This window comes from Zingiber officinale, chromosome 3B (assembly GCF_018446385.1).
Source record: "Zingiber officinale cultivar Zhangliang chromosome 3B, Zo_v1.1, whole genome shotgun sequence".
NCBI lineage: Eukaryota > Viridiplantae > Streptophyta > Magnoliopsida > Zingiberales > Zingiberaceae > Zingiber > Zingiber officinale.
In genome coordinates this window covers 58,104,393-58,176,481 of record NC_055991.1, presented here as the reverse complement: position 1 = coordinate 58,176,481, position 72,089 = coordinate 58,104,393, and the positions used below count along the sequence as shown (strand labels likewise).

The window sequence follows — 72,089 nt, the reverse complement described above, 5'->3', positions numbered from 1 at the left end:
GTCATGCGATAAGGTGCTTTGGAGATAGGATTCGTACCGGGAATGAGTTCTATCTCAAATTCAATCTCCCTGTCTGGTGCTAGGCCTGGTAATTCCTCAGGGAAGACTGCTGGGTAGTCACATACGACTCGGACTTCGGCTAGCTGCTGGTCCTTGTCCTGACTGGTGTTGACTACATGTGCTAGGAATCCCGTACATCCTGAATCCATTAATTTTTGTGCTTTTAGGGCTGAGAGAAACTTCTTGGCTTTCCTCCTTGGTTCTCCGCTATACTCAAATTGTACTCCTGCTTCGGGTTGGAATAGAACTTTCTGTTTGCGGCACTCTATGGAAGCCCCGTACTTGATCAGGAAGTCCATTCCCATGATGACATCGTAGTCAGCCATATCTAGCACTAACAGATCGCCAAACAGCTCTCTGTCTGCTATAATGACTGGCACAGCTCTAAGCCATTGCGTAGATGCCATAATTTCTCCCGAAGGTAGTGTCGTCAAAAACTGACCACTGAAAACCTCTGGGGGTACTGCTAACTTTTCGACGAATGCCCTAGATATATAAGAATGGGTTGCCCCAGTATCGAATAAGACAATTGCACTTTGCTGTAAAATACTAATCTGACCTGTAACAACTGTCGAGGTATTCGCTACATCTTCTTTGGTGAGTGAGTAGATCCTCGCATTCGTCATAGCTGGAGGGGCTTCTAATCTGCCTTGGCTGATGTGTGGACCCTCTAACGCGGCCTGCATCTGATGTAACTGAGCTGGCTGCCCTCCATACTGAATCGGATGTGGTAGAGGGAGACTAGTCTTGTTCGGGCACTGCTTCGCCTTATGTCCTTCCTATCCACATTCAAAGCATCCTCGTGTGCCCTTGCGATAAACTCCTGGGTGAAATCTTCCACAAGTAGCACATTTGGGATAACTAGGCTGTTTGCTGGCTGGTCCTCCCTTTGGGTAACTCCCTGGTTTGCGCTTGTTGCTGGAGTTCCCTTTCCAATTAGAGCTGTGGCCCTGTTGTTTCTGAGTGCCAGAGCCTCCTTGCCCTTTGGACTTTGAGAGGACTTGCTTCTGCTGTTTGATACTGTTCTGGTAGTGCTCGGTGGTCAGAGCACTACTGACTAATTCTTCAGTGGTTTGCGGCCTATGAACGCCGCCAGCCACGTTCATTGCTATTTCCGGCCTCAGCATCTTTCCCTTTCTGTGCTGACTAGTTCGGGGCATAAACGAGTCAGTCTATTGAATTTCTTCACGGCTTCCTCAACTGATAGATTGCCCTGACGAAACTCAGTGAACTCGTCGTAGTGGCGGTTTGTGACCCGCATGTGAAAGAACTCCTCGAAGAATTCTTTCTCGAAGTCGACCCATGTCATCTAGTTCACTGGGCGCTTCGCTCTAATTCTCTCCCACCACATACGTGCATCTCCTGTCAAGCAGAAGGAGGCGCACTTCACCTTTTCATGCTCTGGCCAGTCCAGAAGCTCCATCGTACTCTCCAGTGTTTTGAACCAGGCTTGAGCATCCCATGGTTCACTGGTGCCTGAGAAGTTCTCTGGCTTAACTCTCTGCCACTGGATCAGATAGGCTTCTCTCTTTGCCTCTGCTGCTGCTGGGGCTACTGGTGCTGTAGGCTGGACTGGTGGAACCTCTATAACTACTGGGGTTGCTATGTTTGGTTCCGGGGTGACAGTGGGAGTATTCTGTTGATTAGCCTTTAAGGTGGCTATCTCCTGTTGCTGTTCTGCTAGCTACTGCTGTAACTAAGCCACTAATGCTGTAAGGTCTATGGGAGGCACTGAACTGCCTGTCTCATGCTGGGGCTCAGTAGCTGGTGTCCTCTTAGCTGGGCGTCCTCGTGCCATTTCTAGAGACATAGAGGACATACATAACTAAAGCATCTTGTTTACATAGCTAATACTATCATGTTAGTTACTATCACAGATAAGCATACTTTAGTTATCTACAAACATGAAAGCAATAAACATAACAAAGTGAGAGGAATTCTTACTTAGAAACTGCAGGTTCAATGCTGATGTGTGTGAAGGAAGTATGGAACCTTTGCTCTGATACCACTCTGTAACGACCCGCCTTCTACTGGCTAGGCTGTAAGGCCGGACTGTCACAATATGCTGTGCTAAGCTATATCCATGACCATCACTAAGTCTAGGTGCGGAAGTTGTACTAATTAAAACTTGGCTAACCTATTATCATTTCTTTATTCTATATATGCTAAGGGATGTAATCAAACTATTCATGTCATATATTACCTTCCCCGTGGTCAAGGAACTGAACTAAGGGGTTTGCAGCTGTTATCAGGCCTCCCAATCGATCGGTGGATCGATTGGAATGGTCTGATCGATCCAGTGATCGACTCAGCATGCTACTGTATGCGGAACTTAGTTTGGATCGATCCAGTGATCGATTCAGCACGCTACTGTGCTCAGGGCAATATTCTGGATCGATCGACTGATCGATCCAGACTGACCAATCGATCCAGTGATCGATCCCAGGGCTTTCTGTTCTTGACAGAAAGCATCCGGATCAATCGGCTGATCGATCCAGAAGCTTATTGTTCGCGGTATGAACTTCTCAATCGATCGGCTGTTCGATTGAGAAGCCCCCAATCGATCGGCCAATCGATTGGGGTTTCTGATTTCGTACCAGAAGTCTGATTTCAGCACTGTTTCGTGCCTCAATCACACATACAAGTTCTAAAATGACTGGGAAACATTCTAACAACAAACAACTAGCATTCTAAACAGGGTTACTAACAATCTAAGCAGAGTTTCTATTACTCCAAGCATGTAAATACTTAAATAAGCAAAAGTAGTGCAATAAGAAATGCTAAGTTCATAAATGTTCTATTCCTTCACAGTTCTAATGTTCAAAACAAACTCGCTGAATTTCCCTAAGATCTTTGTTCCAAGTTCCATCCACACGCATCTTCATCGCATTGCCCTCCAGCCTCCGCTAGTCCAACTTTCCTTTACCTTTATCTGCAGTATAAGGAAAGAGTATCTGTAAGCTTTATGCTTAGTAAGAAACCATCTACCTCACAAAACATGCATACGATGCAATTTATGCTTTGAAAACATGCTATTTGAAATATATGTATACTGAATATGCTAAGCATGGCATGACATACAATACATAGAAATCGAACTAATCATGGCAATAAAGCTAATCATAACTATCACATTGTATCAATAGGAAAACTAATCTGATACAGAAAGCTGAGCTAAGCCAAAGCTAGACAAATGCTGAGGCTATACTACATTCACATAATGATCTTGAGAGAGTTTGAAAGTTATATATAATAAGTGAAAATACATAATCATGTTGCCATTTGGGCCCGGCAACTGTACTTGCTGTGCGCGCATCCCTAACTAAACCCGGGGTTGCAAATTCCGAATCTAGTAGGGTTTACTAGGTTAGCTGAACCTAGGGACGACTATGGGAGCCCAACCCAATGGATATCTAATCCAGTACAGTGCCACTGAGAAAATAAAATACTGAACATAGCTAATTATTACTTGTCTTGCTCTTTCTAAGTTATCTGAACCTAGGGCTAGGTTGTCTGAACCTAGAGGCGACTGTGGGAGCCCACCCATTGGACATCTAGTCCTATAAGAGCTATAGCAAGACTAAATAAGCTGTGAAAATGCTTCTATTGCATTTATCTAAGCTAATAAAATGCCTAAGTTGCATTTTGACTGCGCTAACAATTTATTCGAACACTTGGTATGCACTAGTTCGCATCCTTTGTGCCGAAAGTCTACATACTACAAAACCGAAGCTTAAAAATTCATACGAAAGCTACTTATACTGCAGGTGAGGGGTTTCTTACCTCCTGTTCAGATTTTCTTGCAAATCTAATCGCTAGGCTTTCCGGAGAAGAGATCTCTTCGACGATCCACTCGCGTCTATGCGTTCCTCTCGCGGAGGGGAGCGTCCTCGTGTCGGAGTCATCGCCGAGAAGTACTCCTATGGCCCTAGGGACGGAACCCTAGGTGTGCTTGTGGTTGGCGCCGAGAGAAGAAGGAGAAGAGGGAGGGGCGGCGTGAGGTTAGTGTGAAGAGGTGAAAAATTACGTTAAAAATAACTCTTCACTTATTAATTCTCTATTTATATTAAGTGGGTAATTTCGTCAAACTCTAATATAAATTTAATTGCCTCCCTTTTCTTTCAGCACGGCCCTGCTGGGTTCACTTGGTTACTAGAGTCCGCTATAAGTCGTAGGACCCAATAGGTCTCGGGTTTAAAACCCGCGTAGGCTATTTTTTGACTTCATTTATTTTTGCTACTTCCGCTACTCTAAAAATTCCCTAAAAATGTTCTAAAATTCCAGAAAAATCATAGAATATTTCTAAAAATCATTTTGAGAATTTTCGGGCGTTACAAATATCCCTTACAAAATTATACTTAATTTCTATATGCTTGCCTTTGCTGTGGTATTTGGGATCCTTGAAAAAAGCTATCGCAGCTTGACTGTCACAGTACACAGTAACAGGACTCCCACTATCCTCAGCAATCTTCAGATGCTCCAGGAACCTTCTTAGCCAGACAGCCTCTTGCACAGCCGCTGCACAAGCCACATACTCGGCTTCCATTGTCGACAAGGCTACACATGTAACACCCCAAATTTCAATATTTGGAGTCCTAAAAGTCCTTATAAAAATTTAGAAATACTATAGAAATATTTTAGAGATTTTTAGAAATTTTTAGAATATTTTTTATGTAATTTTTGGAGGTCGTTTGGTATTTTTACTAAACGAAAGAAGTTTCAGCAAAAATGTGGTCCAAGCCGAGATTCGAACTGGAGACCTCCTATTAAGCAGAACCTTAAGCAAATTCGGCTAGCCAACTGTTCCGCCAGTGGTTTGTGAATATATATGGAACGAAATATATATAAGCTCTATTTGAAACAGAAATATCTTAGGTTTAAAAAGGTTGCAGAAAATTTCCTGATGCTAAGGCTTGACCCGGCAACCTACGGCCGCAGCAAATGCTTTAAGCGGAGCGGTTGACCAAGTGTCCCAGCAAGCATTGCTAATTAATAAGGGAATGAAATTTATTTAAGTAATAGTTAATAGGAAACGGAATAGGAAATAAATTGGAATAAAAAGGGGGTTCGGCGGGATTCGAACCCGCGACTCCAACCATGAACCAAACACAGCCAACCAACTGGGCTACGCGTGAGTTGTTAACCAAGTATGAAGCGAGATGTATTTAAGTTATAGTAAGGAGCAGAAATAAAACCTAGGTTATAAAGGGTTAATTTCTTATTCCCGAAACCTAAACTTTTCCTCACCCTTCCCTCGCGACGGCGCCGGCTCTCGGGCGGAAACAGAGCCGAATCTAGGGCTCATCTTCGGCGGCCGACGAGGACTTTTTCCGGCGAGATCTCCACACCTTCGTGATCCCCTCGTCGAGAAGAACAAGTAGATACCAAGAGATCTTTGAGGAAACAACTTCTCCGAATCCTAGCAGCCTTTTCTCTCCGGTTGTAAGTCCAAGAACAGCGAGGTGAGTTGCTACTCACCTGCAGTAGGAGTTGTTCTGAGCTTTGATTCATTTTCATGGCTTTCGGATTCTTGTTTTCCGTGATTTTCTTCCTTATTGCTCTAAAGGTGGAAGTAGCCATAGAACCCTAGTTTTTAGATCTAAAGCTTTGGTATTCAGCTTAAGTCTTGTTGAGGTTTTGGTTAGCATAGTAAGTTTCGGATCTTGTTTCCCTTGAATTTGAAGCATGCCGTACAGCAGTGATTTCCGTTTAGTTTGTTGCCTTGGCACATAACAAGAAGAACAATCATGCTTTGGTTCCTTGTAGGTTCTAGTGTATCATCATATCCACGTATCAACTTTAGATAGCAGCAGAATTATTTTGGTAAATGGCAATTTTTAGCAAGCCTATATGCAGAAATTCATTGGTAGTATGCAGATTATCTTGTGAGCAAATTTTGGATCGGATTCAAGGTTGTTTATGTTCCTTAGTGATGCTTTCAGATTTTGGAACAAATTGTTTTATTTGTTTATGTTCCTTAGTAGACTTATTCATTTGTAGCTTAATTAGACATGCCAATTTGATTTCCTTTATAGCTTACTGGACCAGCATGTGTTTATTAAGCATTTAAGTTTCAGTTTTGATGTATATACATATATATGCACATTGAGTATTATGAGTTAGTTTAATCTGTTGGTTTCCTTAATGATAGATTAATGGATTTATTTAGAGCAGTGTACAGGATTGACTGTACTTAATTCCTTGGGTATCTAAAGCAAGCTATTAATTCTGTATCTTTTGGAAATGAATAAGTTGATTAGATGTTAACAGCATTGTGAATTTAGTTTATATAGATATACATGAGTAGATCTTTTAGTTCCCATTTGCTATTGATTTCGGGTTCTTTTCTTTTGCTGTTTTCAAGCATGAGCAGTTTTAGTTTTCATTGCTGTTTAGTATTTCCTGATGAAGCATGATATTCTGTTAATTCCATGCAGCAACGATTCCTTTATTTTCTAGATTCTATTGCATGCCTAGTAGTTGAATTGGTTTTACTTTCACAGCATGCTTAAGTTGTTCTAGTTTCCTATTTGCTATTGGAATAACATGAGCAGTTCTATTTTTATAAGTAAAGTATGCAGATTTTGATAGGCTTAATATGCAGATTTTTGTTAAGCTTTGCATGCAGATTTATGTTAAGCTTTGTATACAGATTTTCAGTACGTAGGGTGTGTTCTAGTGCACACCAAGTGCTTGATAAAATGCTTAGCTCAATATAATGCTACAGTAGGCATTGTAATAGCTCAGTTAATGCAGTAAAAGCATTTAAAATAACTTATTTAGTCTTGCTTCAGCTTATATGAGACTACGGTCCAATGGGTGGACTCCCACAATCGCCTCTAGGTTCAGATAACCTAGTTCTAGGTTCAGATAACCTAGTTAAAGCAAGGTAAGAAAATTAGCTATGAAATCAGTATTTTATTTTCAGCACTGTATTGGATTAGATATCCATTGGGTTGGGCTCCCACATCGTCCCTAGGTTTAGATAACCTAGTAAACCCTACTAGACTCGGAACTGCAATCCGGGTTTAGTTAGGGATGCGCTCACAGCTCAGCAGCATGATTACTATTTTGATCTATTATGTAAATAGTTTTCAAAACTTCACAAATTAGTTATGTGAATACAAGTTAGACTCGGTTTAGCATTAATTAGTTCAGCTAATGTATCAATTCAGTTTCCTATTGATACACATGATAGTTCTATGATTAGCTGTACATGTTTAGCATTTCAGTTAGTATGATTCCTTTGCTATTTATGAGCATGATTAGCTATACATGTTTAGTATTTCAGTTAGCATGATTCCTTTGCTATTTATGAGCATGAGTAGCTATACATGTTAGCTTTTCAGTTAGTTGATTTCTTTGCTATTTATGAGCATGAGTAGCTTTACATGTCAGCATTCAGTTTTAGCATGTTTTTATTTATATACATGCATATCGAGTTTTTGTGAGTAGGATAGCGCTCACTAAGCTTTTAGCTTATAGATACTATTTTCCTCCTACTGCAGATAAAGGAAAAGCTAAAGTATAAGGAAGAAGGCGACAAGGAGATGCTGTGACGGTGTGTGATGTGTGGACTATGGAGATCCTTGAGACTTAGCTAAAGAACTCACTTAGTTTAAGAATTTGTTTAGCTTAATTTCTTATTAAGTTGATAAGAAAATTTTGTAGTAGGAAGTTATGTTTCCGCTTTTCATTACTTGCATGATTTGATTTATTAAACTGCGTGGTTGTGAAAATATATGTTCCAGCCGCCTGTGGCTGAGTATACTCTGTATGTATTTACGGATATGGTCACCGGTACAGGGGAGACTCCATCGAAATTTTTCGGTAGAGATTCCTCGTGGTTTCGATCACACCAGTTAAGTAGAGTTAGCAGTTAAGTAGCGTCCACCTCTAGAGAGTGGTAGTAGTAAGGAAGGTGGGTCGCTACAACACAAGCCTGCTTCTTGCTGTTCCATGAGATGGCGCCATCATTCAGCAAGAAGACATAGCCAGATGTGGATTTTCTGTCATCAAGGTCCCCAGCCCAATCTGCATCTGAGTAGCCACTTAGGCTCATATCTAATCCTTGGAAACAGAGGTAATAATCAGTTGTTCCTTTAATATATCTGAATATCCTCTTCACCGCTTTCCAGTGTCTTGATCCTGAGTTTGACTGGAAACGACTAACTAAGCCAACAGCATAGCTTATATCGGGACGGGTACACAACATAGTGTACATCAAACTACCAATGGCACTGGCATATGGTTTTTTCTTCATTTCGGCTATTTCCTCAGGAGTCTTGGGATACATACTTTTGCTCAAGATAGTACCTTTCGCTATAGGCGTATGTTCAATGTTGCAATCTAACATATTGAAGTGTTGCAGTATCTTAGTGATATAAGCTTCTTGAGACAAACCCAAAAGCCTCTTTGATCGGTTTCTAACGATCTTCACTCCTAAGATGTACTCTGCTTCTCCCATATCTATTATGTCAAATTGTGATGAAAGCCAACTTTTGACTTCTATCACACACTTTATGTCACTTCCAGCTATTAGCATATCATCAACATATAATGATAAAATGACAAGCTTTCCTTTTTCCTTTCTTAGGTAAACAAAATGATCCTCATTGATCATTTCGAAACCATAAGATAATATTACTTCATTGAGAATCCACTTATTCCCAATAGCCCTTCGGCCCAGAGGAAGATCGACTAAATCCCAAACTTGATTCTTTCTCATTGACTTCATTTCTTCATCCATTGCAATTTTCCATTCTTTTCTAACTGAGCTTCTCAAAGCTTCCTCAACTGTTCGAGGTTCCTCATCATCAACTGGGAGAACCATCAATGCCTCATTCTAAATATCAAACCTTCTCCGAGAAATAATCTGACGACTACTTCTTCGAAGGTTAGACTGTTGAGAAACTGACTCATTCAGTGGCAAATTACTCCCACTCGGTTGACTAGATTCAGGCATCTCCTGATTCGTTGATAAAGGAACATTATCCTCCTCCTCTATCTCATATAGAGGAATTGTCTTATCAACTTCACCTCGTGTTGGGAACTCAGTTTCTAGAAAAGTAACATCTCTTGACTCTATTTCAGAGATGGTTCCATCTTTTCGCTCACCAATAAAAACATAACCCTTAGAAGTCTCAGAGTACCTTATAAAGATACACTTCTTACCTCTAGGTCCTAATTTTCCATATTCGTGAGTCTTATCATGAACGTAGGTAGTTGACCCCCAGGGTCTCAGATTACTCAAATCCGGCTTTCTGCCTGTCCAACGTTCATGTGGGGTAGATGGAACTGACTTTGAAAGCACTTTGTTAAGTATATAGGCCGCAACTAATAATGCATCTCCCCAATAGGAGATTGGCAAATTAGCCTGCGCCATCATAGACCTAACCATTTCAAGAAGAGTCCTATTTCTTCTTTCAGCAACCCCATTTTGTTGTGGAGTTTCAGGGACAGTTAGCTATCTAATAATCTCTTTCTCATTACACATTGTCTTGAACTGATCAGACAAATATTCTCCTCCACGGTCAATGCGCAAGGTTTTAACCTTACGTTCCAATTGATTATCAACTTCGTTCAAGTAATGAATAAAGCAATCCAATGCTTCAGATTTGTGAGAAATCAAATACACATGACCAAAACATGTGAAGTCATCGATAAATGTAATGAAATAAGAACTCCCATTTCTAGCCTTCATATTCATCGGACCACAAATATCTGAATGAATTAATTGCAATGGTGATTCAGCCCTAATAGCCTTACCAAATGGTTTCCTAGTCGTCTTTCCAGCAAGACAATGCTCACATATAGACAAGTTAATCTTAGCATGAGTGCCTAAAAGGCCCTCCTTAGCTAATCTATTCATTCGTTCTTGTCCTATATGTCCCAATCTAGCATGCCAAATTTCATCATTAACATCAGCATTACTAGTAAGAGCAATGTTTGAAAAACAACTATTATTATTTGGTTCTACATCAAGAACCATAAAATCATTTGTTACATAACCATATCCAATTAACACAGAGTTAATTCGAAGTTCCACACAATGGCTATAAAAATTTACATTGTAACCTAAATCAAGAAGACAAATAACGAAAACCAGATTCCGTCGAATCTCAGGAGCGTACAGGACATCATGTAGAAACAAGGTGCCTCCACCACGTAGGTTGAGCTTGCAAGTGCCAATTCTTTTGACTTCAATTCTTGCATTGTTTCCTACATGTATCCATTTGTTGCCAGCTGGTACCCGACGGTACTCCATATATGTAGCTCGATCACGAGCTACGTGGTTCGTTGCTCCTGAATCTACAATCCACAAAGGATACGAATCAGCTAACAACACTGTACTTGCAACATATTGCTCGTGGAAAGAAGATAAAAATGGATTTACCTTTTTAGGCTCAGTACAATCCCGAGCAAAATGACCCTTCTTGCCACAGTTGAAGCAAGTTAACCTGCTCTTAGGTTTTTGTCCATATTTCTTTCCTTTCTTCTTGATTTGGTTTTTCGCAGCAACAGCATTAGCCTCCTTTCCTTTCCCCTTTCCTTTCTTAAACCACTTGTTCTTATTCTTGGAACCAGAACCTTCAGCTACAAAAGCTTGACCCGAAATCCTTGCGGATTCAATCCTCTCCGCCTCAAGTTCCACATGGCGTGAGACATCAGTGAAAGTCTTGATACTTTCACTATGGGTCAGATTCTGTTTCATCGTTTCCCAAGAATCAGGAAGGGAACGGATAACTGCCTGAACCTGTTGTTCATCGGTCAACGTATAACCAGCAGTCTTAAGCTCCCGAATCATGTTACCCATCTCCCTGAGATGTTGGGCCATGGTAACATTCGAGCGTTTTTTACAGCTACCAAACTTAATAGTTAGGGCTACCCAGACAGCATGAGCCGATGGTAATGGCTCATATTCAAATACCAGGTCATCCACCATTGAACTAATCAATATACCCTTAGTAATAGAGTCCTTCCTTTTCCATGCCTTATAGGCATCAAGGTCACGTATGTGTTATGCTGTAGAACCATCAGCTGGTTCTTCTATGATTTGATTTACAACCTCTAGAACTTCTTGTTCCTCAAGAACATATTGTATCTTGAGGTGCCAGATTTTGTAGTTATCCACATATAATTTCTCACCCTTATTGAGTTTAGCTATGATGTTTTTAGTTGCCATGATCTACATAAATAAACAAATTATTTATTATTTCAGTGTAATTCATATATGTGCAACTATTTATTGACTCAGTGTAAATTAGAGTTAGTTTACAAAATCAAGTGATAACATTATTTCCACTCATCATTTGTATGTTCTAATCTAATCAACACTGATCAATTATATTACACATATCCCAACTAATGAACAAATCATTTTATATGAACGAATCATATTTATATGAACTAATCATATCATGAAATGAACTAATCATTTCCAAGCTAGTTAACATATAACATAACTTTTATTATATAATTCTGTTCATACAAAACAACAGAAATTATTACATGACTCAAAAACTAGATGAGCTAACACTGCTTGTACATAACGACAGCAAACAAAACACTAATAAACTAGATAAGCTAGCACTACTCCCACTAGGATAAATGCTAGAGCAGTGGGTAATTGCATCCCGTTCATCCCGGATTCTATGATGGGTGGATTAGCCTCAGATGTATCCATCAGATCCATTTCTGGATCTTCTACACATTCTTGAGGATCCTCTTCTGATTCTTCTGGATCCATCTCTAGATCCTCCTCGGGATCCATCTCTGGATCCTCCTCTGAATCTTCAGGATCTATTTCTAGATCCTCTTCAAATTCTTCGAGGTTCATTTCCAGATCATCTTCAGATTCTTCGAGATTTGGATCCTCCTCTAAATCTTCATAATCCATTTCTAGATCCTCCTCAAATTCTTCGAGGCTCATATTTTCAGGATCTAGATTCTCTTCAGATTCATCAAGACCCCATTCCAAATGAAGTAACTGTCTGCACATCTCTGAGTATGAGATGTGCCCTTCAGACTCATCCCAAAGTTGGAATGCTATCTGCCTTAGATGTTCCGATAATGAATAAACCAGATACCATCTTCTTTCTATTTCTTAAACTGGATACCCTTCTTGCTCGAGATTCCAGAACAACCAATCGAGCCGACCAATAAGCCTACCGACTCCGTGATCCGGGTCATATTCCAACTTCTTGATCTCCTCCCATAGCTCATGTTGTCGTTCATAGCGACCAGTCATCGTGTATATCATTCTTTGTATCTGGAATTGAAAAACATGATGTCAGTACAAAACCGACTGACCAGTACAAAACCGGTCCAATTCAATTTCCACATATAGAACAAAATATACAGTATACACAAGCAATTAAGAAAAATAAATTTCCTTATTTTGGGGAGTCTCATGTGACTGACACATTGGATTGGTCGATCATGAATCTGAATCTTAAACTTAATCTATTGTCCTCATTAGAACTAATCTAATTGGACCTATGTTCTGTTCTCGTTTAAGCCCATTTGACTCAATCACAGACTTATTAATCAAACTCAGGTTCGTTTGACTCGTCCAATTGCCCATTGGATTAAGTCTGACTCATTAGAACAAATCCAATGTTTTTGATCCAATTTTGACACAACGGAACTAATCCGGTCATATTTGATCTGCCCAACTTTTGTAATCAAGAATACCCAATTAATTCAATAATAAACCGGACTGGTTAAACCAACAAATAATTTAAACCAGCTTTAGGTATCATTGAATCAAATTGGTCTGCCTAAATCAATTAATAATTTAAACTAGACCTGAGTTTGATTGATCAAGTTGGTAGGGTTCTATTTTCGGTATATTGAACCATGCATTAATTAAATATTTATTTATTAATTAATAATATATTTCTATATGTATTTTAATTAATTAATAAATATATTTAATTAACCCTTACTGTTCATGTACGAAAAAAAATAAAAAAACATGCACCTCTTTTTTTTTATACACGTTTTTTTTTTTACACAATTTTTCACTGTGCATTACTATTCATGCATGCAAGAAAACGAACAAGTTTTTTTTTTCTCAATCGATTGAAGAATCGATTAAACACGGACATACTGTGCCGTCAAAATCTATTGTTCATGCGATTTTTTTTTTCTCGATCTTTAATCGATTCAAACTTAAAATTGAATCGATTCAAATATTTTCTCCACAATGCTTCGTTAAAACGAGCACTGTTCATTTTACTCTTGAATCGATTCATGAATCGATTCAAGTGCATGCGTTTTACTGTGCTTCGTCAAAAAAACAGTATTCACGAATTTGAATCGATTGAATCAAAATTTCAATCGATTCAATTGATGAACAGTGTTACTGTTCATCTTCTTCTTCGCGACAGAAGAAGAAAAAATGTGAGCTTTTTCGCGTCGATTTCCATGCTTTCAAAACTATACATGCTCTGATACCATTGTTGGTAGTTTTGAGAGCATGAAAACTAAAACGAAGCAATTAAATAAAGCGGTAACTACTCACATGGATCTCCCGAAGAACCGCAACCGAAGACGAAGGGGAAAGGACACCCCTTCGTCTCCTTGGCGTTTGCAGTAAAAGGAGAGTAACGAAGGGAAACCCTTCGTCTCTAGTAACGCCCAAACGCCCAACAGGCAGAACGCTGAGCAAGTGAAATTCCGCCTTTCCGTTGGCCACGAAATTGACTTGCTCTTTCTTCGTCCAGTTGTATTCTTCTTTGTCTTTTGGCGCTGCATATCCATATTTCATTATTAAAAATATATCAAATTCAGTCTTAAAGAATGCATCATCTTGATCTTTGTGCTTCAGTTGGTGGTTAGTCCTTCTGAGGCGGTCGGGCTCTGATACCACTTGTTGGTGCAGCGGGGTCGGCAAGAGGGGGTGAATTGCCTGCAAAATAAGGTATATCCTCCTCAAGACTTTCAACTCAAAAAGATAGAAACAATAATAAAAGAAATAACAAGAAATAAAAGGGAGACTAGAATTTAACTTGGTTACAACCCAGGGGGTTATTAATCCAAGGCGGTGGGAAAATGCACAAGAAAAGTCTCCTTCTCTGAAGGCGGAGAAGCCTTTACACAATGAGAGAGCACAGAAGTTGCTAGGAAGTTGTTACAGAGTTGAATGATTATTTCCTACCTCCAGAGGCCTTTATACAGCTCCTAGAAAGTCTATCTCGAGTGTTGAAGGCGCCTCTAAAGGGGTTCAAGGCGCCTCCAATAGTTTGACCTGATAAAACTCTATCTGATTACAAACGACCACTTTGGCTGGGTCCGAGGTGCCTCCAATGCCCTTAAAGGCACCTCGGACTGGGTCTGAGGCGCCTTCAAGGTGATGGAGGCGCCTCCAACCCTGCAGGCAACATAGGCGCCTTCAGCACTTCATTGAAGGCACCTCCAGCTAACTTTCCAGCTCCTTTTGACTTCATTTTAGCTTCCGATACTCCGATAGGTTGTGTGATTGCGGCCAACCGGAATATGGCTCACCCGAACCCAATTCCCGGCCTTTTCCTCGAGTAAGCTTCTGTCCCAACTTCTCATCCCTTGAACGCCGCACACGTTCTTCTCGTCCACCGGTATACTCTTCCATAGCTCTTTCGTCCTTCGGACGCACCGAGCCCGTCAACTCCCTTCCCGTGTCATCCTTCTCGCTAGCTGCGTCTTCCACTCGACTTCCTACGCTCCTAAGCTCTTGCACACTTAGACACAAGGATCAAATAACAAACAAGACCTAACCTAACTTGGTTGATCACATCAAAATAACCGCGATGTTCAACAGTTCCTAATCAATTAAGTAATAGATTACAACTTTTAACTTTCGAACAAAATGAACCTTAATCGATTCATTAATCGATTTAATAGATTCTTGATCGATTAAGCAATTGATTATGGAATCTTTTTAATAGATTCTTGATCGATTAAGCAATTGATTATGGAATCTTTTTGTTTGTGAATATAAAGCTCTCAATCGATTGGGTAATCGATTGAGAAGTTTAATCAATTCAATAATCGATTAAGAGACTCTCTGTACACAATTTCAGAGCTCTGAATCGGTTGGGTAATCGATTAAAATGCTCAATCAATTCAGAAATCGATTATGAAACATTCTATTCGTGATTTTTGCCATTTAATCAATTAGGTAATCGATTCAGATGTTTAATTGATTCATCAATCGATTATGAAATATTCTATTGGCGTTTTTGGCTGTTTAATTGATTGACGACTTTCGCCAATCGATTGGGATCGATTGAATCGATCAGCAAATTGATTCAGAGGTTCTCTGTTCATGATTTTGCCTTCTTGATCAATTGAAAGCAAATTCCAATCAATTGAGAGAAACTTTTTGTCATGAATTTGAACTATGGATCAATTTAATTAGCCACTTAATTAATTGACAAGCATATTAATCAATTGGTGGATCAATTAAAACCAATTATGTATTATTCCAATCTGAAATAATTTTCCTTCTCCGTATTTCCCTAATATCCAAAACAATAAAACTATAATTACTATAATTCGTAAAACTAATTTTACAATTATGTTGAAGCACGAATGGGCTCTAATACCACTGTTGGGGCATGCCTGATGCGGTGTGTGCTAAACACATTTCGCAAAACATGCAGCAAAAGCAAAATTATGACAATAAAACTATTTTATTACAATACACACACCACGTGCATGCAGAATATAATAACACAGATATAATTGTAAAATAAAAATTTAGAAATAATAATAACTCTAAGCGTACATTACGGATGATACGTAAAGGAAAGGGTATCAACTTTAGCGATGTCCACAAACTTTGTCTCTATTCGTATCCACACTGAGTTCTTAAAGACAACTCTAGTGAGCAACAAGGTTCGCCTCCGATTGGTATTAACTAAGTGTGGAGGTGATGCTGTAATACCTCGGTTCTGAGATTCTGGTTAAATATGGCTTAAAAGGTTAGATGGTACTATCCATATCACCAAGGTGCACCTTCCTTTTTGGAAGCCCAAAATTAAGAATTCCAAAGTTAAGCATGCTTGGCTTGGAGAAATCTTAAGATGGGTGACCTCCTGGGAAGTTTCCCAGGGTGCGTGCGAGTGAGGACAAAGCATGCTGAAAGGACCTTCGGTGGTCTGTGGAGCTAGTCATCAACCCGATGGGCAATTCTGGTGGCGTTCTCGGTTCGGTCTGGGTGGGACCCGCCTAGGCCGGGGCGTTACAGATGCAATCCAAGAGAAGGAAGAAGAAACGAAAGCTTGAGGAAGAAGAACCTCTTCCTCTTGGCTTAAGGTGGGGGCAGCATAGAGAGAAGAGGAGAGAGAGGTTAGGTTTCAAAAAACCTAAACTCTTGACTAATGAATTCAATTTATTATTCTTTTATATATATATATATATATATATATATATATATATATATATATATATATATATATATATATATATATATATATATCTTAAATGGGTTGGACTAAAAAAAGCCCCCATACAAATTCCTTAACCAAAAATTTTTCCATTAACTTCTTGATTTGGTTCATAAACAAACCAACTTGATTTAAACCAAATCAATTTAGTTCATTGCTAAACCAAATATTGTCTAATTCTTTCATAAGAGATATGACTCATCCGTGTTTCTGTTCTAACAAAATATCTTCTATATTTGTCCTTCGTCTGATCTAACTAAACATCTTATCTCTAGATCTGAAAATCGAATTCTCAAACTTATTTTATGTCTTTTAGATACTCATAGTACTTGTGATCCAATAGGTTCTAGTTTATCTTGGGCATGCATAATTAACTATTTAATTATGAATTGATCATGAGTGGTACCTAGTAGTACATCATGATCCCTAATTAACAAGAAAATCATAGTTAATTTCAGAACTAATTATAAACCCTTCAGCAGCTATAGTGAGTCGTACCTTGTGTTGGATCGAGAAGCGCTAGAGGAGGGTAAATAGCGCTCGTGGCTTTCACTCATTTCAGATTCGTAAAATACTCGAGAAGTAGCAGCGGAAATAGATAAAATAACAAACACACAGAAGACTCCAAGATTTACTTGGTTCGGAGCCTAGGGTGACTCCTACTCCAAGGCCCGCGATCGTTGATCGCTTTCGGTGGGCAACAACTATAATATCGCAAATCTTTTACAAGCAAATAAGTACAAGTATTAAACTTTAAAAGATTATACCGACAAATACAAAGATGAATGAAGTGGTTGTCGATTGTCGGAGTGGCAGAGTCTAGTTGAAGTTTTCAAAGCAGTGTACAAGATCACAAGTTCTTCTGTTCGAGTTTTATCTAAAGCTGCACACCAAGGCTTCTTTTTATAGCCTCTACAAGACTGATCTAGATCCTCGAACCTCGGGATCAGATTTGACCCGAAGCAGATCGGTCGACTGATCCCTGGTTCGGTCGACCGATCAGATGACCTCCACCTCATCCGATCCGCTCGCTCCGCTTCGATCTGGTCAACTTCTATCCTATGTTCGGTCGACTGATAAACAGGTTTGGTCGACCGACCAGCTACTCTGACACAGTCCAGCCAGCCTGATCCAGTCGACGCCCAACCTTGGTTCGGTCGACCGATCCCTAGGTCCGGTCGATCGATCCCCTGGTCGAGCCCGGTCCAACCTCTGGAAATCTGTTCTGCTGGCTTGGGGGTTCGGTCGACCGATCCCCGAGGTTCGGTCGACCGATGCCGGTCAGTCTTAACCCTGCATAAAAATATTAGTTTCCTGCAAAACAGAGTTAGAACACAAACGATAATATAGAAATAAATTTGACAGTCTCCAGATTGTCCGATTTCGACTTTGGATTTCCTTCCGGAAACCCTAGGTCGAACCGACGCCTACTGTTTCCTCTTCCGGGGAACGTGTCCTCACCTACTCCACTCAGGAGATTTTACCTTTGCTCAGCGTCCAATCCGATGCTTCCAGTCTTCATGCTGGACGTCCGGTCCACGACCCGTCCAGACTTCTACCCAGTTCACGACACCAGGATTTCAACCTAAGGTTACCGCCCCCTAGGATTTTTTCCCGAAGGTCCGATCCGCCAAGACTTTCCGCATAGGGTTACCACCCCCTATGACCTAGGGTTACCGCCCCCTAGGATTTTCTCCTTGCCTAACCGCAGCTAGGACTTTCCTGAAACACTCAATCATACACATTAGATAACAATTAAACTTAACTTTGAATTCCTTTGCCATTATCAAAACTTGAGTTCGATCGTCGGATGCTTCCCGCACCAACAATCTCTCCCTTTTTTATTATGGCAACCGAAATTCAAAGTTAAGAAAAAAATACAATAAAGATCAGTATAAATTAGCACAAGCATAAATAAGCACATTAAGACTCCCCTTAATAGAAGCTCCCCCTTAATAAATTTTTTTTATTTTGAATTTTTAATTTCCTTTGAATTTTCTTATATTCTCCCCCTTTGCCATATATCAAAATAAATAAGAGAGAAAAAATGAGTATATAAGTAAACACTTAGCTCTTTTAAAATAAGTTTTCTTGTAAATATTTAGCTCTTAAAAGTATGCTTTTAAAAGATTTAGAAATAATTTTCAAAGGATTTTAAAATAAGTTTTTGGATTTTCAAATGATTTTTAAAATGTTTTTCAAATAATTTTTAATAATTTTTAAAATGTTTTTCAAATAATTTTTAAAGAATTTTTTAAATAAATTTTAAAGAATTTTTAAATAATTTTAAAATTGTTTTTCAAATAATTTTTAAATAATTTTTTAAATAATTTTTAAAATGTTTTTCAAATAATTTTTAAAGAATTTTTAAATAATTTTTAAAATGTTTTTCAAATAATTTTTAAAGAATTTTTTAAATAATTTTTAAAATGTTTTTCAAATAATTTTTAAAGAATTTTTTAAATAATTTTAAAATGTTTTTCAAATATTTTTTAAAGAATTTATAAAATGATTTTTAAAGATAAAGGTTGATTGGGTTTAGTTGATTTTAATTAAATTTGCTTAAATTTTGAATAATTTGAACTTATTTGAACTTAGATCCATCTCACCCGATTCTAAGTTATCAATCAGGTAATCTTAAATAATTTTGTGAGATGGTTATCTTTAATTTAGGTTATTTCTAAGGATTAATTTATATTTGAGTTAAACTTAGATTTTCCAATTAGTCAATTAAATATGTCTTTCCATGATTGATTCCCAAGTCAGGGTGAGGCTCTAGGCCTTCTTGGGTATGACATCATCCACCCCTTCCTAGATAGAATCGTTCAAGGAAATATATATATTTAATTTTCTTTTTGAAACTCCTAGATTTAACTAGCAAGTGTAAATTACGCCTAGATCCTTAAGTTATTCTAGTCTAAGCATGTATATTGTAAGGAAAATAAATAAACAAGCATCAATCAATTGTATCTATTTATTGAGATAGTTTTTCTATTAGCTCCTCCTGGTTCATAGCCTTAATATGGTCTATCAAGGAAATGGATCTGATCCTTGGGGACCCAATAGTGACCAGGTCCAACTTGATTAACCAAGTTTGACTTGGGGACCCATGCTTGAATTATGTTTCTATGATTTCTATTTACTAGAGATAGATATGATTTATACTTACTTTTGGTTCTGAATCCAAGTCCGGATTTGTTGTAAACAGCTCACTGTTTTCCAAGAATCAGATCCAGATTCTTGGAACCCAAAGTGAACCGTTCCAACGTGTTTTTGAGTTCTTTAATTTGAGTTTTCAAATTGGAATTTTCTTCCACAAGTTGTTTGACTTGAGTTGAGTTTTCAATTTGAACTGGCTCATTTAAAAAATTCAAGTCAGTCGCCTCCTTAAGGGATGTTACCTCCTTTTGGAGTGACTTGACCTGAACGTTAGATTTAGTCAACTTTTTTAATAAATAGGGAACTAAATTTTTTAAATCGTCTAATTGAGTTTCGGTGAGTAAGGCACTTACAGTGGGGTTTGGATCTTCGAATCCGTTGCTTTGCTCAAACTCGGTTTCTGATTCGTTCTCGGCTTCAGTCTCGGACTCGGTCTCAGTTTCGATGATGTTTGCTTGCACTGGTAATGTGAGGAAGCTCTTCGGTTCTTCTTGATCAGTCTCGGATTCGTCTGACGATTCGGACCAGGTTGCCTTCAACTCCTTATTTTTGCGTTGCTTTTTGTTTAGACAATCCGGCTTGTAGTGCCCCTTCTGGTTACAGCCGTCGCAAGTGACTCTAGTCTTGTCCTTTGTGTTCGTTTAAGTCACCTTTATCGACTTGCATATCTTCCGTACGAACTTTATCAGTTCGGAAGTTACTTCATCTTCGTCCTCTATGTCTGATTTATCTTTGGACTCTGGTTTGGTTTTGCACCTTGATGTCGGTTCGCGCGTTCTGCTAGTACCTGCAACAAAAGCTATACCCTTTTCGACCGAGCGTGTATTAATCTGCTCATGCAACTCGAATTCAGAAAACATTTCATCTAATTTAATAGAAGAAAGATCCTTAGAAACCTTGTAAGCATCTACCATGGATGCCCACAAGGTATTCCTTGGAAAGACATTTAAGGCATACCTTATGACGTCCCTGTTCTCCACCTTTTGGCCGATCGCATGAAGCCCGTTGAGTAGGTCCTGGATGTGTGCATGGAGCTCGCTGGCCATCTCACCTTCCTGCATTTTAATATTGTATAATTTGTTGAAAATTAAGTCGCGCTTACTTACTTTAGCATCGGAGGTGCCCTCGTGCAGCTCGATTAGTTTGTTCCACAACTCTTTTGCACTTGAGAATGGTCCAACTCTGTTGAGTTCTTCTTTTGAAAGTCTGCATTGTAGCATGCAGGTTGCTTTGGCATCAGCTTCCACCTTCATCTTTATTCTAGCATCCCAGTTGATGCAGGAAACTAGTTCTCCGGTGCCGTCGCGTGGAAGTTCGAGACTGGTCTGGATGATAATCCACATCTCGACTTGCGTCTTGAGATGGTATTCCATCCGATTCTTCCAATAAGAAAAATCCTCGCCGGAGAAGAGTGGCGGGCGGACTGTGCTAAAGCCTTCTTGGAGGGCCATTTTAAACCTTGCACACAGAGAATACGAAAACAGAATATCCCAGGACTTGATCCTGGATTAGCAGTGCGGTATGGAATTAAAAAAAAAAAAGAAAAGTGAGCTCGAGTGGTGTTGCACCGACTTCGAGCAAAAATCAATTCGAACAAAAAGATAGATCGGAATATAGTAATTATACTAATTTTGATCGACTCCGAAAAATTTGAAAACACCACGAAAAATTTGCTTGACTGGTGGTTGCACCAAATCGAAGCGACCCCGCTCTGATATCAATTGTTGGATCGAGAAGCGCTAGAGGGGGGGCGAATAGTGCTCGTGGCTTTCACTCATTTCAGATTCGTAAAATACTCGAGAAGTAGCAGCGGAAATAGATAAAATAACAAACACACAGAAGACTCCAAGATTTACTTGGTTCGGAGCCTAGGGTGACTCCTACTCCAAGGCCCGCGATCGTTGATCGCTTTCGGTGGGCAACAACTATAATATCGCAAATCTTTTACAAGCAAATAAGTGCAAGTATTAAACTTTAAAAGATTATACCGACAAATACAAAGATGAACAAAGTGGTTGTCGATTGTCGGAGTGGCAGAGTCTAGTTGAAGCTTTTCGGAGCAGTGTACAAGATCACAAGTTCTTTTGTTCGAGTTCTTTCTGAAGCTGCACCCCAAGGCTTCTTTTTATAGCCTCTGTAAGACTGATCCAGATCCTCGAACCTTGGAATCAGATTTGACCCGAAGCGGATCGGTCGACCGATCCCCAATTTGGTCGACCGATCAAATGGCCTCCACCTCATCCGATCTGCTCGCTCCGCTTCGATCTGGTCAACTTCTATCCCATGTTCGGTCGACCGATAAACAGGTTCGGTCGACCGACCAGCTGCTCTGACTCAATCCAGCCGGCCTGATCCAGTCGACGCCCAACCTTGGTTCGGTCGACCGATCCCTAGGTCCGGTCGATCGATCCCCTGGTCGAGCCCGGTCCAACCTCTGGAAATCTGTTCTGCTGGCTTGGGGGTTCGGTCGACCGATCCCCGAGGTTCGGTCGACTGATACCGGTCAGTCCTAACCCTGCATAAAAATATTAGGGGACGTTTGGTTTAGGGGAATAGGAGTGGGGAATGAGAATGAGAATCATTGATTGTCATTGTTAATGTTTGGATTATAGGTATAGGAATACAAATAAGGGAATGAATCCTTGAAATTGGGTAATGACTCATTCCTATGTACCTCCCCTTCAATGAGTCATTACCCTATTTTCATCAATCAAAATATTCCTTATTCCAAAAATACCCTTGACCTAAAACTAAAATTTTCTTCCTTAATATCAAATATCAAAATATATTTATTTATTTTTTCTTTCATATCACTTCTCTCTCCTTGTTCTCTCTCATCATATTTTCTCTCTCATCATTTTATCACACATTTTCCCTCTCCCATCACACTCTCTTTTTTATTTTTTTTCTCATCACACTTTCGCTCTCATCACACTTTCTCTCTCCTCAATCTTTCTTGTCACACTCCCTCTTTTTTTCCACAACACACTTTCTCTTTCATCATACTTTCTCTCTCCTCAATCTCTCCCATCACACTCACTGTCCTCTTTTTTTCTCATCACACTTTCTCTCTCATCATACTTTCTCTCTCACCATACTTTCTCTCTCCTCAATCTCTCTCATCACACACTCTCTCTTCTTTTTTTCTCATTATATTTTCTCTCTCTTCATCCTCTCCCATCATACTTTCTCTCACATTGTATTTTCTCTCTCATCTTCTCTCATCATGCTCTCTCCTATCACACTCTTTTCTCATTTTCTCTCATCACACTTTCTCTCTCTTCATTCTTTCTCATCACACTTTCTCTTTCATCATACTTTCTCTCTCAAAATTCTCTTTTATCATATTTTTCTCTCACATTCATCTTTCTCTCACATCTAATTTTTTCTCTTATTTTCCTTTAAGGGTAAAAAAGGAAATTTTGATTTATTCTGATAGAAAATATGCAACTAACCAAACATTGCTTTTAAGAGTGATATCCATGCTCATACCCATTCACATTCCACAATACAATGATTCTCATTCCGATTCCTATTCCTAGGAAAGAACCAAACCCCCCCTTAGTTTCCTACAAAATAGAGTTAGAACACAAACGATAATATAGAAATAAATTTGACAGTGTCCAGATTGTCCAGTTCTGACTTCAGATTTCCTCCCGGAAACCCTAGGTCGAACCAACGCCTACTGTTCCCTCTTCCGAGGAACGCGTCCTCACCTACTCCACTCAGGAGCTTTTACCTTTGCTCAGCGTCCGGTCCGATGCTTCTGGTCTTCATACTGGACGTTCGGTCCACGACCCGTCCAGATTTCTACCCGGTTCGCCACACTAGGATTTCAACCTAGGGTTACCACCCCCTACGATTTTTGCTCGAAGGTCCGACCCGCCAAGACTTTCCGCATAGGATTACCACCTCCTTTGACGTAGGGTTACCACCCCCTAGAATTTCCCCCTTGCCTAACCGCAGCTAGGACTTTCCTGAAACACTCAATCATACACATTAGATAACAATTAAACTTAACTTTGAATCTCTTTGCCATTATCAAAACTTGAGTTCGATCATCGGATGCTTCCCGCACCAACACCTTGTTCCTTTCATTCTTCTTATACCCACTTGTTTAGGACATAGTCTATGTATATATTCCCACTAGACTGACTACGTCGCACTTAGCCCAGGTAATAGTTCCTCATCATGCGAATTCAAATTACTCCTGCATGTATCTAATAGTCTCATACTTAGAGTCTCATACTCTTAACCTGTGATGTTTTTCAAATACTTTAAATAATAATCTTAACAAGTGGGCATATGGTATACGTCTCTTCGCAAAGAAAGGTGAATCCTCTATGAGTTATCCAAACACCTTCAAACACTTCAATTTATACCCAATCATCTCTGATTCACATCTCCAAGGAGATGCTTTGCTTAAGATGTCAAAGTATAAGTCTCCATGACCAAGCTGACTTGAATACCTCAAGTAGAAGGAAACTTGCACTCAAGTTACAGTAAGTACTTCACAGACATATCCATATATGTAGACAACCATATGAAGCCTTACAGTAGGTCACTCTAATAAACTAGTTACCATAACTAGCATCCATATTTAACTCTTGACATTTCAATGCCTCTAGCTAGTGAGTAATAGTTGTTTGGTTAGACTAAGGAGTATAATCTGTGTTAGTCTCACAGAATTGATGATGTTTAAATACATGAATTCATTGACTAGAGAATGTTTCAATACTTTCATAAGTACACATGTAGAGACTCTCACTAGTTATGATCCAATCAAAAGTTCTCTTATGATATAAATCGTATTGCAGACATTCAGTAAATGAGTTTAAGACCATTCAAACACATAAGTAAAGTACACTAAAATAGTGAATCTATATTTATCAAAATAATCAGAACAAACTATAAGGTGATTGTCTTAGGACACCTCTCAAACATAATAGACATATCCTACTTAATTTACTTAGCTAAGTGAAACTAATCGAAACTACCTCACCACATCCTAGACTAGTTAGACCAAGATTTTTCAATAGGAACGTTAAATATCCAATTTCTTAAAAAGGTTTTATTTAGAAGTGATCGTTGCTTCGAACCCCAAGAAGACCCCTGTGCCTCACCACAGCCTAGAAGCCAATTTTTAAAATATACATTTAATTAACTGACGGCTAAACCTGAATCTAGCACAAGGTTAAACTATCTTCAAAATTAAAATTTAACTCATCTCACAAAATTATAGGAATACCTTGGTTGAACAATTAGACCGGATAAGATGATTAAAGAAAATTATAATTAAATTCAATTAAAATTAAATTAAAGTTAAAATTAAATATAAAATAAAATAAAATAAAATAAAATAAAATTATAGTTAAAATTAAATTAAACTTAAATTAATTTAAAAATATAATTTAAATTAATTAATTACACTAAATTTAATAACTAATTAAACATGCAATTTAGAAACTTAATTAAAATTAATTAAAATATTAACTAGACATTAAACATAACCAAAACTTAACTAAAACTTTAACTTAATTAAAACCTTAAATTAAAACATAAATTAAATCTGAAATTTAATAATTATTAATCTTAATTTAAATTAATTAATTATTTAAAAATTGATCTTAATTGATCCTAATTAAATCTGAATTAATTAATTTAATTCAAGTAATAATTCAAAATTAATAATAAAATTTTTAATTTTAATTTAATTAATAACTACTTAATTAATTCTAAATTTAATAATTAACTTAATAATACAAATTTAATAATTCTGAAATTAACAATTAATTAATCAAATCAATATTAAATTAAATTAATCAATTGAATAAAGTTAATAATAATTAATCAATTTTAATAATTAGTCCAATAATTATTTTATTCCAAAAATTAATTTAATTTTAAGTTAACTATTAATCCAAAAATAATTATAACTTATTTATTAATCCAAATTTAATTAGGTTTACTTAATTCGAACTCAACAATTCAAACTTAATTAAATCAATCTTAACTTAATACATTAACAACTAATCAATTCATTTAATTTAAAATTAATTTAACTAAATAATTGAATATTAAAACAATCTTAAACTTAACTTAAATATAACTCAAGATTAATTAATGATTTATTTAAGTAATTTTACTAATCAAACTTAATTAAAAATTTATAGTTAATTTTGAATTATTTAAGTTAGAATTTTTAATCCAAAATTAATTAAAAATTAAATTATGTCTACCTTAATACATGTTAAGCATCTCTCTAAACATATAAAGTTATCATATTTTAAAAATCTAGAATTGTTGAGATGCTAGGGAAAGAAAATTAATTCATGATTGCAATTACTTGTATAATTTTCAAAAATATACACTTTTGAAAATGATAGTGGACCAATACTGAGTGTTTAGATTCTTTAGATCAATCATAAACTTCTAAACCTCTAGACACATATGTATATAATCCTTCTGGTTAGTAAGTGTTTCCTAAGAAAGTGTCATGTTAAAAGGAGACTCATTTAAAGGATAAATTTAATCACATAAAATATTTTGAAAAATATCTCAAAAATTTATCTTTAAACTTTTGATAAAATAGTTTAACATAATTTTTTAAAATTCTTGTGAAAAAATCTTTTTGGAAATTACTATGGAAATATATGTTTTCTTTAATAAAAATATTTTAAAAATTCTTAAACATGTGTTTGAAAAATACTTTTAAAAAATTTTGAATATATTTTGAAATTTCTTGAAAAATAATTTAGGTATTCTTTTGATTTGGATTACCCTGAAGGCACATAGAAAATTTTTCTTATGGTTAATAATAAACGGGATTCTCTGGTCCCGTCTATCCTAGTCCACCTCTGGACCAGGGGCAGTGATTGGAGGGATTCAATAGCCCCCACATATTTAGTAGGTGGGGATCATTAAATCCCTCCAATCAGTGCAGTGGACCAGGATTTGGTCCGCTAAAAGCAGACCAGAGGATCCCTGCTTGGTTAATAAGGATTCTTAAGACTATATCAAGTTGAGGTGGAGTCACGATTGAAATATCAAACATAATTTTTTTTAAAAAAATTAAAATTAATTTTGTAAATCTTTGAAATTATGAAAACCTTGAAAACTGTTTGAAAAATACTTAAAAAATCATCTTGCCAAAACTTTAAAATAATTTTTCAAAAAGTCCTTTAATAAATGTTAGTAGAAAATCTTTCAAAATGGATTCTTCCTAAATGTTTTAAATCTTTTTAAAAAATTTCTTAAAAATTATTTAAAAGTTTGAAAAATCTTTTGAATATTCTATATGAAAACTATTCATATACTTAACATTTCTTTTTTATGTACTTAAAATATTTTTAAAAATAATACTTTATCTTAAATATTCTAAGTGTTTTCAAAAAAGCATATATGCCTAAATTATGTATTTCTAAAATCATTGTTGGTGCAAAATAATCTATTTATGTTTTTTTTATGTATGTCAAATGAGGAGAGTGATCTTAAGTTAAAATTATTTTTAATTTTCCAAACTTTTCAAATCTCCCAAACTTTGGTATAAAACCCTTAAGACCTCAGCCTAACTTAAGAAAATAGTCAAATATCAAAAAGGGGAAGATTGTTAGTGTAATCAACCTCTAGAGTTTCAATATTTGATAATGTACCCAAGTATGGTCAGGTTGACTAAGAGTTAATCCAAATAGGACTTGATGTTTGGAAGAGAGAAATTTAGTCAGGACTAGATGACTAGCAAATGTAGTCTTAACCAAAGGTTAGACAAGTGAGAAGTCTACTAAGTGATTAGTCATAACTGGAGGTTAGGTAAGGAGAAGTCCTGGTGAGTGAAACCAGACCCTAGTGACTGAAGTTAGGTGATTGAAGTCCTGGTGAGTGAAACTATGTCTTAGTGAGTGAAGCTAGATAATGAAAGTTCTAGTAAGTGAAGTCATGTCCTAGTGAGTCAAGCTAGGTAGTGAAAGTCTTGGTGAGTAAATCTAGACAATGAAAGTTCTAGTGAGTGAAGCTAGGCAACCCTAGAGGGAGGTAACCTTAGGTAATGAAAAGTCTTGGAGAAGTAAACTCCAAGCATATGTGATTGACTGTTCTAGTCGACCGTATACGGTAAACCGGACCAACGAATCTTGAAAGCTATTAACACTGATTTACTTTAATATTTTATATCTATTGTGATAACTTAGTATTGCATGAAAGTCTTAGTTGATTAGACACTAAACAGGACCAGAGAAGTATAAACAGATTTGGAGAACTAGATGTTCAGTAGGTAAGGTCAGGTAAACAACTGGAGGAGAGAGATCTAGTGAGGACGAGCCCCAATAGGGCTGTAGACATTAGTCAAACTTAGATCCATTTTAAAAGTCTAAGTTGAGACCATGACTAGATCTCGGTCTTGGTAAGACAGGATCTAAGTCATAATAAATGAATTTTATTATTATGTTAACTCTGTTTTATAGGTTATTTTTTCTTATTAGGCTAACATAAACTTGCAGGATTGAATGACAAAAATTAGTCTCAAATGAATAGTGTCTGTGGCGTTTTGGAGGTGCGCTGAGGCACCTCGGAGCAACGCTTGGAGGCGACCTGGACCCAGTGGAGGAGATCACATGCAGATAAACTTTAGAGATAAAGTTTACTGTGCGAAGGCGCCTTGGAGCGCGTTGGAGGTGCTCAGGAGGCGCATTGGAGGTCCTTAGAGTGCTTGGAGGTGCCTTCACACAGATAAAGAGCTCAAGGTCAGAGCTGATCGAAGCTGAAGTTTACGAGATAAACTTTGGGGTTGGAGGCGCCTTGGATGAGGTTGGAGGCACCCTCAATAGTCTTTAAAAGCTCTGTTCGGCCAGCACAAAACATAGACTTCAAGACAACTTGTTTACGTGCTTTCCTAACCATTTGGCTTCTCTGATCGTACACTACTACTCTGCCGCATTCGAGCTTCAACGGCACAAGAATGACACAACGTCGCTACGCGCTCAAACGAGCCTAGACTTGGGTAATGTGCAGTTGTTTTCTTTCTACACATCATATTCTAAAGGTGGTAGTCTTATTACCAACTTATTTTTGTAAAAAACGATTGATTAGTAAATTACCTATCGGAAAGGTCCGAAGGATCTGAGTCTTAAAATTAGAGTCGTCGAAGGTTCCGAATTAAATAAAAATTAATCGTGTCTTTGTCTTTTCTTGTGTTTTAATTTTTTTTCTGCTATTCACTTTATTTTAAAGTTTTAAAAAATATTCACTTTATTTTAAAGTTTTAAAAAATAATAATTGTTAAAGACACATGATTCACTCTCTCTGTTACATGCCTCATCCTACACCCACTATTTCTTTATCCTCCTCACCAAGTATTTTTTTTTCAACAATTTCCTACACTTTAGCACCACCAAACTCATCTTTTTAGTTACCAAGACGCGATCGTTTTTCCCTCCATCTCATTGAACCCACCACCATCCAAATCAGGTTTTTTCGAATCGTCGTAGCCCCCTTCAACTGTCTCCTCGGCTATCTCCATCAAGGTTCCTTTATTCTGCTCTTCGCACGAATCTAACGCGAAGGAGTCGTGTCCTGCGAGGGTTTCGGAAAATACAAAACCACTACTTATTTTGGTAAATTGTCGTAATTAACAAACCACTGCGAGGGTTTCGTCGGCTTACAGGGAAGAAAACATAGAATGATGCAGGCGCGATGGCTCGCCAAGCTCGGTCGAGATGTGCTCTCCTCTTCCCGTTCCGTCATCTTTCCTCTCCCTTCACGATGTCTGGCAGCATCGGCGTTCTCCACGAATTCAATCCGTAAGCCCGTCTCCCATGCCTTCATTTTCACGGCCCGTCGTCACAGCCAGTCGCCAGGTTTAGGGTTTTACCCTACCTCTCCTTTCCTCCAGGTATTGTTTTGATCTAAAATTTGTTTTGCTCCCTTTCATAATTCGATGTTTTTAGCTAGAAATTTGCCTCCTTTTGTTTTTTTTTCTGTTTCGTTTGTACACCTTGGCATCTAATATGATGCCTTTTCAGGCGATTCAAGCTCGTCTTTATGCCGCAGAGGATAGGTCTCGAGCACCGCTGACGCCGGTTAAGTCTAAAGTGAAGAAATACAAGCTGAAGTCTTATTCGTAGGTTTGGTCTATGCTTCTTTTCATTGGACGAGTCGTGGGCCTCTTTTAGTATTTTATGATTTTATCTGAGATTCTTTCGTGGAGTTGGTTTCTTTTCAGGTCTTTTAAGTTCAGATTTAGGACCATGAATGATGGACAGATACGGAGATGGAGGGCTGGAAAGAGGCACAATGCACACTTGAAGGTAACTCCTGTGGCATGGACGTCTTAATTGTTCTGTAACCTAGAGGAAAATCAATTCATCTAGGATATAAGTTTCCGAGGTCGAGATATTGGTGACATAGGTTTTGTTAATTCCTAGTTTTTAGCTTAAACCAACAAATTGTCTATGCTTTTACTGTTAAATATTATTGCGGTTAATAGAGACACTTTATTGTAGTTGCAGAATGAAAACTACCAGCTTGGTGCTGTTTAACAAGTTAAGTTTTATGATGGATTCATAGGAAGGTTTGCCCATTATTTGTCCCATTTTGGTACTAACTGTTGGAATGAATAGTCTCATTAAAATCCATCTAAGTTACCTCATGAAATTGAAAGTACTGAAGCAAAGCAGGCATAATTAGTTACTTATATGACTGCTTGTTTTTTTGGGATGTAGGAAATTAGGAATAATGTTAGAATAAACGAATCATTGGATTATCCCTTACTGAGAAGGTATCTAAATGACATGATTCGTTTTCTTTATGAGGTATAGGGAGTTAGGGTGAATATTAAGAAACTGAGAGAACAACACAAAATGTTTTTGATGTTTATCAACATCAGTACTACAATTATGGGAGATGTTTGATTATCAGTTAACAATAACTAGGGCCCTGATATAGTATGATTCCTTCCAAATTTAAAATTTCCCATGGTATTCCAAGGCAGTGTGATTTTCTTATACTACTAGCTATTAGTAAAGCCATTTAAACTTGATGAAAAATTACTTCACTAAAACAATTGTCAAGTAATACTTTGTTTTTGGAAGTGGATATATGTATGAATTTTGTAAATATTATTAAAAATGTACATAAAAAATCTAAATATTGCTAGAGTTTTTCACATCAGACTTTTCTAATTGGTACATTCTATCAACAATCAAGTGAAGGAAAAGATTATTTGAATCTCAAAATTCAAATGAGATTAAAGTGGAATGAAAACTTTGTTCTATGCAAAGATTTTACCTTCCAATTATATATTCTAGGAGTATTTATATTATGGTCGAGTTTGAAGACTAGGAGGGGGAAATGGAAGGGGGAGATCAAAAGCAACATATAAATATATATGTGTTATCCATGATCCCATTTCCAATTTTATAACCTTTTCTCTCCCCTTCCCCTTCTCCCTCTTCCTCCCTTCCCTATCTTCACATCCAAGTAAACCATGTGCAAAGGAAAATTGGGATGTTATACATGCACATACGTTAGTAAAATTAATCTAAAGATGAAATGAAAGTTCAGATGGCATAAAAAGATTATGCCAGATTTTTAGAAAATAGGAAAAAAAGAATCTTGATGAAGTTTGAGTGAAAGCAACTAATGATGCTGCAAAGATAAAAAAAAAACATATCTAACAACTAATTGACTTGGTAATCATGGATGTTTTCAAATGTTAGAAACTATGGAAGATTACTCCAAGAAACAGTTCAAATAATGGAAGATAGGAAAAGATGAATCAAAGATTCATCAAGTTGTTACGGTTATTAAGGTTTAGAAATATCCAAATCAATTTTCTGCAAATAGAAATATCCAAATCAAGATTTAATAACAATATGTTATTAGTGAAATGTTTTTGAGTTTGAATTATAAATTTTCAAATCTAGAAGATGTTTGTTCAAACTTTATGACATATTTGGAAGTATGTGAAATAGCTATTGCACTTATATAAGCATCTTATTTTATTTTTTAAAAATCATTAAAGGGAGAATGTTTTGTATCTATGTGTCTGTACTAAAGTAGTTTTCAAAGATCTCACAAAAGCTTTCACGTCGTATATTTCAATTTCTTATGTGTTATTGTCAAGCTTGAAGAACACATAATTCCTATACTGTGCACAGAATACATGGAAGCATGTTATTCTATTACAGAAATGCACGAAGATTACACAGATTTATTTAGATGAAATTTGTTCTTCTATTTCCTTCTCTTCCTTTGGCTCTTTTTTTTTTTTTTTAAAAAAAAGAGAATTGAAGCTAATTCAGTTAATGTGTGTGCAGTTGCTAATACTTTTAAGTGTTATAGAAGCTTACCTTGGCTGGACGCTCTGTGAAACTTTATACAAAACTTGACTAGTGAAACACCTACTGGATGTGGTTGGAACAAGCAAAGCTCAAGAAGTAATGGAGGAAAGAAGACATACATAGCAAGCGACTACAACTACTACCCCAATGTTTGAAGATCAAATTCGTGAATACAGATAGAACCAAAGGCGATTACATAACGCCCGAAGGACGGCACAACGAATTGGGAGAAGACTTGCTGGAAGAACATCACCAGTATATACAATTGAACAACAACTAGACCCTCAGGCAGAACTTCAAGCTTCTATGACTGAAAGAGCTTCAATAGTCCCTGCAGAAGTCCTGTACCCCTCGCGAAGAGATGACGAGCATCACCGGGTCTATGTTCACAGATCAAAAGAACCATTACTAATTCTAACCAAGTCGACAGAAATTTTATTCAGGAAGAAAGCTTCCATCAGCTACAACGTAGCAGAATGCAATATATACATATTGGAATTCTCCAAGTTCGGATACAAACTCTTCACCGACAAGAAGAAGGTGTTCTTGCACTTGTTATCTTTCAAGATAACAGACGGCTTGGAGACCAAGCTATTCTCGCTACTATGGAAGTAGATCTCACCAGAGGAAGCCAAATGGTCTATGTAATCCCTGACATTATGATGACCATTAATGATTTTTATCGAAATATACAATTATCTATTTTGACAAGGGGCTATGGTTAATGGCGCCATGGAGAAGCTAACCTGCTAATAACACGAGGAATGGTTGGAAGATTATCCAACACACCCAACGTTGGATTCCCATATGAAATACAAGGCGTTGTTAACTGCTTGACAAGTCATGGAGTACGTGCTTTACCCGGAAGACGGTATTCAACCACACCATTACAAGGGTTGGATTGGGTAATACGACTTACCCAAATATGCATTACCTCTACAACCTATGGAGGTAAACAGTCATAATTTTATGGATGGAAGAATATCCATTAGTTTTTCTAATTACACTGCAGCAAGGGAATGCCCCATACAAGACGAGGAAGAAAGTGAGCTTATAGTCGTGCTCCATGCATTGATATCTACCTTGGATATGAAGAAGACTACAATGAAATTCCGGCCTCATCAGATAAGGAAGAATTTCCTTACATTTTAGTACATCTACTAACTGACTCTGCAGTAATGCTGGAACAAAAGTCCTCAGGGGCTGCGGGATTTGATCTAGCGGCAGACAAAACTACTGTCATAGAGCCCAGAGGGCGAGCCCTAATTTCAACAGGACTCAGCCTGGAAATTTCCCGGGGAATATATGGCCGCATAACAACCCGTTCTAGTGCAGCTTGGAATCTTGGCCTAAATGTAGGCGCCGGTGTTATTGATTCTGATTACAGGGGAGAAATTAAAATAATGATATTTAATCATTCTGATCTACAAGTGATTATAACACAAGGAATGGCGGTAGCACAAATAATTTTTGAAAGGATTATCCATCCAGATGTATATCAAGTGCCAAGACTCTCAACAACAGCAAGAGGAGAAGATGGTTTTGGTTCAACAGATGCATCCACAAGTAGTTCTGTACCACACACCATAATGTTGGATCGCGGTGGCTGGCTAGAAGGGGGGTTGAATAGCCTGAAGATAAAAAACAAACCCTTCTCGAACCCTTAAACTAATACTTGCATAAATTAGCTAAAAGAAAATAAATCAGAAAAGACATGGCACACCGGGAGTGACTTGGTCACAACCGGGGAGGTTGTTAATCCAAGGAAGATGATCGCACTAAAAATTCCTTCGGGCGGAGAAACCTCGTACAACGATGAAGCACACAAAAAGAAGCTAAACTACAGACGAAGTACACAAGTGTTGAAAGAATTGCTTGAGTTCTGATTGTTGAAAAAGCTTCTGGACCAAGGCTATATTTATAGCCTTGGTCGGGGCGCCCTAAGGGTTAAGGGCGTCCTGGGGGGATAAACTTTATCCCCCAACGTTCAGATCGAGTCAAAACTCGATCCTATGGAAAAGTCAACTCCGGGCGCCCTGGAGGGAAAAGTCAACTCCGTTGACTTTTTTCCGCCCAGGTCTTCTGCTCCGGCTCCGTTCACCTCAGACTAAGTCTTCCGCTCGTTTGGGTGATCTCTGCCATCCGGAATAGGGCTCACCCGAACCCTACTTCCGGTCATTTCGAGCATGCTTCCGCTCTGGCTTCTCGTCCCTCGGAATCGCCGCGTGTTTCCTTCTCGTCCGTTAGCGTACTCATCTGCAGTCTTCGTCCCTCAGTCGCACCCTATGCCGACCTTCTCGCTAGCTGCGTCTCTTGCTCCCCGAGCAGTCTTCCGTTCTGGCTTCTCGTCCCTTGGAACCACCACACGCTTCCTTCTCGTCTGCCGGTGTACTCTTCCGCAGCGCCTTGTCCCTCGGACGCACCGCGTGCCGCTCTTCTTGCTAGCTGCGCCTTCCGCTCGACTACCTGTGCTCCTAAGCTCCTGCACACTTAGACACAAGGTTAGAACAACACAGGACCTAACTTAACTTGTTGATCACATCTAAACAACCTTGGGGTTCCAACAATCTCTCCCTTTTTGATGTGAGCAACCCAAGTTAAGATATGGTAAAATAGACATAAAAAATAAACTAACTAATTTTGCAATTAAGTGGAAAAAGATAGAAAAAAGATAGAAAATTGTCTACCTCCCCCTAGACTTATACTTTTTCTTCTCCCCCTTTGATCACAAAAAAATAGGGTGCCGAAAAAAATCTAAGGGTTAAAAAAAAAATTCTAACTTTCTTAAAAAATTCTAAGTTGAAAAAAAACTCTAAGTTAGATAATTTTCGAAAAAAAATTTCTAACCTAAAAAAAATTTACGAAACAATTTATAACTTTCAGACGAATTTTGTAACTTAAGCAAAAAAAAAAATGTTCTAAGTTAAAAAAACTTTTAAGTAAAAAAAATTATGATTTAAAAAATTTTGCAAAAAAAATTTCTAAGCATAAATTTCTAATTTCAGAGGACCTTTTAATTTAGGCAATTTTAGTTTAAAAAAAAATTCTAACTAAAAAAAATTTTGAAAAAAAATGTTTAAAAGACTTTTTAAAGCATTATTAAATTTTAATTTTAATGCTTTACTAGAAAGTTAATTAAACATTTAATTTCAGTATTTTGTATTCCAGGTCGTGGCGAGGCACTAGGCCTTCTTGGTTGTTGGAGTAACAACCACTTGCTTAGACAAAGCCTCATAAAGAAATTTACTATTTAATTTTCTCGCTGAAAGCGCTAATTTCGATTAGAATTTAGGCTAAGCAAGATTTAGGAACCCAATATAGGTTCTAGCCTACTGGATTAATCAAAAATTTCTTAGGGACATTTTTTTTGAAATTTTCCTAATTTGTCCCTGATGATATCTATAATACCAATTTAAGTTATTAAACTTTTTAAAATTTGTATTAGATAAGCATGCATGATTTTTCAAGTTATCTACTTGAATTTTCAGATTTTCATTTTCTGATTTCAATTTTTTATTTTCTAATTTAACTTTATCTAATTCTTCTAAAGGGCAGGATTTAGTTAATATTATTTTAAAATTCTTAATTTCTTTTTCTAACTTGCAGCAGTCTTTAGTTAGCAACTTAACAAACTTAAAAAGTTTATCGGGAGGAAGAGATCGTACCTTACTTACCTTGTCGATCTCGTTGTCCGTGTCTCCCCTGAACTGCTGCTTTCTTCCGACGTATCTCTCCCTTCATCGATGCTCTCGATGCTCATCTCGGAAGAGCTTAAATCGCAGTCGCCGTCTTGATGACTCGCCATTAATGCGAGTCCGGATAATGCCTCGACTTCCGATTCGGACGACGTATCGTCCCACGTTGTCTTTAGGACCTTGCGCTTTTGGACAAACTTTTTACCTTTATCCTTATCCTTGTTCCTCAGCTTAGGGCAGTTGTCCTTGACGTGCCCTTCTTCGTCGCAGTGGTAGCAGCGGATGGTCATTTTCTTTCTGCCCTGCGGATTGTTAGTAGTTCTAGATTTACAAAGCTTTTTAAATCGTCTTACCATCATTACCATTTCCTCGTCGTCGAGAGAAGATTCCGACTCAGGTTCGTCTCTCGATGATTTGAGGGCGACGTTGTTCTTTGGCTCCTTCGTACCTGCACATCTTGATTCGTGCACTTCAAATGTCTAGAAAAATTCTTCTAGTGTAATTTTTTCTAAATCTTTCGAAATGTAAAAGACATCTACTAGTGATGCCCATGTTGAATTTCTCGAAAAAGAATTTAAAGCGTACCTTAACGAATTTTGGTTACTTATCTTTTCTCTGAGATTCGACAGTCCGGTGATGATCTCTTTGATTCTCGAGTGCAGATGTGCAACTGTCTCGTCTTCCCCAAGTCAAAGGCTGGTGAGCTGATTGTGAAGTAGATCCCGTCTAGCGCACTTGGCTTCGGACGTTCCTTTGTGCAGCTTAAGGAACTTCTCCCAAAGTTCCTTTGTCGAGTCGTAGTTCCCGATCCGGTTGACTTCTTGTGGCGGAAGAACGCTTAGCAGATGGTATTCTTCTTTGCCATTCGCCACATAGTCGGCTTGTTTCTTTTTCGTCCATTGATATTTTTCTTTGCCCTCTGGAGCTACAAAGTCAAATTCCATTATTAAAATTAATTCAAAATCAGTTGTAAATAATACCTGCATTCGCTTTTTCCAGGTTGTGAAATCCCCTTCGAATTTCGGCGGGTTGATGCTTGGTCCGACCATTATCTTTGCTTCGATTGACGGTTAGTCCTCCTGAAGCGCCTTGGCTCTGATACCACTTGTTGGATCGCGGCGGCCGGTTAGAAGGGGGCGTCGAATAGCCTGAAGATAAAAAATAAACCCTTCTCGAACTCTTAAACTAATACTTGCATAAATTAGCTGAAAGAAAATAAATCAGAAAAGACAAGGCACACCGGGATTGACTTGATTACAACCGGGGAGGTTGTTAATCCAAGGAAGATGATCGCACTAAAAATTCCTTCAGGCGGAGAACCCTCGCACAACGATGAAGCGCACAAAAAGAAGCTAAACTACAGACGAAGTACACAAGTGTTGAAAGAATTGCTTGAGTTCTGATTGTTGAAAAAACTTCTGGACCAAGGCTATATTTATAGCCTTGGTCAGGGCGCCATGGGGGGATAAACTTTATCCCCCAGCGTTTAGATCGAGCCTGTGAAAAAGTCAACTCCGGGCGCCCGGAAGGGTTCCGGGCACCTCGGAGGGCTCCGGGCCCCCCGGACTGATCCAGGAGCCCCAAACAGCTGCAGGCGCCTCGGACTGTTCCGGGCGCCTCGGAGGGAAAAGTCAACCCCGTTGACTTTTTTCGTCCGGGTCTTCTGCTCTGGCTCCGTCGCCTCAGACCGAGTCTTCCGCTTGTTTGGGTGATCTCTGCCATCCGGAATAGGGCTCACCCGAACCCAACTTCCTGTCTTCTCGAGCAGGCTTCTGCTCCAGCTTCTCGTCCCTCTGAATCGCCGCGTATTTTCTTCTCGTCCGCCAGCGTACTCATCCGCAGTCTTCGTCCCTCAGTCGCACCCCGTGCCGACCTTCTCGCTAGCTGCATCTCTTCCTCCCCGAGTAGTCTTCCGCTCTGACTTCTTGTCCCTCGGAACCACCGCACGCTTCCTTCTCGTCCGCCGGTGTACTCTTCCGCAGCGCCTCGTCCCTCGGACGCACCGCGTGCCGTCCTTCTCGATAGCTGCGTCTTCCGCTTGACTACCTGTGCTCCTAAGCTACTGCACACTTAGACACAAGGTTAGAACAACACAGGACCTAACTTAACTTGTTGATCACACAAAAATAACCTTGGGGTTCCAACACACAAGACATAAGCCAAACTGGGATATCTTCTTACCCAAAGAAAAGCAAATAATTTCTGCGTTTGTTGAAGAGACCCTCATCTAACATTTATAGGAAGATCTGGGGCTAGACTATGCAGGAGATACAAGCCCAGGGATCACTATACTCCAATCCATAGACTTTACCCTTGAGAATCCTATAGAAGAAGATAGTGATTTATCCTATATCCAGTATTTGGCAACACTAAACACTCCCAAAGCAACCATCTGGGATGAATATGAAGATGAAAATCTTTCAGAAGATTAGATAAATCCTTTTTTTACCATCTCTGAACCACAACAATTAATAGCAACTGGGCATGAGATGGAGTATCCAATACTAAGGCAGTTATTAGCAATAGAATTGCCAGAACCTAGCGAACAACAAGTATATTCTACAAGTACAGTCATATCACCTTATCAACCTCCACAAGACACTACTATGGGACTATCCGGTTATCCTCCAGCTATAAGAGATCCAGGAACATCCCAGCCTGTTCAACCAACATTTCAGCGTGAACAGACAAAGTTAAAGGGTGGTTATAATAACGAAATGTGCAGTTTACCTCCAGCCCAGCAACAAGGAGCCATTTTTGTCATTCCAGAACAACTAGGCTTATTCCATGATGTCTTCTCAAGGTGGGAATCTATTACTCTCAACCATGTAGCAGCACAAGGCTTTACTGATCCTAGTGAAAAAATTGAATATATGGAAAATCTGCTAGGAGCGATAGAAAAGTTAGCCTGGATACAGTGGAGAATGACATACCCCACTGAATATGAGGCACTTATACAAGCTGTTGAAGGAAGAAGAGGAACTCAGAATATTATTTCTCAAATAAGGAGGGTATTTTTCTCGGAAGACCCAATACAAGGATCCACTGCTATACAAGATGAAGCATACAGAAGCCTAGAGAAATTATCATGTGACAATGTTAAAAACATTATACAATACATGAACGACTATATGAGGCTTGCTTCAAAAACAGGAAGGCTTTATACCGGGCGCGAATTATCAGAGAAATTCTGGTTCAAAATGCTTGGCGATCTGAGAACCAGAATTAAAGCAACCTTCGAAGAAAAATATACTGGCTTAACAATTGGCGTTAGTCCAAGAGTTTTATTCGCTTATAAGTTTCTACAACAAGAATGTAAAGATGTCGCATTCAAACGAGCTCTCAAAGACTTATCTTTTTGCAGTCAAATACCCATATCCGGATATTATAATGGACAAAGCTCAAAGAAATATGGTCTTTGAAAAAGCAAAACCTATAAGGGTAAACCACATGATATCCATGCACGCATTGAAAAGAGGAAGCATATGCTCAAAAATAAAAAGTGCAAATGTTACCTTTGCGGTCAAGAAGGGCATTTTGCCAGAGAATGCCCTAATAATAAAAGAAGCTCTAAGCGTGTGGCAATGTTTGAGCAATTAGACATCCCCGACGATTGTGATATATTATCCGTCCAAGAAGGGGAAGACCAAAGTGATGCAATATTTAGCATATCAGTAGGGGAGGAAGATACTGGCGATCTCCAAAGGTCAATACAAACTCTAACCCTCTCTGAAAATATTTTTATGCTTGGGCAAGTTGATGGGGGATATCGTTCCCAGATAAAGGTTTCAAACGAACAATACCAGTGCCAACACAAATGACATGCTAATGAAGATATTTTCCCTCTACAACCAACAAGGTGCACAGGATGTAAGAGGGAAACCCTAAAAAGGGCTAGAATGCACTACTCCAAGTGTCTGATAACTTCCTGCAACCTTTGTGACCCTTATTATTTCAGCAAAAAGGTACCCGTAATACCTGCTACTCCAGCATCATTCTTTCCTAATAAATTACTGCAGGAACAACAAAAGTACATCTCCTGGTGTGAAGCTGAAATTACGAGACTTCAAGCAGAAGTCAGTTATTATAGAAGCTTATATGAGCAAATTCTTTTAGAAAAAGAACTACAAGCAGATTATGCAGAACTCCATAAGGAGGTAGCATCAGAAGAAGAAACTGCTAATATGCTATACTCTGAGACAACAGAAGGAATTTCTGCAATACATGAAGGCAAAGGCCCAAGACTTATCAAGAATATGTTGTATAATTTACAAGTTGAGATGGACATTCCAGGTATTCCTAAGTTTGCCCTTAAAGCAATATTAGATACAGGCGCAACTACTTACTGTGTTGACCAGCAATCAGTCCCCAAAGAAGCGCTTGAAGAAAATACTTTCCTCGCCCACTTTAGCGGAATAAATTCCCAACAAACAGCCAAATTAAAGATGAGACAGGGCCGAATGACTATCGGGGACAATAACTTCCGAATCCCCTATACATATAGTTTTCCCATGGTTCTTGGGGATAAGATACAGATGATTATTGGCTGTAATTTTATCAAAGCAATGAATGGAGGGGTCAGGATTGAAGGTAATGTAGTTACCTTTTACAAAAATTTAACTATTATCAACACACTTCCCTCCGCAGATACTGCAGTTGCTATAAAGGAACTTGACTTAGAAGAAGAAGAATATCTTCATATTAAAGAAATCGTCTCATATACCACTGGTAAATCTTCACAATCTTTTGCTGAGCAATTTGACCCCTTATTAAAGGAACTTAAGGAGTAGGGATTCATAGGGGATAATCCCCTGCAACACTGGTCGAAGAATAAAATTTTATGTTATCTGGACATCAAAAATTCAGATTTCATAATTGAAGACAGGCCACTCAAGAATCTTACTCCCAATCAAAAGGCAGCATTTACACGGAAGCATTATTAAAGTTGCACATTATTAGACCCAGCCACAGTCGGCACAGAACGACAGCAATAATTGTTAATTCTGGAACAACTATTGATCTAGATACTGGCCGAGAAGTTAAGGGGAAGGAACGAATGGTCTTCAATTAAAAAGACTTAATGCCCTTACAAACAAAGACCAATACAGTTTACCAGGTATTAATACAATTTTACAAAAGGTCAGTACAAGCTCTATTTATTCTAAGTTTGACCTTAAAAGCGGATTTCATCAAGTCGCGATGCACCCGAAGTCTATTGAATGGATGACATTTTGTGTACCGGATGGTTTATTCGAATGGCTCGTAATGCCATTTGGTCTTAAAAATGCACTTGTAATTTTCCAGCACAAAATGGACAATTGCTTTAAAGGTACTGACGACTTTATAGCAGTATACATTGATGATATTCTTGTTTTCTCCAAAAATGAAGTAGAGCACGGAAGGCATCTACAAATTATGCTTAGTATTTGTCTGCAGAATGCGTTGATCCTCAGCCCATCCAAAATGAAGTTAGCGGTCCTTGAAATAGAATTCCTTGGGGCCATACTCGGAAACAGAAAGATAAAGCTTCAGCCTTATATTATTACAAAAATTACATAATTTCAAGATGAGGGCCTGATGACAAAGAAAGGCATGCGATCATGGTTAGACATTCTAAACTATGCTCGTAATTATAGTCCTAACCTCGGTAGATTACTTGGACCTTTATATGCAAAAACTAGTCCTACTGGAGATAAGCAAATGAATTTTCAAGATTGGTCCTTGGTAAAAAGGATAAAGGAAACAATTCGAAATCTTCCTGATCTGGAGGTCCCTCCCGAATATTGTTTTATAATCCTTGAGACTGATGGGTGTGTTGAAGGATGGGGCGGGGTATGCAAATGGAAAAGATGTAAATTTGACCTCGAATCTTCTGAAAGGGTTTGTGCATATGCCAACGGTAAATACTCACCCCTCAAATCCACAATAGATGTGGAGATACACGTAGTAATGAACACCCTAGAATCTCTCAAGATCTATTATCTGATAAGCGGGAGCTGATCATTCGAACGGATTGTCAAGCAATTATAAGTTTCTTTAGCAAAACTGCTTCCAACAAACCTTCCAAAATATGGCGGTTGGCTTTCACCGATTATAATCATCAACAACCCAGCTTGGAAGCGGAGAAGGAGATTCTGAAGGTATTCAACAACCTCTCCAGCTGGCTGAGCAATACCAAAAGCTACTACAGCGGCAGTACCCAATATCCCTGGACGAAGACCAAAGGATCCGAGATGAACTGCACAACATCCAACAAAGAGCTACTGTACAAGCCACGAATGCACTCCAGCAACTCCGAATACTGCACTCCCTCAAGTTACGAGAATGTCAACAGATAAGCACAAAGGACAACTGGTGGTCAGGATGACTTCCCATCACACGTCAAGTGGACCACCAGCTGGAACTGAGAGCTGGCTTACTTAGTGACGCAGTAAGGCGGATGAATAATTTCAGGGTCTGACCCAGTGAAGACCTTTATGTGCTGGAACCTTATCCTACTTTACTTTATATCAAGTTGTGTCTAAAAGCAAGGAATCTTATCTTGCTTTTGTATTGTAAAAGCTTACTTTAAGAGCTGTAAAATAAGCACTATGAACACCTCACAATATTCGTTCTTATCAGATAAGGAAAGCATCTTGCGATGGGACCCAATGAGCATCCGAGGAGCTTTCTCATCTATATAAGACTTTTTCGTGCTCCTTTGCAAGGCATTCAAGCGTCACTCGAGCCTTACCTAGGAGAAGGTCTAAGAGTCTGAGAGCCTGTAAAAATCTTTGAGGTGTGAAATAAGAAGGGTTTGCATCTTTTAAGTAAGTTCTCATCTCTTTTATTTCTCACTTGCTGATTCGATCCACAGCCGTTTCTTCCTAGGGCTGTAATCGAGTTGAGCCGAGCTCGAGCTCATGCCAGCTCGAGCTCGAGAAAATGCATAGGCTCGAGCTCGGTTCAAGCTTGATCGAGCTTGTGAGTTTAAGCTCGAGCTCGAGCTCAAGTCGAGCTCGAGCCGGCTCGAGCTTGGATTGGAAAAATAAATTAAAAACCTGTCCCAATGGAGATTTGAACCATAGACCTCAAATACACCAAATGATATGCTCTAGCCACAAACTCCTCCTTAACTTATTGTTTCTTTTAAAAGTAATAATAATTTTAATTACTAAAATATTAAATTAACCTGGCTTGATGAGCCTTCGAGCCAGTGTTAAATGAGCTCAAGCTCGGCTCGAATGTTAAACGAGCCGGCTCGAGCTCGGCTCGAGCTCGGTCAAATTCGAGCTCGAGTCGAGCTTTGACCGAGCCGCTCGCGAGCGGCTCACAAGCGGCTCGGCTCATTTGCACCCCTATTTCTTCCCACACTTGTATTTTGGTATCAGAGCAAGGTTAGTTATTTTCATGAACTATTATTGTTAAAACGTTGGTATTATGCAAACTAAGCTAATGAAAGAACAAATCTTACCTTGGCATCACAAGCGATCGGCCTTATAAGTCGAAGCAAACACTTGTGTGAGTCTAGCTTGGTGAGGAACTGCCCTTTTTTATAGTAGAAACACCTACTGGATGTGGTTGGAAGAGAGGATGCAAGTTAAGAGTCCTATATAAATCTTGACACTGATATCTTTATTTTTGTTTTTTTTATTTCTTCTTTTTCTGTATTTTGTTTTGTGTTTCTACACTTCTGTGTCTGCATTTTTATTTTTTGCTTTCTGATATCGTGTGCATAGGTTGTGCTACAAAGAACTGCTTTGCACTGTGTGAAACCTCATTATGATAGCATCTTAACTTCTGTTTTGTTCTGTAGTCTCTTCTTCCTGTGTCTGCTTCTGCATGCTCATTTCTGTACTTTATCTGAATTGAAAAATGCGCCAATTTTCTCAAATAGGAATCATTTGTAACCTAAATCTTAGCTTAGTCTGAAATTGCAATAGGATAACGCAGTCCAAAATGGCAAAGGGGAATATCATCATATAAGCTGAGATAATGCATAAAACTATGTGATTTAAACCTGTGTCAGGAACCAGGTCCTGTTGGTTCAAGTGAACATCAAATAGAAGCTCCAACCTTCACATAATTATTCACTAGGAGGCCAACTAGTTTGACTGAAGAGGTGTCAAAAGGGCAAGGAAGATTAAGACATACCCTGAAAAAATTCCTGCTCATCTAATTCAGCTTATTTCCTATTTTTCAGCAAGCTAGGATGAATAATTCTTTTCATGAAAGATTTGGAATCAAAATCACATTACTTACTTTCTGTAGTCCTTTATAAACTAATTTCTTTTCCCCTAGAATGACTGGCGTTGTAGTTAAGTGGTCATATGGTGGTTAATGCAGACCAAGAAGGCAAAACGAAGACTGAGGAAACCTGCGATTGTGCATTTAGCTTATGCAAAGGTTCTAAAGAAGCTGAATTTTTGTGGCTAGCACTGAAGGTCTTGCGATTTCAATTTGAACTCCCAAGTTGCTGGGGCACTTCTCTACATCAAAATTACCATCTAGCAGTTTAATTTCCATGACCTTGAACTTTGATCCTTGCGATATCAGGAAACGCTCGAATGACCTTTTCCTATTCAAGAGAGAGCATACTAACATACTGTGCCTCTCCTTCCTCTTTGTAAAGCGATTTATTTATATATTTTGCATAGTGGTAGCTTTCATGCGTTCCAAATTCAGCGTGAGCTGGAACTCGATGAACAGAATGCAAAAGACAGCCTTCTTTTTCTGGATGGTTAAGCTTGTCCAGTAAAAATATGTTAATGTAGTTTTTGGTTATATGTATCACGTTTTTTTTTTATCACAAATCTCTGTGGATTGCTTTCTCTTTAATATTTACTATAAAATTAATGATTGTTTTCCTATGCCATCTCAAGAACTGAACTGAAGATAGAGAGAGCACTTGTTCATGTACATCGAATTGGCTGGTTCAACGGGTGGATAAACTGAGGATTTTATTGAATAGAGAGAGCCATCTACCTACTGTTTCTTGAAACTGATAATGCTTTTTAACCATCAGTTTTCTAGTTTTAATAGATTATTTGTTTCATCTCTAGGTAAATCTATCTACAGCTGGACTTGGTTTAATTTTTTCTTAATTCACACATCTTAGCTGGAATATCCCCTTTGCCAATGTGAATTTATTAGACAGGTGATTCTTCCCCTGAATCAGAGATATTATCAGGCGCAGTCTGAAAGTTGAACAAAAGCATTTCATGATCTGCGCGCTCAAACAAATCTCGCCCCAGAACCCTTAACCCTGGTGCACTCGCATTGTCCTCCTTTGGTTGCTCCTCAACCTTTGTTCTTAGTTTTTTTTTATGTGATCATCAGCAACGACTTGAGGTAAAGATCTTTCTAATTTCTTCCTCACGTATATGTCAGTGTCTACTACGTATGTGCACTGTTCTTGCAATCAATTCCTTTTCGACGAATAGTTCTATAAGTTGATTGTGCTTTAATCTCCCAAATTGTTTTACAAGTATCTGATAAACGGATTAAGTTTAGAACAACCGCAACATTTAATTTCTTTATATGTATACAGAAAACAAAAACCAAAGAGAAGTAGCCATGCAGGAAATGATCCTCTCCAACACTGATCCAAGATTACCCACTCAAACTTTAGCTGCTGCAGCAGAAGCTGCTGCCCTCTCAGCAACAATTTGCTCATACAAATCTCTAATCTTCAATCCAACAATGGTTTGGAAGAGTCCAGTGCCATTGTTGCTGCCCGGGAAGTCTGAGTGCTTCAACATCTGCTGCGTCACCTCGCCATAAAACTTGGTCGATAAGTTGCTGAGATGGCTCTCCACATAGATCAGCTCGTCCAACCTGTCAAACTTCCCATCCATCTCCACAACAGAAACCTGCCAAAGAGTGATCATCTCCCGGCTTTAGCTGTTGGATTGGGAATCAAAAAGTGTTCAGCTTGGTTAACTAACTATAATTGTACCTCGTTGGAGAAGTAAGTCTCAGGGCCATAGAAGAACTTGATGCCAGGGTATGAGCAAGTCAGTTTCCTGCCGCAAGGAATCCATGAGATAGTGGAGCCTTCATCGAAGAGGTAGATGGGAGCGAATCGCTTCACCCCTTCCTTCATGATCAACCTCACACGCAGCACCTTCCCCTCGTCGTCATCAGGGATTAGCTGTGTCGGTAGGACTTCAATCACAGCATCAGCATATTGCTTCTGTGGATCTGCCAACAAGCACAAAATAGAGGAGCAGCTTTTGTGGGTTCGACTATTGCAACCAAATGGACTAGATGAATGTACCAATGTAAGCATCAAAATCGGGTTTTCGAGCTTCAATGCTAGCTTTGATGCTTTCAAGACTGTGCCCCCGTTCCGCCATATCTCTCTGAGATTGAGAAGATAAAATGAGCAACATTATGAAAGCTCACAGTATCTGAAAATTGGATTGAATTTACTTACCTGAATTTTCCAGGCAAACTTGACCTCGTTACTGATATCCAAGTAGATGCTGAAGTCCAAGAGATCTCTCACACGAGAGTCGTACCTGTTCGATAATGAAGTTGCAATCACACTCTTAAAACACTGCATGATCGCTGATATCATCACACTATTTTTGTTGTTGAACTGAAAAGAATCTCAGCATGGATCTTTTTCTTCTATATGGATAGTACTCATTCAAAGATTAATATCTACGAGAAGGAAAACTGAAAGTTTAATGTCTGCAGAGAACAATGAATAGGATGATTGATATTCACATGTTAGCATAGGATACAGAAAAAAGGAAGAAAAAAACAACTATATTGGGAGCTCACATAGGGTGCAATCCTTCAATGACCAGGATCTTGGGTGGCTTGATGAGCTCAGGGGGGTCGAGCAGACCAGTGACATGGTTGTAGATGGGCTTCTCCACGGCCACTCCATCCTTGATCGCCTTCACCTGCTCATACATGAGGTCGAAGTCGTTGGCCCTCGGGTCCAGTGCAGTCACCCCCTTCTCCTTCCTTCCTGTCCTGTCCAGGGAGTGGTAGTCGTCAAGGCATATCACAGTGGTGGTGTCGCTGATCAAGGTATTGGAGTCTGGATTCCCTCCCCTGGGTGGCTCTGCTGCTCCCCCAAACACACTTGTCAGCCTCCTCATAAAGGTGCTCTTACCACACCCTGAGTCGGCTGCCAGCCCTATCACCACTGTCTTCTCAGCAGAGCACACCACTGCACTCCTCCTTCCGCTGCCGAAGAAGATGAGCTGCTGATGCCTCTGGTGGAAGCCCAAGCTGAAGGCCTTAGCAGCTGGCCTTGATATAGAGCAGGAATAAGGAGCGGTGTGGATTGTGCAGCTGGCCATCTCCCCTTTCTTTGCTCTGCTCGTCTCCCCTACAAAAATTTGTAGGCTGTTGAAGCTTAGGGAGGCATCGTAAGGATAAAGGTGGAGGAGGTGTGTGGTTTGCGAGGCACCTCTTCATCATTTTTTTTTAAATTTAAAATTATTTTAAATGTTGTTACTTAGCGGTAATTCATGATAGTGATTGGTCTGAGATCATCTAGAGGTAATTTTTGCTTTACATGGAGATGGGAATGGACTTGGACAAGAATAATGGTAGTTTTCTTTCACAGTCGAACAAATATCGTTACCAGTAAATTGGGAAAGAAAAAAAAATACTCAAGATTGGTGGTTATAATCTCAGGATGCTAGATATTGGCTGCCACGTGGAAGAATAAATATGGACCAGATGGGGATAGAGGGGTCTGTGAGGAGAAAATAGATAGCGTTGATAGATATAAGGTTGTGGTTGGCTCGTCAGCCGCCATGGAAAACTGAACGGGTTAATTAAGGCCATAGATACGCAATGCTCCCGCGCTCCCAATGGTTTTAACCGCCGCCACGTATCCGTTTCATTATTATTAAAATAGTGACGAACATTAATGACGAAATAACAGTTCCCCGTTTCATTATTATTAAAATAGTGACGAACATTATTGATGAAATAATAATTCATAGTTAAATAATATTATTAGCAATGAAATAATAAATTGGTGTCAATAATCAAATTATTAACGATGAATTTTAATAATTCATTACTAATAATTTAGTAGGGCATTAACCCCAGAATTAGCTTCAAGATCAGCATTTTGATACACAATCAGATAAAAAAATATATTAACGATGAATTAGGAATAAATCGTCGCTAATATTTACGTATGTTAGCAACAAATGTAATTAAATCATCGCTAAAATATGTAAAAAAAAATCCGCCCCATTGATACAGATTTAGGGTTTTTTTCAGCTCCGGCAATTCTTCTCCTTCTTTGTTTATTCTTCCTCTCGTCCGACGATTCTTTCTCCTGCTTTGGTAATGCTCTTTCTTTGGCGAATCTTCGTAGTGATTGCTCTTTCTCCTACTCCAACTTGACGCTATCTCTTCTTCCTATTTTGACAGCTCTTCTCAATCTTTTTTTCTCGACTATGGTAGAAGCTCTTAATCTAGAATTTTTAATTTTTTTAATTATAATTTTGGGATTATTTTGATACTTAGAAGATAATTTTAAGAATATTTTGATAGTTAGATGATAATTTTAATATTATTTTGATTTTTACATGACAATTTTTACATTCTTTTTATTCTTAAATGATAATTTTAGTGTTATTTTGATGCTTAGATAATAAATTTTTTAGTTATTTTGATATGTTTAATTAATTTAAGTTATTTAAGTTGCTTAATTAATTTCATTGAAAGTTATAATCAAACTTATTTATAAGAGTTACTTATTAAATAATACAATTTTTTTATATGTTTAATCAGATTTTATAAATATAGATAAAAAATAGATAATGATTGAGAATTAGATTAACCTTGAATATATAAATGAGTTAAATTAATTTTTAAAATTGCCGAAGAACTACACGGTAAGTTTGAATTTATCCAAAATTTATTATCCATGTCAAAGCTGTAACAATTTATTTAAATATGATTTAGATTATGTTTAAGGATATCTTTATAGGTGAGAATTTGACAAATTATACAACGTCTAGAACATATTCATGGAGAAACTTCTTCATCATCTATTAATATAAATATTGTCAATGAAGAGGAACATGATTGTGATTTCGAAGAAGATGATTTTAGAGACATGTTTACTAATTTAAGAAATATAAAAAATATCAACACCAGTAGACCTCAATTAGAATTACTAAAAACACGAATGCAAATGATATTAGAGGAAGTTATATCTCAATATTTGAATAAGTACAAAAAAAGTTGTATCACACTTGTACTATTTTTTCTCTGTATTCAGTTTTTTGGTCAAGTTAATGTTGGTGCAATCATGCCCTAGAAGTTTCAATGTGTTGACAATTATTTAAATTTAGGTTAATACGTTGGATCTAACATGCATTGTGAGTTTGCAGGAGAAGTCCTTGCAGGTCGGAAGACTGGATGTAAGGCAAGAAAAGTCCAAGAAGGTCGAGGACCGGATTCTTGGCAAGAGAAACCCTTGCAGGTCGGAAGACCGGATGTAAGGCAAGAAAAGTCCAATAAGGTCGAGGACCGGATTCTTGGCAAGAGAAGCCCTTGCAGGTCAGAAAGCTGGATGCAAGGCAAGAAAGTCCAAGGGAACAGGCGTTCATTTGACATGAGGTATTTGTTAAATTAAATATGTATTAATACACTTGTGATCAATCGGGAAACCATCAATCGATTGGTAAATCGATTGAGACGTATGACTGTGATACAGGGAGTTCCTGGATCGATCAGTCGATCGATTGGAGAAAACCAATCGATCAGCCGATCGATTGACTAAGCTCGCGCGAAGAACAGAATGATTCTGAATCGATCAGCCGATCGATTGGAGTAAACCAATCGATCGGTCGATCGATCGATAAAACTTCTGCGCGAAGCACAAAAGGGTCCTGGATCGATCAACCAATCGATTGGAGTAAACCAATCGATCGACCGATCGATTGGAGAAGCTTCTATGCTACGCATAGAATCCTCCTGAATCGATCAGCCGATCGATTGATGGTATTCAATTGATCGGCCGATCGATTCACAAAGATTCTGTGATTCTGCGATTCTACGTCTGAATCGATTCGTTAATCGATTGAAAAATTCAATCGATTGAGAGAAATGTCCCAATCGATTGAAGTTCGAACAAAATGATCTACACCGTTGATCTTGACACAATGACATCCAATGGATACTTGTGAATCGATTGGAATATAAACTCAATCGATTCACGGCGACGATTATGTGAGAAATGGCTAGTTTTCAAGACGTTTAAAAAACTCGAAGAGAAAGCAACAACAGACAGAAAAAGAAAATACACTGTTCCATTGCCCTCTGGTGATCAATCTCTCAAGTGCTCAAGATCTCTCAAGTGTTTCAAGCTCAAGCTCTCCATCTCGCCACGTTTTCAAGTTTCACTCTGCAAGGAAGAAGCATTTAAAGTTTGTAATCCTTCTTTTCTTCTTCATTGTAGGGGGCGTGATCTTCCTACTTTGGAGAGGGAGAGTTGTAAATTTTGTAAGGTTTCTCCACCTTCAGTGTTATTCCGAGAAGGAGAAGTTTGATAGTGGAAGAGTGATGGTGGTGTGGATCCTTGGATTAGTCACCTCCTTGAGGAGGTGGATACCAAGTAAATACAAGAGTTAGCATTGCTTTCAAGTTTCGGCTGCGCAAAATCAAGTCGATTAAGAAAACGAAGTGAGACATGCATCCCCCCCTCTAGCTCAACTAATCCTAACAAGTGGTATCAGAGCATCGGTTTGCTTTTGAGGATTCACCGCCAAGAAAGCACAAGTTAAGAGCTACAAGATGTCATTGAAGGAGGGATATAGTACTTCACGACCACCGTTCTATGAAGGCAGCAACTTCGCTTATTGGAAGAGCCGCATGGAGCACTATCTCATGACCGAAATTGATATGTGGTTCTCAATCACGGAGTGATTCACGACGGCAACCGAAGATGGAAAAATGCTTGAATCATCAAGGTGGACCGTTGAACAAAAAATGAAGGCTCAAGCAAATGCTAAGGTGATTGTGACTCTTCAGTGTGGATTGAGTTCGGAACAACTCAACAAGGTTGGACCTTTCAAGAGTGCCAAGTATTTATGGGATAAGCTCATTGAGCTAAATGAAGGCACCAAGGATTCAAGAATTGCAAAGAGAGATCTCTTAATAAACCAACTTCAGAATTTCACAATGAAGGATGGAGAAACGGTAAGTTCACTACATGGGAGATTCAAGGAACTCTTAAATGGTCACCATTCAGTTGGAGAGAGTGTGGAGAACCGAGATCTCATAAGGTATGCCTTAAAATCTTTCCCAAGAAATTCATTATGGTCATCCATGGTGGATGCCTATAAAGTTTCAAGAGATTTGTCAATAGTGAAATTCGATGAATTATTTTGTGAACTTGAATTGCATGAGCAAGCTAACATAAGCCACAAAGAGAAAGGTATAGCCTTGGTTGTAGGTGAAAAGAACAAAAAGAAGCACAAGGAAAAGAAGAAGGAGAAGGAGTCATCTTCAGAATCTGAGCAAGATAGTGATAGTGATAGTGATGAAGAGCTATCATCAAGTGAAATGGAAAATTTTGTTCGAAGAATGATGAGACATTCAAGGAAGTTTGACAAGAAGGATGTCAATAAGATTTTCAATGACGAAAAGAGAAAAGGTAAATCTCTTGTGGATTCTAAGATTAAGACTGATGTAATTTGCTATGAATGCAAGAAAAAGGGGCACTACAAAACGGAGTGCCCAAAATTGAAGAAGTAAGAAGAAAAGATCAAGAAAAAGAAGGCTTTGAAAGCCACATGGGACGACTCATCTTCAAGCTCATCAGAAGAAGATGAAAGGACGAGCTCAAAGCACATGGCTCTCATGGCCTTAAGCCATGTTGAAGATAGTGAAGATGAAGATAGTCATGGGGAGGATGTGGAATCTTCAAGTGAGTCATCATCTAGTAATGATGAGGTAATCTCTCCCAAGCTTGATAAAATGTATGCCACCATTACATGCTTAACTAATGCACTAGCTAAATCAAAAGGAAAGGTAGAAAAATTGCAAAATATATTAAAATCACTTAAGAATGAAATTGTGCCGGGTGAAATTTGTATGCTTCATGAAAATGACACGAATGAATTTGATGATCTTAAAAGGAAAATGCATCTTTGAAATTACAAGTTGATGATTGGTAAGGACGAATCTGTCAGATCCGCTAATCAAATTGTACAAATATATTTTTCCACTGAACCCCTTAATTTCACATTAATGTCGTAGTAACGAGCCCAGGATCGATCCAAGGAACCAACGGTAGAATGTAATTTAGGATTGTCTTTTTATTCCTATTTTTGGGATTTTCGATATAAAATTGGAGTTGGGGGTTTTAAAGCTTTGAATATAAATCTACAAAGGAAAACACAGCAAATAAAGATATTAACCTAAAGCAAGAATGAAATCTAACAATGTGTCAATGTTCCAACCATAATGCATTGCCACCCTACATTATAATTAAACCATCAACACATTTAAACTAAATATGAAATAACGAGACAGGAATAAAATCTTATCTAAAACAAGATGTAAACCCTAACTTAGAACTTAAACTCTAAACAATTAATCAAGCACAACTTAAACTCAAATTAAACTACAACAAGGTAAAGAAATACTAAATTACTTGCATAAAAACATAACAACCATTAAAAGAAACAAGTTCTAAGCTACAAAACAATAATAAAAGTAAACTAAACCCTAACCAATCCCACTCACAATCAATTTACTCAAGTTCCACACTCTTGCCGTCACACAAAAGTGCCAAAGTTGAGACCACCCAACTTTGGACCTCAGTGGAGAACTTCAGCAGCGTATCAGCTCAAGGAATGCTCAGCTACACCGACGGACCACCCTCGGCGAGCTAAAACAACCCAAAACCCCAAGAATGACCGAAAATCTGGATTTCTGCAACCTCCCAACTCTGAATCTGGAATGATGCTATGAATGGTGGTGTGATGTCGGATGGAGCTCAGGAACGCCGGAGGACCACCGCCGAAGATTGCTGATGGGAATCGGAGTCGCCGATTGGAAGACCACCTCCAAATCGGTGCGGGAACAGAGAAGGACAGAAACGCAGAATTCGCCAGAGGGAACACCCGCCGGAGGCTCCAGATGATCGGGATGAGCTGCCGTGAAGCTCTACAATGAAGTTGAAGCTTGAGAGATTGATTGGAGGAAGAATCAGGGCCGAAATTCGCTGGAAGACGCGCGCCGGGACTGAGCTGCGCGAAGGGGATCGACGAAGCAGAAAGAACACTGTAGCTTCTCATTTAAACAGATCTCAGATTTGAACCGACGGCTGAGATTGATTCTGGGCTAAATCAACGGTAAAAAGTCATCCAAAATCTGATCCGAAGGTACTGATATGGATATCAGGTCTGGATCTACTCTCCCGTAGGTCAGATCGATCAGATCATCATTAGTTGGCCCAGATCTGCTGATCTTCAATGAACGACCCAGATTAATCCGACTGGATAAACTCAGATCTGGATCAAAACTTCTGGATCTTCATCAATGGCTTAGATCTGCTCCCCATTAGGTTGGATCGGCCAGATCTTCAACGGATGGTTCAGATTTGTCCTATTCTTGATAAACGACCCAAATTGACCCAAAGCTTGATCTTGTCTTTTGAACTCCGATTCGAGCCCAATTCCGGTCCAAATAGATCCAAATCTAAGATCCTTTGATGCCTACAAAATAAGAATCAAATATTAGAATCAAATAACACCAAAAATAATATAATTTGTAATTAAGTCCAAAATCTATGCAATGCACAAAAATGTAATGTAACCATGATTTAAGCTATGAAACCAACATCAAAACCATGCATAAATGAATCAAAATAATGCAGTAAAATCATGGTTATCAAATCCCCCACACTTAGCCTTGAACGTCCCGTGAAAGTAAATAAAACTAAAAATCATCTCCATAGAAAATTCCCTAGCAATATCTAAAAGATAGTAAAAAGAATTTAACTAAGACCATCTAAAGATCACTAACAATCATGCATACCATTCAAACAATAATCAGTAGGTATGGTAGTTTCAGTCCAATTGAAAAATTAAAGCAAGTTGCATCTTACAAGGGATTTACCTATTCTAACTCTCACACTCAAGCATGTGTATAAGTGGAGCTCACTCAATGCAACTCACAACATTTCACTACCATAAGCTTGCTTATTTTCTAATTCTCCACCACTATAAAACATAGCATACATGAATCAAAAGGAATTTATCATGAAAAGTTTAAAATGGAGCAATAAGAACAATTTAAGTGAATGAAGTAGCAAAGGAAAATGCTTAAATGAAGAAAATGAGAGAATGAGAGTATGGGAGGAATATACTTGATGAGTTGACCATTTGATGTGAAAAGAGATGAATACCATTTGTTTTTAACAATTCAACATATCAAGCTAACCTCCCCTTCAATTTGATGGCAAACAAAGAATCTTGATACTCTCTTGATACACTCTTTGGATGTGCCATTTTTCTCTTCTCTTCTTCACTGTTTTTTTTTTCATCATTGTTTTTCCACATATCACTTCCAGCACTTTGAAACTAACACAATTCAAATCACCTTATGGAGAATTTCCCTCCCCCACACTTAAAATTTGGCCGTCTCGGAAAATAGAAACACATTATGCTTCCCAATTCACTTAACACACCTTAACCACTGTTTTATTTCTGTTCTGCAAAATTAATCTTCTTTTCTCTGTCTCAGATTCGAATTCATTATAAACAGAGGCCATTCTAAATTGTTGCAATTTAAAAAAAATCTGGGTAAAACAACACTGTAATAAAATAGCAACAGTCTTCCAATTCCTGAAATTCCTGTATTCAAAAATACTGATAACTTTCTTCCAACAGAACCTTGGACTCAAGTTCAAAATTCACAGTTGAAGCAACTCCAGCTATCTAATAAACAATTCTGGATTCAAGATCATCTCCCTCAGAATTTCATTACTGAAATCAGTCTTCATTCCGTTTGCTTCTCTTAGTTTCAGAATTTTGTCATGTTGTTTCAGAAGTTTAGCAAAGTTACCATCATCAATTAAGAGGTCTCTACATGGATTTAATCTCTGTAACTTCTAGCACGAGGCGCCAAAATTTGGTACAAAACTTCAGCATTCAGCTTTCACAGCAACAGTAATTCCAGAACTCAGGGCTGTCTACACTGTTGTCACTGCCCTCTCAATTTCAGACCGGCTTCAGGCTCTATATAATCATGGAAACAATGCAACAGACAAAGGTAAAGAACTATCAACATGCCTGAAAACAAAAGGAACCAAAGATATGGAGATTGATACAGAACTGGCACACACAAATCAGCAAATTACAGCTCCTATTCCAGAAATCCAAATTCAGAATTCAGATTTTAATAACTGCTTCAAACAAGATTACAGACTCAAAAACAGCTTCAAACATCACAGCCTTTTTCAGATTGTATTATAAGCTCTCTATATTCCTGTCAACTCCATTGTTATTGAACTAAGTTCATGCCATTATCTTCATACTCCTGCATTTCTATAATTTCAGCTTTCAGCCATCAAGTGAAGGCTCTATCTCTGAAATTCTCAGCATTAGACTGATTTAAATTTTGCTAGCTCGGATTTCTGTACAGCTTCCACCATAGTTTTCCATTCATCAAGAATCACTTCCGGAATTCAGACTCATAAAGAACTCCAAAGGTTTGAACTTCCCAAAAGGATTCAGAAATAAGACTGATAAATAAACAATCAATTCCCTCCAGCAATCTAGTTCTGCACTTATAAAACTTTCCAATTCCTTAACTGAATTAAAGCTATAACCAATCAGAAATTCTAACTGTTAAACATTCCAAAGCTTTTGAGTCAATAACAGATTAGCTTCATGGAACAAATAAGACATTACATGATATCCGCAACAAATACTGCAGTAACAACTACTTGCAGCCCAATATTGACTTAAATTCTGAATACACATTCATTATAGTTGCCCCTGCATTGGCACAAAAACTGTAATTCCTGCACTTCTGCATTTCTGAATTTCTGCACTTCAGCTTTTCAATGACCAGCAATTCTCCTTTCCAATGGTTGTGAATTCCACTTGTTCTTCTTTGAATTGAGTTTCACTTCCAAACTTGAGAGCTATCATTTTAATGTTGCATTCCGAATTTTGATACACCATATGATACACAAGTTCAGCATTTCTGAAATTCCAGATTCCACTCCAGATAGCAGTTGATTCTGATATTAATTTCAGATCTAAACTTATCCAATTCATAATTTCAAACCTTCCTTCTAGCACCAAGAAATCAAACTCAGAATTCAAAATTAACAGCAGCTTTGAAACTCATCTCCAAACCACTTCTGCAACTAACAGCTTGTTTTTTTTTTTCCTCAGTTTGCCTCTGCGATCTCAACACACATGCACTTTATATTTCTGATCATGTTAGCAAGCAAATTTCTCCAATGCCACCTTCCTTAACAAGCTACTCACTGATTTCTTGTAAAACTGAGTAGTTTCAGAAAACCACTTCATTGGAGTATCATATTTTGATCCATGGTAAGCTCGGAAAGGAAGGAGCATCAAATGAAAATATAATATGGCCAACGATCAGAAGTTTCAAGAAAACTTTGGCACAAATCTGAACTTCCTTGAGAACAGAATTCAGATACAGAATTATGGTTTTCATCCTCACTTCCAGCTACATTTCTTACTATTTCCGTCTTTTGTATTTGATCTACAGCAAGACTTAACCACATTTCCTTACAATGGCATAAATTTCCAGCTCTAAATTGAGCTTTCTCCTACTGCGATAACAGTCCAAAACTCAAGCTGCAGATTTGATTCATTTTCAGTTTTCAGCATTTTGAGTGTTTCATAAATCATAAATCAATTCCATTCAATTGCAGAAGACATAGAAATAGTTGAACTCCATTTGTTCCTGTACCAAAAAAAAAAACTTCAGTTGACCCTTTCTCTAAATAAACTGTCACTTTGAATCTTGATACAAACTTGATACACAATCCAATTTCAGCATTACTGAATTTTCAGAAAAAACCTTAATCTCCATTTCCGAATTCTGCAATGGCTGCATAAGGGCAATGTTTAGAATCAATCATGTTACTGAAATCATTGTCATTAGCATTCTATTAGTAGTATTTTAATTGTCCAACAACCACTTCCATATTCAGCCATGCTTTCTGCAGATTCATGTTTCTGTATCTGACTGCAAATTTCTGCCTTTCTCCATCAACCTCTTCTACCTCAAATTTCAGAATCTTGTAACTGTCTAGAAATATCCAAATTCAATCAGTTTCATAAATTCAGTACTTCAGTAGCACATGCAGATTTCAGCAGCATATCTCTTCTTTTCTACAGATTCATGCTTCTGCATCTCTTGAATTCCAACTCCAGCAATTCCATTCAGTTGCAATTTTCATATTTCAAGATCCGAATTCATTCAACTTTAAATTTGTGGTACACTTAGACAATTAGAAGTACCATTTGTCAATGAATCAGTAAGAATTTAACTTGAATCTTTCACTCATTAGGGAATTGCTTAAAAGGTTTGGCACAAACTAGCTTTCCAGTTTTCTGATCTTAGCTTCAGAAATTTCCAGTTTTCATTAGGGAGTTCTTCAAGATTCAAATTCCTAAAAGTTCTCTCCTAAGCACTGAACAATTCCATTCTGTAAAATAGCACTATCCAATTTTCTCTACTCCATGGTGAAATCAGAAACTGAATTGAAATCAGTAACTGAATTGAAATCAGTGATATGCAGGAAGTTCTTGTGCCAATTAAAAATTGTTTCCTGATCAGTGCAAGCTCTAAATTTATAGAAACATCTCACCTGCAGCTTGTTGCAACTTCCTTCAAAAATGAGCTGAACAAAAACTCATCAGTAATTGTCACGAAAATGTTGTTCTTCCATCTTGGTGTAGTTTCCATTGTCCTTCTCTTCATCCATGAAATGCAACCTTTATAAAGATATGAATCATTAAACAACACTCCAGTATCAAATCTCTTGATCTGTTGTAACCCCTTTTTGAAGATCCAATAAAAGAGCAAGGATAATCAAATTTGCATAAAAATTTCAGTTCCAAAATTCCACTAAGCAACTCAATAGCCGAATAATGGTACCAATATTCATGAATCCTTGCAACATCTTTAATATTTCCAAAAATTTATCATCTCTTCATTCCTCCCCCACACTTAAAACCTTGTCCATCTTAACAACCTAACTCATCAAGATAGTCAACCAAAAACTCTCAATAAAAGATTGACAAGCAAAGTTATCAAGAGTTAGAATGCTATATGAAAATGTTCTTAGAAAATTGTGGGGAAAATGAATTAGACTTTGAAATAGACAAAAGAAAAGAGTTCAATGATAATTATCCTTCTTTTCCATGCATCCATATGCTATTGTGACTTTGAAAAGAAACCAAGCAAGTTCTAGAGTTCAATTGCTATGAGTGCATGCCACACAAGAGAAAATAATAGTGTATAGGCTTTAAATGGTCCTCTCTAGGTAATATTATGCAATCAAGCTCAATTAATCAAATTGGAATCCACCACCATTTTAACCAATTTCATGTAAGGAAGGCATCCAATCATGTTAAATGACCTAAAATTGATGGTCAAATTTAAGAAGCTTTTACCATCTTAAAAATATTACTTAAGAAATTCCCATGGAGATTTTTATTCAAAATGAAAATGCTATGTACTAACAAAATGCAAAGTATGAAGTAAATGTGCAAATGTAAGTATAAAACTAAAGAAAGTCTCATCAAAAAGAATTTATTAACAAAGCATGAATTAAAATGCAAGATAAAGCAAAATTAGAACCAACTCCCCTTTAATTCCGGCGGTCGAAGAAGATCTAACAAAAGAAGCCACCCCGGAAGTGGAGTATTTGTGTTTCCATTCAAATTCTTCTTATTACTAATTTTTCCCTTCTTAGCTTTTTCTGGAGGTCTAAGTCGGTTCAGTTTAAGTACCCACTCCGGAAGCTTAATTTCTCCTACAACATCAATAAAAGAAAATATCTCCCACACGCATGTGGGGTAAAAAGAAAATAGGAGAATATTAGTGTGGGTAGAAAATATTTCAGAATATAGATCACAACTAATAAAATCAACAAATGGTACCTCTATAAAATTCTCTGAAAAATTACACAAAATACTCACCTTGTCATCTTGAGAGGTACCTGGAGTGGTGCTTGTTACCTCTATCTCATCAACTAATGGCTCAGACTCCAGTTCTGGTGTATGTACATCTTCATGTAGTGATTCTTGGGTGCTTGGCTCCATAGCACAAGTCCCTACACTTACATCCTCCATTCTTGGTGATTCTTGAGGTAATGCTTCCAGTAAGCATTCCCCTACACTTAAATCATTTTCTGCAACAAAACCTGCATCATTAATAACATCTAGAGCAACATCATTAGTAGTAGAATCAAAAATAGGTTCAACTACATCATCACAACAATAAAAAGTAGATAAAGAATCTAGTGAAGAAGTAGATGCAGTGTCAGGCCTGACAAGAGCTCCACAATCTAACTTCTCACTGGCATTTTGTGTTTGTAATTGGTTGATGGATGATGCAATTTGATCTAACTGACTCTGAATATTCTGTATCCTTGCAAATTGTTGCTCTTGATGTTCTCTCATTTGTTGCATAACTTCATTGCATTTCCACATTGATTCTTCAATTTGTTCTTGTGCATCCTCATACCTATTCCGCTGCTCCATAGGTAGGTAGGACTGATAGAACTGAGTCTGAGGCTGATAAAAATAATTCTCCATCCCATCTCCAAAATACTGATATTGATCCATGGTCACATAAATGTCCTGTTCTTACACTGAAACACTAGAAAATAAAATTAGAAGACTCAGGAATAAATAAAATCAACACATGGATATATAAACATGAAATCAATCAAAACAATCCTAAAATTACTAAACATTGCATATTAAAATCTCCCCGGCAACGACGCCAAAATTTGGTAAGGACGAATCTGTCACATCCGCTAATCAAATTGTACAAATATATTTTTCCACTGAACCCCTTAATTTCACATTAATGTCGTAGTAACGAGCCCAGGATCGATCCAAGGAACCAACGGTAGAATGTAATTTAGGATTGCCTTTTTATTCCTATTTTTGGGGTTTTCGATATAAAATTAGAGTTGGGGGTTTTAAAGCTTTGAATATAAATCTACAAAGGAAAACACAGCAAATAAAGAGATTAACCTAAAGCAAGAATGAAATCTAACAATGTGCCAATGTTCCAACCATAATGCATTGTCACCCTACATTATAATTAAACCATCAACACATTTAAACTAAATATGAAATAACGAGACAGGAATAAAATCTGATCTAAAACAAGATGTAAACCCTAACTTAGAACTTAAACTCTAAACAATTAATCAAGCACAACTTAAACTCAAATTAAACTACAACAAGGTAAAGAAATACTAAATTACTTGCATAAAAACATAACAACCATTAAAAGAAACAAGTTCTAAGCTACAAAACAATAATAAAAGTAAACTAAACCCTAACCAATCCCACTCATAATCAATTTACTCAAGTTCCACACTCTTGCCGTCACACAAGAGTGCCAAAGTTGAGACCACCCAACTTTGGACCTCAGTGGAGAACTTCAGCGGCGTATCAGCTCAAGGAATGCTCAGCTACACCGACGGACCACCCTCGGCGAGCTAAAACAACCCAAAACCCCAAGAATGGCCGAAAATCTGGATTTCTGCAACCTCCCAACTCTGAATCTGGAATGATGCTATGAATGGTGGTGTGATGTCGGATGGAGCTCAGGAACGCCGGAGGACCACCGCCGAAGATTGCTGATGGGAATCGGAGTCGCCGATTGGAAGACCACCTCCAAATCGGCGCGGGAACAGAGAAGGACAGAAACGCAGAATTCGCCAGAGGAAACACCCGCCGGAGGCTCCAGATGATCGGGATGAGCTGCCGTGAAGCTCTACAATGAAGTTGAAGCTTGAGAGATTGATTGGAGGAAGAATCGGGGCCGAAATCCGCTGGAAGACGCGCGCCGGGACTGAGCTGCGCGAAGGGGATCGACGAAGCAGAAAGAACACTGTAGCTTCTCATTTAAACAGATCTCAGATTTGAACCGACGGCTGAGATTGATTCTGGGCTAAATCAACGGTAAAAAGTCATCCAAAATATGATCCGAAGGTACTGATATGGATATCAGGTCTGGATCTACTCTCCCGTAGGTCGGATTGATCAGATCATCACTAGATGGCCCAGATCTGCTGATCTTCAATGAACGGCCTAGATTAATCCGGCTGGATCAATGGCTGGATAAACTCAGATCTGGATCAAAACTTCTGGATCTTCATCAATGGCTTAGATCTGCTCCCCATTAGGTTGGATCGGTCAGATCTTCAACGGATGGTTCAGATCTGTCCTATTCTTGACAAACGGCCCAAATCGACCCAAAGCTTGATCTTGTCTTTTGATCTCCGATTCGAGCCCAATTCCGGTCCAAATAGATCCAAATCTAAGATCCTTTGATGCCTACAAAATAAGAATCAAATATTAGCATCAAATAACACCAAAAATAATATAATTTGTAATTAAGTCCAAAATCTATGCAATGCACAAAAATGTAATGTAACCATGATTTAAGCTATGAAACCAACATCAAAACCATGCATAAATGAATCAAAATAATGCAGTAAAATCATGGTTATCAATGATCTTAGAGGTGTTCTAGAAAAGTTTACTTCAAGCTCAAAATATTTAGACATGATTCTAGTAGCGCAAAGGGGTGTGTACAACAAAGCGGGATTAGGTTTTAAATCACAACATAAGGAAATTAAATTCATGTCTCTAATTAGTAGAAATCATGCTTCAAGGGTTAAGTTTGTTCAAGCTTGGGTACCCAAGAAATTTGTCATTGATACTACCAAACCCAAAGTTTGGATGCCAAAACATTTGGTTCATCGTGTTTAAACAGGCATGTGCCAAGGGGGAGCATCCAACAACATGGTTCGTAGATAGTGGATGCTCTAAGCACATGACGGGGGACTCTTCAAAATTCTCATCATTTAGACAAAAAAGTAAAGGTACCATTTCTTTTGGTAATAGTGGTGAATTAAAAGTCATAGGAATATGAGATATTAGAATTTTTGAAAAATTTGTGATAAAAAATGTGTTATTAGTGAAAGACATGGTCTTTAATCTTTTAAGTGTTAGTCAACTATGTGATTTGAGTTATGGAGTTGAGTTCAACTAATTTCAATGCCTAATCAAGCATAGTGAACTAAACACCAATATCCTCATAGGCCATAGAAGAGAAAATATTTATCAAGTTGAACTATTTGGTGCTACTAATGTGTTTGCTAAGTATCTCATGTATAAAGAGGAGGAGACTTGGCTTTGGCACCAGAGACTTGCTCACACCAACATGAGGAATATCAAAAGACTTTCAAAGAAGGAGTTGATGCAAGGATTGCCAAAGTTGAAGTTTCAAAAAGATAAAATGTGTGATGCATATCAAATGGGTAAGCAAACCAAAGCTACTCATAAAAGGTAAAAACGTTGTAAGTACCTCAAATGCTTTGGAACTCATTCACATGGATTTTTTTGATAGTAGTAGGTATATCTCTCTAAATGGTAGTAGATATTGCTTCGTGATTGTGGATGATTACACTAGGTATACATGGGTGTTCTTCTTGAAACATAAGGATCAAACTCTAGATACCTTGATTGCTTTTTGTAATAGAGTAGAAAATGAAAAGAATCATAAGATAAACAAAATAAGAAGTGATCATGGAGGTGAATTTGAAAATGATAGATTCACAAGTTTTTGTATGGAAAAAGGTTATAAACATGAATTTTCCACCCCTAGGACTCCTCAACAAAATAGAGTTGTTGAGAAGAAAAATAGGATTTTACAAGAGGCCGCTAGGAGCATGTTAAATGAATATTCACTTCATAGTTTCCTATGGGCCGAAGCAATTAATACGGCTTGTTATGTCCAAAATCGAACTTTAATACATAGGTTTCTAGGAAAAATACCTCATGAGTTGTGGTTTGATAAACCACCTACAATTAAGCATCTTAGAGTTTTTGGATGTAAGGTTTATATTCTAAACATGAAAGATTATTTGGGAAAATTTTCCGCCAAGGCGGATGAGGGCATTCTTGTAGGTTACTCAAGTCATAGCAAGGCGTATCGAATTTACAACAAAAGATCAAATTTAGTTGAAGAATCACTAAATGTTGTATTTGAAGAAAATCCTCCTTTGAATCCTATAAGAGCAAACGATGAAGAATTACAATTTGAGTTACAGAAACTAACACTAAACTAAGTAAATGATCAAGGAGAAGAAAATCAAGAGAGTGATGGTGAGAAAAATGAAGGAAGTCAAGTAGCCTTAATATCTCAAATCAGGCCAAAAACCATTGATGATGCCTTGTTTGATTCGGATTGGATTTTTGCAATGCAAGATGAACTATCTCAATTTGAGAGAAGTCAAGTTTGGGATTTAGTTCCTAAGCCTACCAACAAATCAATTATTGATACAAAATGGGTTTTTAGAAACAAACTTGATGATAAGGGAATGGTTGTGAGAAACACAGCTAGATTAGTTGCTAGGGGTTTCAATCAAGTAGAAGGGTTAGACTATGATGAAACTTATAACACAACTTATGCCTTTGCCGCCCACAAGGGGTTCAAGTTGTATCAAATGGATGTAAAATCAACATTTTTAAATGGTGTTATAAAAGAAGAGGTATATGTTGAGCAACCGTCGGGATTTGAAAATTTGCAATGTCCAAACCATGTATATAAACTTAAAAAGGTCTTATATAGGCTAAAACAAGCTCTTCGGGCTTGATATGAACGATTGTCAACATTTCTAGTATCAAAAGAGTTTCATAGAGGGAAAATTGATCCCACATTATTCTTAAAAAATAGTGGTAATGATATGTTTATGGCCCAAGTATATGTAGATGACATTATTTGTGGTTCCACAAATAAAGATTTTTTAAATGAATTCATTAATCACATGGAGAGTGAGTTCGAAATGAGTTTGGTTGGCGAGTTGACATTTTTCTTAGGTTTACAAATTAAGCAAACCAAAGAGGGCATTTACATTTATCAATCTAAATATGTCAAAAATCTATTTAAGAAGTTTGGAATGGAAAATGAAAAGGAAATATCTACTCCCATGACCACTAGTACTAAATTGGATAAAGATATTGAGGGAAAAGAAGTTGACTCCAAGTTGTATCGTAGTGCCATAGGAAGTCTTCTTTATCTCACGGCTAGTAGACCCGATATACTTTTTGCCGTGGGTATATGTGCAAGGTATCAACCTTGTGCCAAGGAGTCACATTTGAGCGTCGTTAAGTGAATTCTCCGATATCTCAAGGGAACTCAAAATGTTGGCCTTTGGTATCCTAGAACCAAAATTTTTGACCTAGTGGGATATACCGATTCCGATTATGCTGGATGTAAACTAGATCGCAAAAGTACTAGTGGTAGTTGTCAATTTCTAGGATCCTCTTTAGTAAGTTGGTCAAGTAGAAAACAACATTGTGTAGCTCTCTCCACAACCGAAGCGGAATATATTGCCATGGGAGAGTGTGTATCACAATTATTGTGGATAACTCGTACTCTAGAGGACTATAAACTTACCTACAACAATGTTCAAGTTCTTTGTGATAATATGAATACAATCAACTTGACCAAAAATACTGTCCATCATTCAAGAATAAAACACATAGAGGTTAAACATCATTTCATCCGTGATCATGTAACTCGAGGTGACATCGTTTTAAACTATATTGAGTCAAAATCAAACTTAGCCGATATCTTCACTAAACCTCTTCCTGAAGTTGAATTTAGTTTTCTTAGAAGGGAATTGGGAATGTGTTGTATTGATTAAATCACATCCTCCATGATCACTTCATAGGTAAAGTTCTTTAAGTTCTCTTAACCTTAATTTTGCCTCTCACAAAAACATAGGATTGTCCTCTTGATATGATTTAGATGGGGGTGAGAGGTTAGGAGCATTTCTCTTGGTCATAATGTTTGTTATGATGCATTATTTTGGTCAAGAAAAGTGACTTTCATATGAAACATTCATTTGTCCAATCATAGGGAAAGCAAGTGTACAATCCATGTGCATTTAGACCAAAGATTATGATTGAAAATTTCTATTTTGAAATACATATCAAACTCATTTTTGAAAAATCCTGTTGACAGATGTGGATAAGCGTGACTATTGTGTCGTTAGATACGAACTTACAAAAATTATTGACATTTTAGATGATTTCCAATTACGTGTGAATCTTCGGCCACATGAATAAATTTCGTCACCACTTATTTTTCCCTGATCATAATAGACATGTGTAGTGTCTACCCATCATTTCATGATTTTTTTTCTTAGTGTAAAATTATTCATGCATTTTTTAAATTCACTCTAAAAATATTCAGATCTGCAGCAGAAATCCCAATCGATTAGGGCGCTGCTATTTCTCCCACAAAACGTCACTGAATCGATCGTTAGATTGATTCAGCACGAATCAATCGATCGCCCGATCGATTGGGTTGCATGTCCGAATCGCACAGAAACTCTGTGAATCGATCGGTTGATCGATTCACTTGCTCTCAATCGATCCACCGATCGATTGGGAAATTCAAAATTCGACTTAAAAGGACTGTTGACCTAGGTCTCCTCACACTCCCACCTTTCTCTCTCTCGACTCGGCCCGTGCCCTAACTTGGGCAATTTCTCCGGCGATTCACCCACCCTCGTCGGTCGTCCTCTCTGACGGTCTTCTCCGGCACCGAGTGCCCCTTTTTCCATTCTCCCACTTCCGCTCTCCTCCTCTCGGCGAACAGGGCTCGCGGTCACTGTCCTCCCCGTATCCTCACGATGCCGAATCCAAACCCTAGGTAACTCCAATGTCTTCTTTCCTTTCTCTCTAACCTTTGCTGTTATGATCTGATTGTGGCTAATCTTACTGTGTTTTGTTTGTGCATTTCATTCATGCATCATATGCATGACATTACGATCTTTGCATTGGGCATTCTGTGCATTGTGTTATCTGTGGCCTTGGGCATCTTTTTTTCCTTCTATCTTTTAGGAAGAAACAAAAGGTTGGAGAGTCGGGTGAGGGTTCATCTCGGTTGCAATCTCGCCCTCAGCCTCCCACTGATCAACATTTTCCAAATGCTGCCTTGCAGCAAGCTTTTAACCGAAACACTTTCAAATTGATTCCTCCTCGTTCCATTGATCGAAAATTCTATCACGACTCTTGCTTTGAAGTGTTCTCCTTAATAGAGCATTACAAACTTTCCTCCATTGTCTATTGTGAACGAAGTGTCAATCCCAGGCTTCTATCCGAATTCTATAATAATCTGCATACCTCGGATGGCGTTCTCTACCGAACTCGTGTCGCCAAGCGTAGCTTGGATTTTTCTTGTGTAATTCTTCAGCAGTTTCTGGGGTGTCGCCCCTTGATGGATGAGTTCGTGTTCTACCCTACTCTGCCAGATCTTTTGCCTCCGCCATTCGAGCATATCACCATTGATTCCATGCATCAGACTCTTTTTGGCCATCCCCGTCCAGATGGTCCAAATGCCATATCACCACCTTCTCCTCCCTTGAATTATCTGCCCTGGACAACACCTTATTCAAAATCGTTATTAACTGTCTTCTGCCCATCGTCTCCCATTCCTTGGCCCTTCTCCGACCCTCTCACATGTTTTTACTGTATGCCATGCGGCACCACCTTGATGTCAACATTTCTTTGAACATCTTTCACTGCATCGTCCATTTCACTCAGCCTATGTAGCAGACAATTCATATGCCTTTTGGCAATATCATTACCGACTGGTTAGAGGCCATGCATGTAGCTGTCTCCTGGGGGAAGCTAGAGCATATGACAGTTTCGTATTCCCGCATCTCTGCACGGTCTTTCACGAAGATTGGTATTGAGGCTGGGTCGAACGGCGTCTGATGGATTGATCGGCGTGCTCTTGGTGAGGGACCATGAGATTGACCTAGGGGGGCAGGACAAGCGCCGACTTCGAAGGCTGCTGATCCTGAGGCAGATGTTGAGGCACCTGCTTCTCCAGGACCTATTGTGGCTACTCATATTCAGACGCTTGAGGAGACTGTGGACACTCGCTTTGAGGAGCTATCCATGGCTATTGCTAGGATGCGCACCGAGATTGCCACTTTGAGGATGAGCGTTGATTCTTTGATCGAGCTAGTACGCTCTTGGATATCAGGCCGCTCTCCTCCGCCCCCTCCTCCGGCAACTGATGTGCCCACTATTTCTGATGCTTCTCGGAGTCTTGCTACTCCTGCTGTTGTTGCTGATCCTCCTGCTCCTTCTGAGGGCGACTTGATTGAGTTTTATGTTCCTTTATGACTCATAGTGTCTCCTTCCTGTATGGATATTTTTTGTGTGTGCCTCTTAGTCTGTGGTGTGCATTTTCGTCACCATTTCATGTTTTGTATCCATGATCTGACTTGTTTTTGGACATATGTTTTGTGACACTACTATTTTTAGTTATGATTTTTAGTCTATGGTTTGCATGATTACCCTTTTGTCTTTTGGTTTAGGGGGGCGTACCCATCGAATCTATTGTGTTTGCTTAATGCACCCATTGAGGGGGAGTATTTCTAGTTTCTTTTTGATATATGGCAAAGGGGGAGATATACATTTGAAGTTTGTACTTAATATAATTAAGAATGAAATTCATGCTCAGTTATATATGTGTTGCTATTACTTCTTATGCTTAATTCAGATAAATTTCATGCGTAGTTACAATCACTATTTACCATTTTATTATTATGGTGTGTTGGAAATTAGCCTAAACTTAAATAGATTGTCAAACATCAAAAAGGGAGAGATTGTTGGTGCAATCATGCCCTGGAAGTTTCAATGTGTTGACAATTATTTAAATTTAGGTTAATACGTTGGATCTAACATGCATTGTGAGTTTGCAGGAGAAGTCCTTGCAGGTCGGAAGACTGGATGTAAGGTAAGAAAAGTCCAAGAAGGTCGAGGACCGGATTCTTGGCAAGAGAAGCCCTTGCAGGTCAGAAGACCAGATGTAAGGCAAGAAAAGTCCAAGAAGGTCGAGGACCGGATTCTTGGCAAGAGAAGCCCTTGCAGGTCAGAAGGCTGGATGCAAGGCAAGAAAGTCCAAGGGAACATGCGTTCATCTAACATGAGGTATTTGTTAAATTAAATATGTATTAATACACTTGTGATCAATCGAGAAACCAGCAATCGATTGGTAAATTAATTGAGACGCATGGCTGTGACATAGGGAGTTCCTAGATCGATCAGCCGATCGATTGGAGGAAACCCATCAATTGGCCCATTGATTGACTAAGCTCGCGCGAAGAACAGAATGATTCTGAATCGATCAGCCGATCAATTGGAGTAAACCAATCGATCGGCCGATCAATCGGTAAAACTTCTGCTCGAAGCACAGAATGGTCCTGGATCGATCAGCCGATCGATTGGAGTAAACCAATCGATCGGTCAATCGATTGGAGAAGCTTCTGCGCTACGTATAGAATCCTCCTGAATCGATCAAGCGATCGATTGATGGTATTCAATCGATCGGCCGATCGATTCACAGAGCTTCTGTGATTCTGCGATTTTGCATTTGAATCGATTCGTTAATCGATTGAAAAATTCAATTGATTGAGAGAAATGCCCCAATCGATTGAAGTTTGAACAGAATGATCTACACCATTGATCTTGACGCGATGGTGTCTAACAGATACTTGTGAATCGATTGGAATATAAATCCAATCGATTCATGGCGATGATTATGTGAGAAACGACTAGTTTTCAAGACGTTTAAAAAGATGGAAGAGAAAGCAACAACAGACAGAAAAATAAAATACATTGTTCCATTGCCCTCTGGTGATCAATCTCTCAACTGCTCAAGATCTCTCAAGTGTTTCAAGCTCAAGCTCTCCATCTCGCTGCGTTTTCAAGTTTCACTCTGCAAGGAAGAAGCATTTCAAGTTTGTAATCCTTCTTTTCTTCTTCATTGTAGTGGGCATGATCTTCTTACTTTGGAGAGGGAGAGTTGTAAATCTTGTAAGGTTTCTCCACCTTCGGTGTTATTCAGAGAAGGAGAAGTTTGATAGTGGTGTGGATCCTTAGACTAGTCACCTCCTTGAGGAGGTGGATACCAAGTAAATACAAGAGTTAGCATTACTTTCAAGTTTTCGCTACGCAAAATCAAGTCGATCAAGAAAACAAAGTGAGTCATTCACCCCCCCCCCCCTTAGCTCAACCGATCCTAACAGTTAATTCATGTGAAGGTGTTAAATGGATGGAACAATAAATCTTTTGATATGTTACTCCAGTTATTACAAGAGGCATTTCCCAAATCGAATGTGATTCCAAACTCTCATTATGAAGTAAAAAAGTTATTAAAAGATTTAAGATTGACATATAAGAACATACATATATTTAAAAATAACTGTATATTATTTTAGAGTGAGTATGAGAATAATGATACATGTCCAGTGTGGAAGGAGCCCAGATACAGGTATGATGGGATGAATAAGAAAAAGAATGCTCATAAAATTCTTCAGTATTTTCCTTTGAATCTCAGACTTAAGAGGTTGTTTATTATGAAACATACAACAAAAGATATGAGATGGAATAAAGAAAAGCAGGTTGAAATAGTTGGTGTATCAAGGCACCCAGTAGATAGTGAATCATGGAAAGAATCTGACATGTCACAGACATATTTGTAGATGATCCATGAAATATTCGCTTAGGGTTAGATATTGACAATTTTAATCCGTTTGTAAACATGTCAAATGTTTATAGTATGTGGCATGTTATACTTCTGAATTATAATTTGCCACCATGAAAAATAATGAAGTCATCATACTTGATTATGTCTCTTTTAATTCCTAGACCTAAATCACCTGGGAAAGAGATAGATGTATACTTACAACCTTTGATCAATGAACTAAATGAGCTATGGGATGATGGGGTGGAAGCATATTGTAAGGAACTAGAGCGCTAAACACACAAAAAGTACAGCGGGAAAAAACTAGTTCCTTTCAAGAAGATTCATGCGAAGGAAATCATACACTAAGTTTTGTCAAAGGGAGTTACCTTTGTTGCATAAACATGAACTCCCGACAGCAAAGATCTTAGCAGATTAAGTGTTTGCGCTTCTTTCGGTATCCACACAAATAAGCCTTTCGTCCATCTCACGAACTCACAAAGTGGAGAAGAAAACTAACCAAGGTTGTGCTAGCAACCCCAATGGAGGTTTTGGCCAAATGAATAGAGGAGAGAAGAAGAAGAGCAAGAACAAAAAATCTCATCATGAAAATGAATCAAAAACCCTTTTATATGTTAGGATCATTGGCAGGCTAGAAGGGGGGTTGAATAGCCCTGCACAATTAAAAGAAATGAACCCTTCTCGGACTTAAAAGAACACTTGCATAAAACAATTAAATGAACAAAAAAAAAGAGGCTCAGAGTTTTTACTTAGTTACAACCGGGGAGATTGTTAATCCAAGGAAATGAATCACACTATTTTCTCCTTTGGGCGGAGAAGCCTCTTTATAGTAATTTACGCACAAAAATGAAGAAGCTAAACAAAGAGGAAAGCATGTACAAGTGTTGCTCAGTAATTCTTATTGTTCTCTAGCTTCTAGACCAAGGTTGTATTTATAGCTTTGGTCGGGGCGCCTAGAAGCTTTCCAGGCACTTAGACTGGGATAGAATTCTATCCCTGGCGCAACGGTCAACATCCACGTCGAAGTGGATAAAAATGAGGTTACAAGTGTCGGACCCTAAAAGTCAACAAGGTTGATTTTTTCTGGTCCGGGCCCTCTGCTCTAGTGCTGCTCGCCTCGATCCGGGTCTTCCACTCCAGCTTCGCTTGCTTAGTTGATTTGGGCAATCCGGAATAGGGCTCACCCGAACCCAACTTCCGACCTTCTCGATCAACCTTCCACTCCGGCTTCTCGTCCCTTGGAAATGATGCGCGCCTCTTTCTTGTCCGCCCATGTACTCTTCCGCAGCACCTCGTCCCTCAGACGCACCAAGCCCATCGGCTCTCTCCCCTGCCGTCCTTCTCGCTAGCTGCGTCTTTTGCTGGACTTCTTGTGCTCCTAAGCTCCTGCACATTTAGACACAAGGTTAAACATAATAGGGCCTAACTTAACTTGCTTGATCATATCAAAACTACCTTGGGGTACCAACAATCTCTCCCTTTTTGATGTGAGCAACCCAAGTTAAGTTAGGGTAAACTATCATAAACATAAAGGCAATTAAAGTGAAAAAAAATAATTTTAATCTACCAATCTACCTCCCCCTAGACTTAATCGTTTTCTTCTCCCCCTTTGATCACATAAAAAATGGTGTACAAAGAAAAAAATCTAAGGGTAAGTCTGATTTTCAAATAATTTTGACTAAACTTATCAAGTTTTAAAAATTCTAAAAATTATTTTGATATAAAAAAAATTTGCAATAATTTTAGAAACTTTAAGTGTTGCAAAAAAAATTTCTAAGTAAGAAAATTTCAAGTAGAAAAATTTTCTAAGTTTAGAGATAAAAATTTTTGTGCAACGTATAAAATACATTTTGGTAAAGCAAAGTTTATAAAATAACTTTAAAACTTTAAGTTAAACAGATTAAAAATATGAGAAATTTTTCTTAGTTAAACAAATTTGTAGAGAAAAATTTGAGAATTTTCCAAAAAAAAATGAGTAACTATTTAAAGCATTATCTAATTTCAATTTTAATGCTCTATCAGTTAGTCAATTAAATTTTTTGTTTCAATATTAAGCTTTCAGGCTGTGGCGAAACACTAAACCTTCTTGGTTATTGGAGCAACAACCACTTTCTAGACAAAACCTCATAAAGAAATTAAACGTCTAATGTATTCTTTGAAAGCCCTAAGTCCAATTAAACTTTTAATTAAGACAAGACTTTTGAATCCAGTAAAGGTTCCATCCAACTGGGTTAATTACGAATTTCTTAGGGACATATTTCTTTGAAATGTTTCTAATTTATCCTTTATTATATTTAAAATACTAGTTCAGGTTATATTTTCTAACACTTACTATATGCGCATGTATTATTTCTCAAGTTATTTATTTCTAGTTGCAAATTGTCATTTTCTAGCATTATTCTATCAAGATCTTCTAATGGACAAGATTTTGCTAGATTTAACTTTAATTTCTTAATTTCTTTTTCAAGTTTGCAACAATCTTTGGTAATAATTTCACAAATTTAAATAATTTATCGGGAGGTAGAGATCGTACCCGACTTACCTTGTCGATCTCATTATTCGTAGCTTCTCCTGAACTACTGCTTTCTTTCGATGTAGCTCCCCCTTCA

At 38.1% G+C, this 72,089-nt stretch overlaps 2 protein-coding genes across 7 annotated transcripts; one reads left to right on the top strand and one right to left on the bottom strand.

Moving 5' to 3' along the window:
• The first annotated feature begins 29,021 nt into the window (after positions 1-29,021).
• LOC122056513 lies at positions 29,022-47,199 on the top strand. 6 transcript variants are annotated; one of them, XM_042618488.1, is made up of 5 exons: positions 29,117-29,260; positions 29,325-29,538; positions 29,669-29,766; positions 29,869-29,953; positions 44,008-45,012. In XM_042618488.1, the coding sequence occupies exons 2-5, from the start codon at positions 29,326-29,328 to the stop codon at positions 44,095-44,097; spliced, it is 486 nt and encodes a 161-aa protein (XP_042474422.1). In that variant the 5' UTR covers positions 29,117-29,260; position 29,325; the 3' UTR covers positions 44,098-45,012. The 6 variants fall into 6 exon arrangements, 4 of the variants coding, with proteins under 4 accessions (XP_042474421.1, XP_042474424.1, XP_042474425.1 ...); XM_042618487.1 differs by having other exon boundaries at positions 29,022-29,538; XM_042618490.1 differs by lacking the exon at positions 44,008-45,012 and adding an exon at positions 31,964-33,822 and having other exon boundaries at positions 29,083-29,538.
• LOC122056512 (phosphoribulokinase, chloroplastic-like) lies at positions 45,102-47,076 on the bottom strand. The gene is made up of 5 exons (XM_042618486.1): positions 46,453-47,076; positions 46,100-46,184; positions 45,941-46,025; positions 45,620-45,864; positions 45,102-45,533 (listed from the first exon to the last, which is right to left on the bottom strand). The coding sequence occupies exons 1-5, from the start codon at positions 46,980-46,982 to the stop codon at positions 45,282-45,284; spliced, it is 1,197 nt and encodes a 398-aa protein (XP_042474420.1). The 5' UTR covers positions 46,983-47,076; the 3' UTR covers positions 45,102-45,281.
• Positions 47,200-72,089: the final 24,890 nt, after the last annotated feature.

What these genes read in the sequence shown, in the direction of transcription:
- LOC122056512 (XM_042618486.1), bottom strand. Translation starts at nt 46,982, where the DNA reads ATGGCCAGCTGCACAATCCACACCGCTCCTTATTCCTGCTCTATATCA. An exon ending in CGATTTTGATGCTTACATTG is followed by an intron (nt 45,865 to 45,940) that starts GTACATTCATCT and finishes GCTTGTTGGCAG; the next exon opens with ATCCACAGAAGCAATATGCT. An exon ending in AGACTTACTTCTCCAACGAG is followed by an intron (nt 45,534 to 45,619) that starts GTACAATTATAG and finishes ACTCTTTGGCAG; the next exon opens with GTTTCTGTTGTGGAGATGGA.
- LOC122056513 (XM_042618487.1), top strand. Translation starts at nt 29,326, where the DNA reads ATGATGCAGGCGCGATGGCTCGCCAAGCTCGGTCGAGATGTGCTCTCC. An exon ending in CTACCTCTCCTTTCCTCCAG is followed by an intron (nt 29,539 to 29,668) that starts GTATTGTTTTGA and finishes ATGCCTTTTCAG; the next exon opens with GCGATTCAAGCTCGTCTTTA. An exon ending in GGCACAATGCACACTTGAAG is followed by an intron (nt 29,954 to 44,007) that starts GTAACTCCTGTG and finishes TGGTTAATGCAG; the next exon opens with ACCAAGAAGGCAAAACGAAG.